The 67500-nt window shown below is 41.1% G+C and overlaps 3 protein-coding genes, 1 long non-coding RNA gene and 1 pseudogene across 4 annotated transcripts; 2 read left to right on the top strand and 3 right to left on the bottom strand.

The window, feature by feature from the left end:
* The first annotated feature begins 27357 nt into the window (after window positions 1-27357).
* LOC139784380 (uncharacterized) lies at window positions 27358-31650 on the top strand. Its single transcript, XM_071723550.1, has one exon. The coding sequence runs from the start codon at window positions 27358-27360 to the stop codon at window positions 31648-31650; it is 4293 nt and encodes a 1430-aa protein (XP_071579651.1).
* Window positions 31651-34536: 2886 nt separating this feature from the next.
* Window positions 34537-35860, bottom strand: LOC139784376 (uncharacterized). Its single transcript, XM_071723548.1, has one exon. The coding sequence runs from the start codon at window positions 35730-35732 to the stop codon at window positions 34563-34565; it is 1170 nt and encodes a 389-aa protein (XP_071579649.1). The 5' UTR covers window positions 35733-35860; the 3' UTR covers window positions 34537-34562.
* A 569-nt stretch (window positions 35861-36429) lies between these two features.
* Window positions 36430-37954, bottom strand: LOC139784379 (uncharacterized; annotated as a pseudogene).
* A 121-nt stretch (window positions 37955-38075) lies between these two features.
* LOC139784382 (uncharacterized) lies at window positions 38076-39206 on the bottom strand. The gene is made up of 3 exons (XR_011721548.1): window positions 38938-39206; window positions 38751-38865; window positions 38076-38629 (listed from the first exon to the last, which is right to left on the bottom strand). It is a non-coding gene; the product is annotated as an uncharacterized lncRNA (long non-coding RNA).
* Window positions 39207-58890: 19684 nt separating this feature from the next.
* LOC139784378 (uncharacterized) lies at window positions 58891-60267 on the top strand. Its single transcript, XM_071723549.1, has one exon. The coding sequence runs from the start codon at window positions 58897-58899 to the stop codon at window positions 60265-60267; it is 1371 nt and encodes a 456-aa protein (XP_071579650.1). The 5' UTR covers window positions 58891-58896.
* Window positions 60268-67500: the final 7233 nt, after the last annotated feature.

Here is a 67500-nt window from a genome sequence, read left to right as displayed (position 1 = left end):
ACGAGACGGACGTTCGGGCGCGTGTCGCGCTCGTTCTCTCGGGCGCGACCGAGCCACACGAAGCTCCCTGGTTGATCCTGCCAGTAGTCATATGCTTGTCTCAAAGATTAAGCCATGCATGTCTCAGTGCATGCCGAATTAAGGTGAAACCGCGAATGGCTCATTAAATCAGTTATGGTTCATTAGATTGTACCCACATTTACTTGGATAACTGTGGTAATTCTAGAGCTAATACATGCAAAACAGAGTCCCGACCAGTGATGGAAGGGACGCTTTTATTAGATCAAAACCAATCGGTGGCGCGCGGTCTCCGTGCGTCCACCGTTTATTTTGGTGACTCTGAATAACTTTGTGCTGATCGCACGGTCTTAGCACCGGCGACGCATCTTTCAAATGTCTGCCTTATCAACTGTCGATGGTAGGTTCTGCGCCTACCATGGTTGTAACGGGTAACGGGGAATCAGGGTTCGATTCCGGAGAGGGAGCCTGAGAAACGGCTACCACATCCAAGGAAGGCAGCAGGCGCGCAAATTACCCACTCCCGGCACGGGGAGGTAGTGACGAAAAATAACGATACGGGACTCATCCGAGGCCCCGTAATCGGAATGAGTACACTTTAAATCCTTTAACGAGGATCCATTGGAGGGCAAGTCTGGTGCCAGCAGCCGCGGTAATTCCAGCTCCAATAGCGTATATTAAAGTTGTTGCGGTTAAAAAGCTCGTAGTTGAATCTGTGTCGCACACCGTCGGTTCACCGCTCGCGGTGTTTAACTGGCGTGATGTGGGACGTCCTACCGGTGGGCTTAGCCTCGCGAGGGGCGGCCCAACTAATATCCCGTCGCGGTGCTCTTTACTGAGTGTCGAGTCGGGCCGGTACGTTTACTTTGAACAAATTAGAGTGCTTAAAGCAGGCTATCCTCGCCTGAATACTGCGTGCATGGAATAATGGAATAGGACCTCGGTTCTATTTTGTTGGTTTTCGGAACCCCGAGGTAATGATTAATAGGGACAGATGGGGGCATTCGTATTGCGACGTTAGAGGTGAAATTCTTGGATCGTCGCAAGACGGACAGAACAAAATCTCTGGAGGGGGAAGTTACCAAACCCCTCCTGAAATATTAAATAATTCCAAAATCTCTGGAGGGGGAAGTTACCAAACCTCTCCAGAAGATTCCCAAAATCCTGGAGGGGGAAGTTACCAAACCCCTCCTGAAATATTGAATAACGGGATCTCTGGAGGGGGAAGTTACCAAACCTCTCCAGAAGATTCCCAAAATCCTGGAGGGGGAAGTTACCAAACCCCTCCTGAAATATTGAATAACAAGATCTCGGGAGGAGGAAGTTACCAAACCTCTCCAGAAGATTTAAATAATCCTAGAATTGCAGAGGTAAATTTCCAGACTCTTCTAATATATTCTACTCCCGTCGATTGCGAGGAGGGAAGTAACCAAACCTCACTACGTAATACGACAGAATTTTGTTTAAGAGGGCCGAAAGTTGAGAGCTCTTTAAATCATGTAGAGAAAATAATATTTCCAAGGGTTGGAATACCCATAAAAAGTGCAGATATTAATAAGAATAATACTTCTCATGTTACTATTGGAGAACTCATGAGAAGAGTAAAATCATATAATCCTAATATGGAAAAGATTTATGAAATTAACAGAAAAAGTAAACCGTCTTCAAAAACTTTGGCTTGCGCACAAGCTCGATTCCAAAAAATAATGGAAAATTTCCGGTATAAACGTAAATCAAAGCAACATCAGCTAATGTCAGAAGCACCGACTAATGACATTATTTCAAGTGAATGTTTTGTATCATCCGGAGAACCTAAGAAAGATAGGCTTACGGAGATTACGAAATTGCTACGACTAGAGCATTTAAATACTGAAGAAAGGAAAAGCGTTATAAAACTCATAAGTAATAGTCAAGATCGATTTCATATTCCCGGAGACAAATTAACAGCAACTCATGTGTTGCGACATCAAATACCGACAACAGATGATCGACCTATAAATACTCGACAATATAGATTTCCGCAAATCCACAAGGAGGAAATAAATAAACAGGTAAGAGAACTGCTCGAAGCAGGGATCATAAAACCTTCTCAGTCACCTTACAATACACCCATTTGGATAGTGCCAAAAAAGGAAGACTCAAAAGGAAACAAACGTTGGAGAATGGTATTAGATTTCCGAGGTGTGAACGAAAAAACTATGGGCGATGCCTACCCATTACCGAATATTGTCGAAATTATTGATCAATTAGGCAATGCAAAATATTTCACAGTATGTGATCTCGCCTCTGGATTTCACCAAATAGAAATGGATCCTGCAGATAGCCACAAAACCGCATTTACCACTCCTAATGGCCATTATGAATTCGTGAGAATGCCTTTCGGGTTAAAGAATGCTCCCGCCACTTTCCAACGACTAATGGACCTAATACTAACAGGAATAGAAGGTGTATTTATCTACATGGACGATATTATTATTTCCGCTCCTACGTTAGAAGAACATGAAAGAAGATACAAATTAGTAATAGAACGACTCCGCCAAGCTAATTTGAAATTACAGCCAGATAAATGTGAATTCTTAAAAACCGAAGTGGCATACTTGAGACACATAATAAGTAGCGATGGAATTAAACCCGATCCAAAAAAATTGGAAGCCGTAAGACAATTCCCTAGGCCAAAAACACCGAAAAATATTAAACAATTTCTTGGATTAGCAGGATATTACAGAAGATTTATACCAAATTTTTCCAAATTAGCTAAACCTTTAACAAATTTATTAAAAAACGATACGCCTTTTAACTGGACATCTGTTCAAGAAGAATCTTTCGAAATGTTGAAACAGAAATTATGCGAAGAACCAGTCTTGCAATATCCCGACTTTTCGACACCTTTCATTTTAACTACCGACGCTTCCGGAACTGCCGTAGGGGGCATATTATCGCAAGGAGAAATAAACAAAGATCGGCCAATAGCATACGCGTCGCGAACTTTAACCGACAACGAACTAAAATACGACACTTATGAAAAGGAAGCTTTAGCGATAATATATTGCGTCAAACATTTCCGACTATATCTATACGGGCGAAAATTTACTCTAGTTACAGATCATAAACCCTTGCTTTGGTTCAAAAATGCACAAGATGCAAACATGAGAATTCTCCGTTGGAGATTGAAATTAGCGGAGTACGAATACGACGTAGTATATAAAGCAGGCAAGACCAATGTTAACGCTGATGCCTTGTCAAGAAACCCGGTAAATTTCGAAGAAGCAGACTGCAACGTAATTAATCATAAAAAACTTTTAAATCCGAATGATCCCAGAGATGCAGAAACAATTGCTAAAATGTTAGAAGAATCTGATGAGGAGGAGGAGGACGAGGATTTCGATCTATACCTTTCAGATGACGAAAAAATGGAAGATTTACCACCTAACGATAATCCACCTGATAGAAACAAAGATTCTATACCTTTTACGCAGGAAGAACTGCGTGAGCCGCCGAAATCGGAAATTGTAGAAAAAGCATTAGTCCACGATCCTCCTAATTATAATAGAATACAAACTCGAAGCCAGACAGCGAAAAATATGCATGATCAGCAAGAAAGATCACAGGATCAGGGAGATGAAATCGAGGAGATAGAAGAAAGAAACGATCCGCCAGACAAAGAAAGTGACATAGAAGATAATGAAATAGACGATAAGAAAGACGAATCTGACGACCCCGCTCACGAAAATAAAAATCCACGAATAAAACCCACCATTATTGATAATCAAATACTCAAAGGCAATATAATAGAAACTCGCGATTTGCTATTTTTACGTAAAGATAACGTGGCATACTTTGTCGACACTAGTGGAAAACCATTAGATTCCGGATCACAAAAGCTATTCGAACGAAACGAGATCCCACGCTTGAGCCCGCTTACCTTAGGTAAAGCAAAGGCCGTAAAGTATAAAAAATATTACCATATAGCACTACCCATCAGTGAAGGACAACGGGAGGGCCCAACAATGACCCTAACGCAGATTATTACAGTTATAAAAAACTTACAGGACGTCGCCGACAGACTAAAATTAGAAACACTCAGCATCGCAAAAACAGATTTTGTTAACAATGTACCATGGAATAATATAAAATCTGTTTTACAATTAAATTTTACTAATTCAACAACCAAACTAATCATATGTAACGGATTAATTAAATACCCTCCTAGAGATCTCCGTTCTATTATAATCGGCGAAATGCACTGTTCGCCTACCGGAGGACACCGAGGTGTTACAAAAACATATCATAGAATTAAACATAAATATTATTGGGAGAACTTAAAATCCGACGTTCAACAATATATACAACAATGCTTACAATGTCAATTGAAAAAATTAGTGCGAGTAAAAACTAAACAACCTATGATAATTACTGACACACCAGGATCTTCTTTCGACAAGGTAGCAATGGATATCGTAGGACCTCTGTCCAAAACCGAAAGAGGCAACGAATATATTTTAACCTTACAAGATCAATTAACTAAATTTTGCATGGGAGTACCCCTACCAGATCAAACTTCCGAAACAATAGCGGAAGCCTTCGTGGACAGATTTATCTGTGTATTAGGGGCACCTAAAGCAATATTGACCGACCAAGGAAGAAATTTTATTAGCGATTTAATGAAAAAGATTGCTAAGATATTCAGAATACGCAAATTTCGCACAACTGCCTTTCACCCTCAATCAAACGGATCATTAGAAAGATCACATCATGCATTAGGAGAATATCTTAAACAATATGCAAATGAGCAAAAGCAGTGGGATAGATGGATTAGTCTTGCAATGTTTAATTATAATACCAGCATACATGAAGCAACAAAACATACCCCGTACGAATTAGTTTTCGGTAAAATAGCCAGGATTCCATCAAGCGAGCCTCTGGCTCCAGAAGATAAATTAGGAAATTACAACGAATATTTGATAAATCTCGTCACGCAGCTTCACACTATACAGACGAACGCTCGTGAAAACGTCGTCGAAGCTAAATTCAAATCCAAGAAACAATACGACAAAAAAATTAACCCTCGAACCTTTAAACCTGGAGACCACGTGTTTTTGCTAAAAGGGCCTAAACCAGGTAAATTTGGAGATCAATATACTGGACCTCATGAAATCTTAGAAATACTGAATAAAAACAACGTGAAAATCAGGATCAAGAAAAATAGCCGAGTTGTACATTCCAACCGATTGCGAATTTCCCATATCAGAACCGGCTCTCAACAAGTAAGCGAATAATAATCACAACTACGAGGAACCTGATAAGATGATGCAGCCGACTGTTAATCACCTGCCCAACCATATCCAATCAATCGAAACCACTGCAATTCGGAAGAGAGAGGAACATCAAGCAGACGAACGGCGAGTCATTGCTTGCCCAACAATCAGAAACATGCAGCGGAGCTTTTTAAAAAAAAAAAAAAAAAAATTTAAGCGAGCTTTATAATTGTAAATTTTCATCCTTTTTTGTAATTATCCCTTTTCTTTTAATAAGATTTATTTACGTATTTTGCGCTCGCTCTACTAGATATAATTTTAGTTTTCTTGTTTATAATTATAATTTTTAATCTCACTTTCTTATTACATACTTTGCGCTCGCTATAGTACATAATTTTATATTCCATAAATCGTTAATAATTTTGTATATTTTTATATTTTTGTATTTTGTATTCATAGTTTGTATCTTAGGTGAAAAATGTAAGTTTCTCGACTATTTTTTGACATATATGTATTGATCTTTTATTTTTCTTATTTTTATAATCTAGATTAAGCTTCACTATGTTTCCTTCTTCTTAAGATTTTAAATAAATATAATTGCGTAGGTAGTTTTGAAAAATAGCGTGAGGATGCTTTCCTTTCTAAATTATATATATATATATATATATATATATATATATAATGATAATAATAATAATAACCGAAAGAAAAAGGGGCACACTAATAAAATATAAATACAAGTAGCATAAAAATAATAGCCACCTGACTGTCAAATAAGTACGAGGCTCCGGCACATTCCCCTCCTTGAATTAACTAATGCGAAAAAAGGAAACTCGCGAATCAAATTAAACAAAGTATGTGTCGACTACCAACGGTACCCCGATAAGTTATTCCGTTTGGGAATTTCATCTAACCTGCCACCATTGCTATGCAAAACGGCTGCTGGACGAAATTCAGCTAGCCCCTCGTCATCCTCGGCGATCTAATCCATAAGGATACCATGCCCAACCAGACGAGTGCATAGCAATCCAGCTATAATTAAATGGCAAGTGTTAAACCTGCGATATGTCACAAATGCATTAAAAATTGTTAGCAAGCCGGCAAGGCATACATAAAAACAAAGAGTTTTGGGGCTGCCGCATGGGTCAGTTGAAAAAACTGCCACAAAAAAAAGGGACGCCTCGGGACGGACGACAGTCACGTAGACAATTCATTACCCTAACTAGTTCCCATTTTCGGCGAAGACTATTGTTGCCCCACATAAAAGAAAGGAAGGGCAGCCTCACGCTAACAGAGAACACATGCACTACAAATAGCGTTAAGAAATTAGAAAATTGATTGCGTTAAAAATAAATGTACCCTTGTTATTTGATTACATGTGCATATGAAACAGAATTACTATTCTTAACTACTTGATAAAATAAAAAGGAAAAGACAAATTTATTTAATCTACCGATCTAATATGCACATGTAAGTAAACATTTCCTTCCAAAGCGCGCATATCTATACAATAGCGTAAAGAAAAAAAAAAAGGGGGGGGTTACGTAAAGCAAGACGAAAGAATAAAATAAGGTGTTTTGGAAGTTGCCTTTTTCTTTCCTCCTTCTCTAAACAGAAACCAAAAACAAAGAAGATAAAGAAGCTTGCAAAAAACGAAAATCGTTTCTCAATCAATTAGCCTGCAAATGTTGCGTTACACACCCCCAACATTTGTCTAAGGCGGGGGGTGTTACGTCCTGCGAACTCCACGATTTCCCTTTTTCGCTTAAATTCCTCTGCGCTCAGGATAGCCGTTAAGATTAGGATAAGGTAAACTAAGCACGGACGGTTGTCGATCGACGAGTGAGCCTTGATCCTTGCACATTCCTTTTCCTTTTTTTTTATAAGGGTAAAGTATCTGTTTACCTAGGCGCTTAAACGCAACCTTCCAAATGACGAATTAGTGACGGACGGGGCATACGTAACAGGATTTTCATCGGCTTTGTCAGGCCTAAAACTGAAAGAATGTAAACCTGGCGACTCGACGCGCCAAATGGGCCTTAATGGGTTGATGAAGATCTTTATTGCATCAAGCGAGCTTTCAAAATGCACGTACGATGTTTCCGGCAAGCGGAAACAAAGCCTGAGACGTGTCCGTAAATACACGTGGCGGAGTTTTTGCTTGCATTTAAGATTGAGAGGTGTGCATCGTCCGTCAACACTAAAAAAGAAACCCTAATAAAGGAGAAACCTAACCGAAAAACAAGTGAGTCACTGGAGGAAGCGATGGGTTGCACCCCCAATAAGGCAGTGGGGGCCTTACGAGAAGACTCGCCAATGAACAGTCGGAAAAATCGACAACCGTCTCTAAACTTCTAGGATAGGCAAAGACTTAAGAATCTAGCTCTTGGATGAGAAACATCTCGCCCAATAAGAAATCCTTCAGACAAAAATTAGAAACATCCCTCCAACCAGAAGTTCCCAAAATGAAAACCTGACACATCCCACACGCAATTCACCCTTCCCATCCTTAGAACTTTCCTATATACATCTCGACATCGCAGCACTTGCTCTCTCAGTTCAGCTTCTCTTCTGACGGTTCACCTCTTCGGCCCAGTTCAATTTACTTCGCCTCTCTTCCGTTTACGAACACTATCACATTCAAATCCGATCTCAAGTTTTAAGTTAAATTCTGTGCGTGAACTTAAACTCACCGAGTGTCGACGAGAGGCTATCCACAGGGCCCAAAGAGATCCAGCTAGTTACCCACGGGGCTCAAAGAGATTCAGCTGTTCTACTTTAGTTTGATCAGCACCAAGAAGTAAGTCCTCTACATACCTATTCACATACTGATATCGGGCCCCTTTTATCATTATCTTACCCCTTTTGTATTCACTCGAATACTCACGCGTTCGGGAAGTCCCTCGGTTAAACATTAAACATTAACCCTTCCAACCCTCCAATTCTTTTCACTATTCCGAATTAGCCGATTTATCGGTGGATTCGGAGGAATCTCTATTGTTCCGAATTAGCCGATTTTTCGGTGGACTCGGAATAATCTCCCTTCGTTGTTCCGAGTTAGCCGATTTTTCGGTGGGCTCGGAATAATCTCTCTCTATTATTTCGAGTTAGCTGACTCGTCAGTGGATTCGAGGTATTCTTTTGATTTCTTTAATCTCCGAAACCCGAGGTGACTTCCCCACAGTTAAAGGACTTTAATATTTAACAATCCGCTAACTTGTAGTGGATTCGGGCTGTCCCACACACAAGAGGTCGAAAAACGCCGCGAGACACGAAAGGAATCGTCGGAACAAGCGGGGGCGAAGGGAGCTTGACATCCCTCAGGAATCGATCAACGCAGGTCCTCCGCGACTCGCCACTCCACCCCCTCCCCCAGCTTTTACAGAAGAACCCTGTTCTTCACAGCAGAATCGCCCCCTTTCCCCCCATCTTCTCGCCCTGTTTGTCGCGTGGCCCCGTTTCGCGTGGTCCCCGTCAACCCCGATCCCGCCACCCTCCTCGAACCTCCCCACTCCCCCTCCTCTTCCCGAGGACCATCCCCGACTCCGTCGACCGCCTCCACCCTTGACACCCACGAGGAAATGGTCGGTCCCGAAATAGTGACCCTAGATTGACAATCATTTTTTTTTTATCCATAAATTCTTGTCCCTCTGCTTTCACTCCCCAAATTTTTCTTTATATTTAGTTCTTAATGTCGACTTAAATTAGTTTCAAGTACTCATATACACCGCACGCACACCTAACCAAATCATTATGCTATTCAATCCCGATCTCGATGTAATAATAGCGGGCAGGATGTCCACTTTCAAATAGATTTCCCCTCAAAAGGTCCTGCCCGATCGCCCCGCACTTTTGTTATACCCGCGAAGAATGCGCACACCAACTCTCCATTATATACATATACACATTTTACACTAACCCCTAGTTTATAATTATATTTTTTTTATACTAAATAACATTTTTTTTTTATGTCAAATAAATATAATTACTTATGTTAAAGACATCTCCATTCTTTCTTTAATTTAAGACCTCAATTACCACCCATCTCCCACTCGAAATCGCACGAGGTCCGATCCTAAGTTAAAGGAATTAAATTCCTTGATTTAAAAAAGGACCGACGATCGCACCGCTCACAGAAGGCGTCCTAGGGTCCCTGCGGACCCTGACCCTTCCTGAGTCATAAAAGTGCGTTCGGCTCGCGCCACGCGCCTCAGAGCGCGTACCTGCGAGCAGTATTCTTAAGCGTCTAGTTGCGTCCTTCCTTACCCCGACCCCTCTGGTTAGCCCTTCCTTCGCTTTCCCAGATTTTCTTATACTAATCCCGGGGTTGGACGTAACACAATATTCAATGCTCCTAAATTATCCTCATAAATTTTTATCCGTACATTAATTTTAATTTCGAAAAACTTCAACAATTCTCGAATATATTTTAATTCGCTTACTAACTCTGATAAGGCCACGTATTCTGCATATGTTGATGCCTTTGTTATACATTTTTGCTTTCTAGATCTCCAATCGATTGCATTTCCAAATAATTTAATTAAATATCCTGATGTGGATTTTCTATCGATATTATCTCCTGCCCAATCGGCATCAACATAGCATTCTACTAATTCGCAATTTTCATTCCTATCAAAGTATAAACTCAATTCTTTTGTCAAATATAAATACTTCAAAATTCGCAAAGCATACTTCCAATGTGCCTCATTATAACTGTTTTGATATCTACTCAAATAGTTTACGCTGTAGCTTATATCTGGCCTTGTATTCGCACTTATATACAATAATGCTCCTATTAAATTTCTATACTTTACATTCGGCTCATAATTTTCAGCTTTATCAATTTTTAAATTTGTTTCCATAGGAGTATTGTATAACTTACTATTTTCTATTTGATATTTATTTGCTAATGTTTCTATGTATTTAGTTTGGTTCAATTTTATTTTCCCTTCATTATAATCATAATTTATATTAATTCCCAGGTACTCATTTATTTCTCCCAAATCTTTCATATTAAATTCTTTTGACAACGATTCTTTAATTCTCTTTATATTTCTATTCTTTTTACTGCAAATCAATAGATCATCTACATAAATTAGCAAATAAATCTCATCTTTTCCTTTTCCTTTCTTATACAAACAAAGATCTACGTTACTTCTTACGAATCCGAGTTTTGTAACACAATTATCAAAACATTCATACCAGTCTCTAGGACTTTCTTTCAATCCGTACAGAGCTTTATACACTTTATAAACTTTGTTCGTTCCATCACCGTAACCTTGAGGTTGAGCAACATATACCTCAGAGTTGACCTTGCCATTTAAGAAGGCTGTTTCAACATCCATTTGCTCAATTTTCAAACCATTTTTACAACAATATGAAAATAACGTTTTTAATGTTTGACTTTTTGCCACTGGAGCGTATATGTCCTCAATTACATTTGTTTGTTGAAAACCTTTCACAACTAACCTAGCTTTATATCGGTTATCTGATTTTCTCGTATACACCCACTTAACATCTAATACCCTTTTATCTTTAGGCTTATCAACTAATTTCCACGTTTTATTTTTTTCTATACATGCTAATTCTTGATTCATTGCATTACGCCAATTTTCACTCTCTTCGCTATTTATCGCCTCCTCAAATGTACACGGACTCTCTACTCTGCAATAATTTACATAAACATTATTACTTTCAACGTCTGGATATCTTACTGGGCTTTTTCTTTCCCTGTTTGATCTACGAGGAACTTTTAATTCATCATTTTTAATTTTATTTTTAACATTTTCTTCATCTTTTTCATCCGCACTTTCAAAAACGCTATCATTCTCATCACTAACAGTACTTTCGTTTTCACATTCATTTTCATCAAAATTTATATATTTTACATTCTCATTTACTACTTCTACATGTCTTGCCGTAATAATCTTATTATTCATTAATATTCTATATCCTACTTCATCATATCCCAGTAAAATACCCATATCTCCCTTTTTATCCCATTTAGACGTTCGCTTTGTTTCTGGCTTTCTTACAAATACTTTACTACCATAAATACATAAATGCTCTACATTTGGCCTTTTCTTAAAGAATATTTTATACGGCGTCTTTTTCTCAATCGTATTTGCTAATGTTCGATTTTTCAGATACGTAGCAGCGCATATTATTTCTGGCCAATATTTCTTATCTACTTTTGCCTCTGCTAATAAACAACGCGCCATATCCATTATAGTTCTATTGAACCTTTCTGCCGTACCGTTTAGTTCGTGTACATAAGGTGGACATTTGTTTAAAATTATACCTTTCTCTTTTGCAAGCTTATAAAAACGATTATTCAAATATTTAGTGCCATTGTCACACCTTAAGTATTTAATTTTCTTGCCAGTTATATTCTCGCTTTCATTTATAAATCGCACAAAACAATCATAAACTTCATCCTTACCTTTAATGCAGTAAACTTTAGCTATCTTACTGTAATCATCAATAAAGGAAACAAAATATTTCTCTCCACTTAACCCCGAGGTTTTGAAGCTACCACACACATCAGTGTGTATAATTTCTAGAATTTCTTTTGCTCTCTTTCTATTGTTCTCAAACGGTAGACTTGTCATTTTATTTTCAATACACGTCTGGCATTTCATAAATTCAGATTCTAGATCTTTCGGAACACCTTCTAGCAACTGTTGTTTACACAGTATACTTAGATAGCCAAAATTTACGTGTCCTAACGTACAATGCCATTTCTCCTTTTGACTTATACTATTTACTCGCTCGGCATTGTTTACAAAATTTAAATTTTCTTTTAACGTACCTCTCAATTTAATTACACGATTTTCCTTATATTCAACCGCTATAACTTTATTATTTCCATCTATAATTCTCGTTAAATCACCTTTCGATATAATTGTATTTTTTTCCGTTAATTTTCCGTAACTTATTAAATTTACTTTCATTTCTTTTACGTAAAATACATTTTTAATATCTACTCTATTTTCACAACCAAACGCATTAAAATAAGTCGTAATATTTCCGATTTTCGTTGCTTTAACTACGCGATTATCACCTAAATAAATTTTTACCGGTTCCTTCAATACAATTGAACTTTCAAAATAACGTTCGTTATTCACGATGTGGTCTGTACATCCACTGTCAAGTAGCCATTCCACTGCGCACATATCGTTTTTATGTATTTTCTCACCTTGAGCTGAACACGTTCTTGCTACCCAAGCACTCGCTCCCGTGTTATTCTTCTCACCGTCATTTCTGGCTCCTTGTTGCTGATAATTTGAGTAACCACGTCCTTTCGTATTGTTGCCTCTACCACCTCGACCTCTGCCTCGGCCACGCGATGATCCTCTCCACGTTCCATTGTTTTTCATGGCTTGATCATTTTCTGGGCAGTCTCTTGCAAAATGCCCTTCCTTGTTGCACTTGTGACACCTTCCTCTTTGATTCCTTTTAGCGGCAAATACATTTGTCTTCGTCCCTTGATCTTCACTTCTATTCTTCATTTCAGCCAATTTAATCTTAGTTTTGATATAATCAGCAGTCTGATCTTCTTCCCTCAGTGTATCGATTAGATCTCCAATGTAACTATATGATTCTGGTAGCGTATTTAGCATATAGTTTAACTTCTCTTTTTCACCTATTTTTGCACCAGCACTTCTCAACTCATTCACTGATTTTTCAAATTCATTAAAAAACGTCGCAGTGTCACTGAAATTACTCAGTCTCAATTTTTCTAACTTGTTTCTGCAGACAATCTGTAGTGCTGTTGACTCCTTCAAATACATATTATCTAATTTCTTGATCACCTTATAAGCTGAATCTTCGTTACACACAAATTCCAACTGCTTATTGGAGATTGCACTGTATATAATATTCATAGCCTTCAAATCTTGCTCGATCCAATCTTCTTCTGTATCAGCTGTTGTTCTTTCTCTTGTTATTACTGTCTCACATTTCTTCAATTTCAAGAACATCCTTATTCTTATTTTCCACACGCTGTAATCTTCTCCATCAAATACTGGAATCTTGATCTCCTTGTCCATTTTGTATACAGTGTTTGAATTTTCCTTCGTATTCAAAACACAATCTTATTCCTTTTTGAACAGTGCTCAGACGTTCCCTCGTGACTGAACCCGTAGCCTGAAGAGCGAAATTCACCTTTTCACTTTAGAGCGGAACCACGCTCTGCTACCATGTTGAAATAAAAGGAAAACACACCAGTTTGATGGAGAAAAATTGGTTTAATATTATTTGATACAGTCCGGCCCACTTTGCCTATATTGACCGTTATCGAACGAGGCTGATATTCCTTCTGCTTACAACCGATGCCCGCCTGTTCTTGAGAGCTTAGCTCTCTCGCACGTGTAGAGAGGTGGGAGAGGCTTTCCTTTTGTCCTTCCCACTTCTCGTTCGTTTAGCTCGGTGTATACGGAATATGCCGAGCCCTAAGTATTTACAATAGATAGTACAGCTAAATGTATTATCTACAACAGATACCCTCTCACGAGTCGAGGAAATTCAGTCCGCAATCAACTTAGAAAATTTGTCACGAGCTCAAGAGGAGGATACCGAGGTGGAAGACATCTTAAAAGGGAACTCTTCTCTCAAATTGACAAAAGTATCAATCCCTGGAACGAGTGCAGCATTATATTGCGACACGTCAACCCCAATAGCACGTCCCTTCGTTACAAAAGAGTACAGGAGACAAGTGTTCCAATCACTGCACAGCCTATCGCATCCAGGAACCAAAGCGACGGCAAGAATAGTCGCAGAAAGGTACGTCTGGCCACGCATTAAGGCCGACTGCCAAGAATGGGCAAGAGCATGTCTCGCATGCCAAAAATCGAAGGTCCACAAGCACAACCGATCGCCTCTAGGACAATTCGTCGGCCCTACCAAACGGTTCGAGCACATTCACATGGACCTAGTTGGGCCTCTACCCATCTCAAAGGGTTATAGATACTGCCTTACAATCATCGTCCGATTTACCAAATGGCCTGAAGCCATACCGGTGGCAGACATATCCGCAGAGACAGTAGCCCAGAATCTCTTCACTCACTGGATCGCAAGATTCGGTACACCTACGCGGGTCACTACGGATCAGGGAAGGCAATTCGAGGCCGACCTGTTTCGTCAGCTTACTAGGCTAACAGGCACCACGCATATACACACAACAGCCTACCACCCCGCAGCCAACGGCATGGTCGAACGTTTGCACCGACAAATTAAGACGGCCATCAAATGCCACGAAACAGAAGCTTGGACTGAAGTATTACCCGTCGTCATGATGGGCATCCGGGCAGCATTCAAGGAAGATCTCCACGCAACTCCTGCAGAACTTGTTTACGGAGAAACCATGAGACTTCCGGGAGAGTTTCTACAAGAAACTACTCAAGCCAATGAAACGAGTGACTTCCTACTGAGACTCATGAAGACGATGAAAAGTCTACGGCCACAACCAATCAAAAGACACGGGTCACCGCCTATATTCCAGCACAAAGACCTGGCAAACACAACTCACGTGTTCCTCAGGCACGATGCACCAACGCGGGCTCTGCAACCCACTTTTGACGGCCCTTACGAAGTCCTCAGCAAAGGCGAGAAGGTTTTTAAGTTACGGATTAACGGAAGAACCGTCCACGTAACTATCGACCGCCTTAAGCCTGCCTACATCTTGGCAGAGCAAGAAACAAACGACAAGCCTCAGGAGACGCTCCAGCAATCACAAGATACTCCAGCGGATACTCCGCCTACGGAAACCACAACTCGGAGTGGCAGAGTGTCACGGAAAACGGTACGTTTCCAAATCCCGACTTCAAAACAACGAAGGAGGTGATGTGGCGGCATGCGCCACCAATGATACACGCCCGCGCGGCGCCTGCATTACCGGCAGTTCGCGACAACGCCGCTAGGCGTCGCATCGCCCGCGCATTCTCTCACGGTCAAAATTCCGCACCGACTAGTATAAAGGGAGATCCCCTACGGGACCGAGGCAGATATTTTTGGGCGCTAGTCGCCTAGGGTAAGAGTTCCCAAGCTCGAAGACCCACTCGGCGCGAGTCGCCTGGCACGAGGCGCAAGTCGCCAGCCACCTTCGGCGCGAGTCGCCTGGCAGAGGCGCAAGACGCCAGCCAAATCAGAGGCGCTTGGTCGCCCGGCACGAGGCGCGAGTCGCCAGCCAATCAACGGCGCTTGGTCGCCTGACATAGACGGAAGACACCTACGGCAGCAGCGCGTGAATGCTCACCGACTCAAGGCGCTAGACGCCCTCGGCAGTAGCACACGATCGCTTGCTGCCTTCCTCGACGTACAGACACCACCTGGCAAGAGGCGCAAGCCGCCAGCCAATCAGAGGCGCTTGGTCGCCTGGCAAGAGGCGCGAGTCGCCAGCCAATCAGAGGCGCTTGGTCGCCTGGCACAGAGGCGCCAGTCGCCCAGCCAATCACGGCGCTCGGTCGCCTGGCACAGAGGCGCCAGTCGCCCAGCCAATCACGGCGCTCGGTCGCCTGGCACAGAGGCGCGAGTCGCACAGCCAATCACGGCGCTCGGTCGCCTGGCACAAAGGCGCGAGTCGCCCAGCCAATCACGGCTCTCGGTCGCCTGGCACAAAAGGCGCGAGTCGCCAAGCTAACCACGACACACGGTTGTCAGTTTTCTTTCAGGAAACACCGATTAACCATCGCGTGGCCGCCGAAAGGATTTCGCGTTAAAGAGAAGCTTTTCCAACACTTACACAAGCCCACCTGTAAATAGTCTGTAAATATAATGTTGTAAAGCATATATTCGAAAGTGTCGTCTCCATTTCTATCCTCTCTGCGATTCACTAACCTTGGGCCAACTCCTACTCACGCACCAGTAGCAGATTAAGTTAGAATAAGCAGTAACAGATTAAGGTAGAATACCGAACATAAGTAGTAGCGCCCATATATACAAAATTATTATAAGCGCAAAATATATTTAGAGATTTATTGAATTAAGAATTATAAGATAAAAAATAAATTATAAAATTATGTACTATAGCGAGTATGTAATAAGAAAGTAACATTAAAAATTATAATTATAAATAAATAAACTAAAATTATCTAGTAGAGCGAGCGCAAAATACGTAAATAAATCTTACATAAAAAAAGGATAATTACAAATTGTAAGAAAAGGATGAAAATTTACAATTATAAAGCTCGCTTAAAATTTTCATTTTTTTTTATATTTCTCTAAGAATGCTCGGAAAGCGCCGCTGCATTTTTCTGATTGTTGGGTAAGCAATGACTCGCCGCTCGTCTTCTTGTAGTCGCGATTGTTATTTATTTAATTGTTGAGAGACAGTTCTGATATGGGAAATTCGTAAACGGTTAGGATGTACAATTCGGCTATTTTTCCTTATTTTAATCGTTGTTCTTGTTCAATATTTCCAAGACTTCATGAGGTCCAGTATACTGATCTCCAAATTTACCTGGCTTAGGCCCTTTTAGCAAAAACACGTGGTCTCCAGGTTTAAAGGTTTGAGGGTTAATTTTTTTATCGTAGTGTTTCTTGGATTTAAACTTAGCTTCGACGACGTTTTCACGAGCGTTCGTCTGTATAGTATGAAGTTGTGTGACGAGATTTATTAAGTACTCGTTGTAACTAGCTAATTTCTCTTCTAGAGCCAGAGGTTCGTTTGATGGAATTCTTGCTATTTTACCGAAAACTAATTCATATGGAGTATGTTTCGTTGCTTCGTGTATGCTGGTATTATAATTAAACATTGCTAGACTAATCCATCTATCCCACTGCTTTTGTTCATTTGCATATTGTTTAAGGTATTCTCCTAATGCATGATGTGATCTTTCTAACGATCCGTTTGATTGAGGGTGAAAGGCAGTTGTGCGAAATTTGCGGATTCTGAATATTTTAGCGATTTTTTTCATTAAATCGCTAATAAAATTTCTTCCTTGGTCGGTTAATATTGCTTTAGGTGCCCCTAACATGCAAATAAATCTGTCCACGAAAGCTTCTGCTATTGTTTCGGAAGTTTGATCTGGTAGGGGTACTCCCATGCAAAATTTAGTTAATTGATCTTGTAAAGTTAAAATATATTCGTTGCCTCTTTCGGTTTTGGACAGAGGTCCTACGATATCCATTGCTACCTTGTCGAAAGAAGATCCTGGTGTGTCAGTAATTATCATAGGCTGTTTAGTCTTTACTGGCACCAATTTTTTCAATTGACATTGTAAGCATTGTTGTATGTATTGTTGAACGTCGGATTTTAAATTTTCCCAATAATATTTATGCTTAATTTTATGATATGTCTTTGTAACGCCTCGGTGTCCTCCGGTAGGCGAACAGTGTATTTCACCGATTATAATAGAACGGAGATCCCTAGGAGGGTATTTAATTAATCCGTTACATATGATTAATTTGGTTGTTGAGTTAGTAAAATTTAATTGTAAAACAGATTTTATATTATTCCATGGTACATTATTGACAATATCTGTCTTTGCGATACTGAGTGTTTCTAAATTTAGTCTGTCGGGGACGTCCTGTAAGTTTTTTATAACTGTAGTAATCTGCATTAAGGTCATTGTTGGGCCTTCCCGCTGTCCTTCACTGATGGGTAGTGCTATATGGTAATGTTTTTTATACTTTACGGCTTTTGCTTTACCTTGCAACCGCACCCTTCACCGCAGCCCGATGAGGTGGCGAAGCAGCCGAGACGCGTCATAACCCTGCCGCGAGTCCTTCTGGAAAGGGTGAGGACGAGCAAGGCGTCCGAGGAATACGGGAGCGAGCCATTCCTCAGCCCCAGTGGTGAGAGCGAAAGGGAGGAGGACATGGAGTAAACAACCGTCCGGAGGTCACGACTGCGGAAGCGCGACATCTAATTTTGGTTTTGCTTTAAGTTTTGCCCATAAAGAGACACGTTGATTTTATTTGGCGATTAGGCACCGCGGCCGTATAAGTATTAGATTAAGGATTAGTCATTTAAGTTTTCCATTATTGGTGACGGGTAAACAAATGGGTTTAAATAATTAGAAATAGTAAATAGGTTAAGGTGAGCGCCGAACTCGCACAACACACGTTTGATTTTATTTCTCTGATTAGGCTCTTGCGAGATAAAATTACTTTTCTTACTACCCCGGTCGAAAGTACGTACTTTCTTCCCCGATTCCACGGCAGAAAGTTTACCTTTTATGCATTGGTTAAGCTATACGTGCGCCCTCTATAATAGCGGGAGTAAAAACTTAGTCGCATGCACTGACACTCAACACACGAAACTCTGAGTACAATACTACCGTGCGAGACAAACTCGGTTACTACAGTAAAGCTCCTGTAAATATCCCTTCCTCTGTAGCTCTCCATGTAAGAGTCACATTTCTCAGATTTGGTTGTATTGGTGTATTGGTGTACCCAAGACCTTTACTATACTTTCGCTCGTATAACCTCAAAGTTTGTTTACGATTAGTTAATTAACTAATGTTTATTATTGAATACTATGTATTTAAAAAGTGACAGTGACTGAAGTGAAATAAAAATAAAAAAAATGGCTGAATTATCATCTGGTGAGTCAACCGATGAGGAAGAGGTTATCAGAAACTTTGATGCTGAGGCACAATTAATTGTTGAAACTGACTCCTTACCCAAGAAATCTGCTGATAAATATATGCTAGCCTATAATAATTACCAAAAATGGAAAGAAGAAAATAAAAATGCTTTATCTGAGTCTGAGGAAAGTAATTTGATAGTATACTTTAAAAGTTTAAGTACAAGATTATGTCCATCAACGATGTGGAGTATTCATTCTATGTTAAAATCTACGTTAACCGCTAGAAACAACATTGATATTTGCAAGTTTTATAAATTAAAAGGTCTAGTCAAAAATGAAGCCAAAGGTTATAAGTCAAAGAAATCTGCTGTCTTAACGTGGGACGAGGCTATGAAATTCATAAATAATGCACCCGACTACCACCATTTAGCCCATAAGGTATGTATTTATAAATATTTGTATTAATTACTTAATTAATTAATTTATTTCTATCTTTATTTTTATATTTTAAGGTTATGCTAATCTTTGACATTTGTGGAGCTACAAGATGCGACGAATTGAAAGAACTCCAAGTTCCTGATGTTGAAGATCTTGGTGGAAAATATCTTGTGTCTATAAATGATTCAAAGAATGGTTTACCTCGAAAATTTTTAATCGGAGCTCTTTATTATGAAAGAGTAAAGAAATATATCTCATTAAGGCCTCCAGATTTTAAAACTGAACGATTTTTTATACAGTTCTTGAAAGGCAAATGTCAGCGCCAAGTAATTGGGAGAAATAAAATCGGTCAGATTCCTAAAATCATAGCTGAATATTTGGAATTGGCTAACTCACATCGTTACACTGGACACTGCTTTCGCAGAACGTCGGCTACATTAATATCAAATTCCGGAGCAAACATTACAATGCTGAAACAATTAGGAGGATGGAAATCAACTAATATAGCAGAAGGTAATTTTTTTATTTATTAAAAAATAATAATTATAAATTTTTTGTAAGTATTTTGAATTATGTATTTATATTTACAGGTTATATTGAAAACTCCTTGCTAAACAGACAAAAAATCTTTGAAAAGATCACTTATACAACGGAAGCTGAAAGTCAATTGAATCACCAACCATCTACAAGTGGTACTTTCATAACTAAACCAAGAATCTCTGATCAAAAAAAAGAATCTTCACCAGTAGAAGTCAATTATGATAATGATAATGATTTTGATGACTTTGACTTGAATGATGAAATTTTAGCGGAAATTGATAAGTCATTTGAATTAGAGAAATCAAAAAAACCAGAGACACCACTACCTTCGTTTACTACAGGGAATAATAAAAAAATAAATATTTCTTCTGACCCCGAAACAGCTCTACCTTGTCATTTTCTAAAAAAACCACCAATTTTGATTTTTTCGCATGAAAAAGAGAATCAACCTCCACCAAAAAAAATTAAGGTCCAGAAATTAAGTACTGCAAACAATAATGGACAATCAGTACAGTCTACATCTATTATAAATGAAACAAAACAATTGACTGCGGAAACTAAATCAACAAATTTCAAGAAAAATGCACTGGTATCAGAGTCTTCTCCTATGGAAACAATCACAAGTAAAATTCCAAACGTGAAATACGACAACTGTGTCTTTCACGGGAATATTATTAATAATTTTTATTCTTCGACTGATAAAACTCCTGAGCAAAATATGTAATACATAAAAAACATTTATTATAAAAAATTTAACACTATAATACATATAATTGTTTAATTATAATGGATGCAATGTACTTTAATTTTATAATTATTTAAAAAAGATAACTATTACTACATAAAGCTCGACATAAGCTATAAAAAATTAAGTAACTTTAACTATTATAAATAAATTTTGTAATTGTGATACAAATAAATAGTCATGTCTTAATATATATACTATTTCTTTTGTTAAGTGTATTTATACCTTTATTTATAGATGTCTTGATGCCTGCCCCCCCGACCAGCAGCACTCGCTTCGCTCGTGCCGCAAATGTCGGGGCAGGCATCAATGTCTTATTAATATATACATATCATTGTTCCGTACTTTCGACCGAGTAGCAAGAAAAATAGTATACACTACACGGGCCGAAAGTGTGAGAGCCCTGAACTGCGCGCCATCATGCCCTCGGCTTCGCCTCGGGCATTATGGCGCGCAGTGCAGGAATCTCACACTTTCGGCCCTTGTAGTGTAATATACTATTCTTTGTTCACGATGATGGTTTCTCGTCGATCGGCGTAGTTAAAATTTGCGAGAGATATATTTTGTTTTGGTTACGTAAAGTGAGAGCCGCAAGTCATCTCCAGGATTAAGGGAACACCCGACGCGTAATCGAGAATGCGATTCAGGCCGGCGTCCGCGAAAACGCGAGCCCGACGACTTCTTCGAGAAGGCGGAACGTAGATCGTTCGGAGAGACCGTAATAAGCGTCGTTCACAGGTCGGCGTCAAGGTCCGCACCAGGGCCCGCGAAAACGCGAGCCGATAACTTCCTCGAGACAAAACCTGACGGGATGATCAACGAGGTCCCGGAGAACGATCCCATAGGGTCGGCGTCAAGGTCCGACCTGGGGCCCGCGAAATCGCGAGCCAAACGACTTCTGCGAGGAAAAACCTCACGGGGCGAACGACTGAGGTCCAAATAGTGGGACCAGGGGGTCGGCGTCAAGCTCCGACCTGGGTCCCGCGAAAACGCGAGCCAGACAACTTCCTCAGGAAGTCGCGATGAAAACCGACTCAGGGGAGGCCGACGAACACGCCGGAGGCATTTCCGTCGACGGCCGATAACGGGCCCGGGAAATACCGAGCCGGGGCACAGTGGTCCAGAATGTGAATTTAGCGGCTCAAAACCCGTTTTTTCAAAGTGATAAACAAAAATATTAATCGTTATAACTTTGAAGTACACATCCCAGTTAAAGTTAAAAATGCATTTTTAAACAAAAAATTGTGTTAAATCATGAGTTTAGTGAAGAACAAGCACAAATACAACGTGAAAACTCAATGAAAATCGTCATCGCGCGCGATGCTATTCTTGTTTTACTTTTGACAATTTCAGTTGATAATAAACTAGTTTAATGTTTTATTTTACTACAACAAGTATCAAAGTTGCAGGTAAATGTATTAAATGTACTCATATATATATTTAATCTTATAAAAATACATATATGTCTGAAGTAAGTATGATATTTTAATCAATTTGTTGATATATTGTAGTATTACTAAAAATTACCCCGTTTTACTCTGTTGTAACTATGATGAAAATATAGTACAAATATATCGTTATCGAATAAAAAAAAAATTGTTTGCATTGATTCGCATTTGCGTCTTCTGTGACGTATTTTTTACCCAATCCATGCAGGCGAGCGCGAGACAAGCTCGACCCGCGCGGGCGGCATGGGCACGGCCGCGGCCCGGGCGATTTTAGACAATTGCATGATGCCCCCCTCCCTCTCTCTCACTTTTTTTTGTTTAATAACAACGGGAGACACACATAAGTGTAGGCAGTCTCCAAATAAAGAAGTCATACAAAGCATACGAGTTTCTTTCCCAAACTACATAAAATTGACATATCATATATGATGTTCTACACTGCTATAAAGGACACTATTTAATATCTCGATATACATCATTATTGTACGTATCACGTTTTTACTTTTTTATATTACGTATCTATTATTCGTTGTGGGTGGGTGTATATATGAGGTTCGAAAATATGTCTACATCTTTTATTATTCTGTGTATTTATTTTATTATAGATAAATGAATGAAAATACTGATACCATGAATGGTGTAACTAATAACGATTTGACATATAACGATTTGTTTCATACTTTGCGCAATGAAGGGCCATTGAAACCACAATGTATTAAATCGAGAAATCATTTATTAAAAATAATACGTCAAAAGTATGAGCAATATAATTGGGAACCTGAATATGAAAATAAAATAAAATCTTTAATATTGAACTTTTCATTAGCATTAAATAAAAGATGGGTTAAATGTAATAGAATGTACAAAGTATTTATGGAAAAAAATGCCGAGTGGCTAAAAACAGCATTTATTGTTCCTTTCAAAATTAAAAAATTATCTAATGTTGGACGACCAAAAAAGGCTTTTACCGAAAGTTCAAAAGCTTCGAAAAGAAGAAAGGTTGAGGAGTTAATTAAAACTTACACGGCTTCAGAATTGTTGCATGCGGCAAAGATTGTGATGCAAAAATCGGGCAACAGATGTACTGCCCAGCTCATTAATGATATATCCAAAAACCGTACAAGAGCTTCTAAAATTAGAAAAGGTCTTAAAAATACGGGCAATATGAAAAGGCCTGTTCCGTATACTGTCGATGAAGCGCTGTGTTTTTTTCTTGAAAACGATTTGACAAGACAACAATATCAAAATGTCCGGATAGGTGCGAAAAAAAGGAATTGTAATATTTATCCTCCGTACAACAATATAATAAATGCAAAAAAATTGTGTTATCCGGATGATTTATACATTTCGGAATCCACTTGCAAAGTTTTAATTCAAAATCTATTGAATCATACAGCATCACGTATCATCCAATCACTCAATTTTAGAAAAATTGAATTAAATACGACACATTTTGAGATGCTGTGCAAGTGGGGATGCGATGGCAGTATTGGCCACGCGCAGTACAAACAAAAATTTGATTCCTCCTATTCAACAACAATCACGGACAGTGATCTATTTTTGTTCTCATTAGTGCCACTACAGCTTCGTTGTTTGGTTGATGAACAAAATATTGTTGTTTGGCAAAATCCGAGACCCTCTTCGACGAGATTCTGCAGGCCCATAAAATTCTGTTTTAAGAAAGAGACGATTGACAGTACTTTGGAAGAAGTAAAAGATGTTGAATCTGAAATCAGCCGATTAATACCCACAACGATAATAAATGAGGGAAAAGAATTACGAATCAAACATACATTAATTTTTTCTATGATCGATGGAAAAGTAAGTACAATCGTTAACAATTCTGTACAGACAGAAGTGGAAAAAATAGAAATTTTCACCGAATAAAAAGCGATTTAGAGATCCAGATCAATGAAAAAGTTATTACCATATTTTCTTCAAGTGTTTCAATCTTCACATTCTGTACGTATGATTTCTACAATAAAATTGAAATATTTTAGGTATGTAATTCTATGACAGGATCATCGAGCCAAGCATGCTACATTTGCGGATCGACTCCTAAAACTAATAACAATTTAGAAAAAGTTTTGAATATGAAGCCGAATTCCGAGAATTATAAATTTGGCTTATCTACACTCCATGCGTGGATACGCTTTTTTGAATGTTTACTACATATTTTATACAGATTACATTTTAAATCTTGGCAGGTATAGTAATTTATACAGATTTATAAATAAATATTGAATGAATGAATATGTTATTATGAATATAACTTTTATATGCAGGTAAGATCAGAAGAAAATAAAAAATTGTTTGCTGCCAGAAAAAAAGAAATTCAAGAAAAATTTCGTTCGGAAATGGGATTATTAGTTGATGTTGTTCTTCAAGGTATTATTCATTGTATATTAAAATATATACAAATAACTACTTTTCAATTTATTAATTAGTTAACGAAAATAATCTAAATATTAAAAAGTGGAATTCAGATTGCTACTGTTAACATCCAGATAGATCTGTAATATATAAATATGTATATCCGTATATCTTAATCGCTAACCTCCATTTTTCTCCATAAAATAAATAAAAATTAATAATTTTAAATCTAAAGGTGTATGTACATAAAAAAACTTAATGTTATGTACAATGTAGGTCATGGTACAACTAATGACGGAAATACCGCACGATGTTTTTTCAAACACGCAGAAAAATCAGCACAAATAACCGGAATTGATGTTAATTTAATTAATCGGTTTAACAATATTTTATCGGTAATGGCAAGTGGGCGTAATATAAACATAAAAAAATTTCAAAACTATGGTATAGAGACTGCAAAACTTTTCTTAGCACTTTATCCATGGTTTTACATGCCCGCAAGCGTTCATAAAATTTTAATTCATGGCGCTGAAGTAATTCGTCATGCACTTCTACCGATTGGTAAGTATTTATTTTTCCAAAACGCATGCGCATATCTCTAAATTACTGCAATAGTTCAATTTTGTTTAAAAAATCCTTCATTTTCAGGACAATTATCAGAAGAAGCGCAAGAAGCCAGGAATAAAGATTACAAAATGTTCCGGCAATTTCACACTCGAAAAAATTCGAGAATAAATTGTAATAGAGATTTATTTCAGAGGCTTCTTGCATCATCGGATCCATTTATTTCCTCATTGACGAAACTTTCTACGAGAAAGAAGATTGTATTTTCTGACGAAGCAAAACAATTATTGGATGGAAATGAAGATTTAACGGATTCTGAGTCTGATAATGAGGAATTATAAATTGAATATATAGTATAAGGATATATATATTATTTATATTACAGATCTATATATCTAAATGTTAACAGTAACAATCCGAATTCCACTTTCGAATATTTAGATTATTTTTGTTTACTAATTAATATGTTAAAATGTAGTTATTTTTATATATAATATACAAATTTTATAGCGTAATATAAAATAAATAATACCTTGAAGAACAACATCAACCAATAATCCCATTTCACAACGAAATTTTTCTTGAATTTTTTTGCAAAATACTAGAATTACGTAAGCATTTTATATTGCGCGCACGTGCGGAAGCAGGGGGGGGGATACGTATTTATTATTTACTGCTTGTTATTAGCCTTAGCACCGATTTTTATGCATATTCGATACAAAACGGTAGTTTCAGTCGCCATATTAGATCCGCCATTTTGAATTTACAATTCTTGACATCATATTTGGAATTAGCGATCTCGCAAACTCTTTAGTGCCGACTTTCATGCATATTCGACCTAAAAAAGTAGTTTTGGTCGCCATATTGGATCCGCCATTTTAAATTTACAGTTTTTGACATCAGATTCGGAATCAGCGACCCCAAAAACCTATAAGGTACATGTTTGAAAAAAATTAGTTTAATTTATTAATTTTGAGCCGCTAAATTCACATTCTGGACCACTGTGCGGGGGACGGAAGCGTAATCCGAGCGTAGAATCGTCCCCGGGATGCCCCATAAAGTAGGTACGCGGACGCGCGTCGACCGGAAGTCGAATTTAGGTTCCGGAGGTAACGACCGTAATGCCCGAGATAGCGAGCGTAAGGCCCGAGATAGTAGGCGTCGTAAAATCGTAACCAGGGTATCCGGTAGTCAGTAAGGCGCGATATCATAATGTACGAAACATCGAGAACGTTCGAATGTTCGAGAATAATAATGTATAATATTCTGAGTCGAATCAAGTCAGTAGAGAGCGATAGAAAGCGATTCGAGAACATTCGAACGTAAACACTAGCGAATGGAAAGTTCCGTGTGTAAACACGAGCGAACAAAGGCCCCGAGACAAACAGATCGGAATGCGGGCAAAAACAGCCGTCGCGAACCACCGAAAGCGTAAACACGCAGGAATGCGGTCTCGAAGTCGAAAACAAGTTCGAGCATGAGCCGTGGTGAGGGAAACTGCGGCGAATCGGGGAGCCCGAACGAGGAGTGGGACTCGAGGCAGTCGCTCGAGAGAGGTACACGCGAACGGACGTATCCGAGATACACCTCTGAATATATAACCGGGGACTTAGCCGTGTTGTTTGAGATTGCGCTTGTTTCCTTGCTGGAAATCGCATTAATCGCATGTCAAGTAGCCTATTCAAGAATAAATTTGTCGACGTTAATGTTCAGTATAGCATGGATCTTTCATCGCATCGGAAAGTTCGCTAATTGCTAGCAATAACACAGCCACGGCCGACCGGGCGCACAAATAAAGTCAAACAACAACGCTTTCACTAAGGAAAGATCCATGCTATAAACATGGCAATTGAAAACATGTAACGAGCACGTCGGATCTTCAACCGAAACCGTGACGTAAGCGCGATGACGTGGGCCACCGATGGCCAATCACCTTCCCGAAATTATTCGTAACGAGCCTGGAGGGAGTTTCGCCTCGGAGGTGATAAAGGGATCGCCACTGCGCCGCGGAATCAATTTCGTTCGAGAATCACCGCCAGTACACCGCTTCTTACCATTCGCACTCGCTTGCTTGATTTCACCCGCTTAGAATCACCGCTCGTGCAAATCGCTTGAACGCTACTTGCAAACCGCTTAAACGCTACTCGCAATCCGCTCTCGACCCCGAATTAGCTCGTGCAGCTTAATTCTCTGCTTTTCCCTGTGATAGATTCAGTGCGCGCTATCACTCACGGCTCTGAACTCTGTAAATAATTGTACACATTAGACTTTGAATATACTTGTTTTATTTTCGTGTATTTCTGGACTTGCTGTTTTATTTGTGGTCGTCTTCTACCTCGCGCTATCTCGCGCTACCGCGTGCTCTCGAACATTTCTGGTCCTTCGAGCCGGATTCGACCGGCAACCGCTAACTCGGGAGTGCTTCCTCAACGGACGACTGCAGCCATGAGCATGGATCAGAGCGCCTTGTTGAACGGTCAGCACGACATCCACAGGCGCATCGCCCACGCGATGACCAATCTACGGAAGCAGGGTACAGAGAACATCACCCTCGACGCTGTGAGAACTCGCCTCCGCATTCTCGACGACTTGTGGGCCAAGTTTGAGTCAAACCACGATCTCATTCGGGCATGCTACAGAGATCTCTACACCGAGAGTGAGTACTTTAAAACCGATTTCTTTGACACCGTCGAGAATGCGTACGTGCATCAGCACAGCTTGCTCACCACCTACGCAAGCACGTTGAAAGCCGCGTTGCCCCAGGTGCCAGCTGGGCCAGAGCAGGGTGGCGAACGCGCCCCTAAGACCTCGCTACCGCGTATCACGTTACCTTACTTCTCGGGCGCGTACGAGGAATGGCCGTCGTTTCGGGATCTCTTCCTATCGGTCATCGGTGAGAACTCGTCGATCTCGAATACGGAGCGGTTCCATTACCTCCGATCTTGTCTGCGAGGGCCCGCTGAAAAATTAGTGCGTTCGTTAACAGTGACCGGAACCAATTACGACCGCGCGTGGGCCATTTTAAGTAGACATTTCGAGAATAAAAGGGAGTTGATACGCTCCAACTTCGCCACGTTTACCGCCGTGGCGAAGATGAAGGGAGAAACCGCTGACGAGCTGAGCCGCATCTTCAACGCCGTCACAACCGCCGTCAATGCTCAGGAGAGCATCGGGAGGCCCATCGAGTCCCATGGAATGGACCTCTTCAACCACCTGGTTGTCGAGCTCTTTGACCAGCGCACGCGACTCGAGTGGGAATCGTTCATCTCTGACTCCGTCGACCCGCCGGAGCACGAGAAGCTCACGGACTTTATTGCGAAGCGTGTCCTCACGCTAAACGCCGCGAAACCGAAACCCGCCGCGAAAGCCTCCGATTCCACTCGGTCCGCGAAGACCCACGTCGCGAAACAAGGGTCTAAAGACAGTGCCAATCCGCAGTGCGCCCTATGCAAGGGAAAACACTCGTTGATGACGTGCAGCGATTTCAGATCCAAGTCCGCCACCGACCGAAAGACGGTTGTCGAGACCAGCCGATTGTGTTACAATTGCCTCGGCAATCACTCCGTCGCGAAGTGTCAATCCGCGAAGAATTGCTTCACGTGCAAGGCTCGGCATCACACAATGCTTCATGAAGCCTACGTCCCCGCGTCGCCGTCCGCCGAGGTCAGCGCGCTGTCCGCCGTGCGTTCCGCTGACGACCGCAAGGCGATCCTCCTCGCAACCGCGCGAGTGACCGTCGCCAACCGCCATGGAGACCCTCATCCAGTGCGAGTCCTCATCGACCAAGGGTCTGAGGTCTCAATTGTCGCTGAATCTCTCGTGCAGCGCCTGCGCCTGCAACGATCTCGCTCCGCCGTGTCGATTTTCGGAATCGGGGGGTCGAAATCCGGGGCAACCCGCGGGAAGGTGACGGTGAGCCTTACGTCCGTGACAACCGGAGCCACGATTAACGCCGTCGCGTTCGTGCTGCCCCGCCTCTCTCTTTACCAAGGCTCGACGACGAAGAGCCCCGCTACGTGGCCCCATCTCAAAGGGCTGCCTCTGGCCGATGCGCGGTTTTCGGCTGGAGACCCGGTCGAGCTACTTCTCGGAGCAGAAGTGTGCTCCACCATCCTCGAAGAGGGCATTCGCAAGGACGGACCGCTAGCCCCGATCGCGCAGAAGACAGCCTTCGGGTGGATCCTGTCCGGTGGCTGCGGCGCTTCAGCCCTCCACACGCACGGCAGCTTTCAAGCGACGGCCGACAACGAGTTGGCCGATCTCGTGCGCCGCTTCTGGGAACAAGAGGCAGAGCCCTCCGCTCCCGCCGCCCTCACGCCGGAAGAACAGAAGTGCGAGGACTTCTACGTGCAAACGCACGCCCGCACGGAGACGGGACGGTACGTGGTCCGACTGCCATTCTCCAAGGAGCCAACGACGTTGGCTGAGACGCGCCGACCGGCCGAACGCCTGCTGACCGCAATGGAGCGGAAATGCCAGAGGGACCCCCGGTTCGGCGAGCTCTACCGCCAGTTCATGCGGGAGTACGAGGAGCTGAAACACATGGAGTTAGCTTCCGTTTCTCCAGACCACGAAGTTAAACCTGAGTGCTACCTACCTCATCACGGAGTGCTCCGAGAGTCGAGCACCTCCACCAAGCTCAGGGTAGTATTCAACGGGTCACAACAGACGCCGTCCGGCGAGTCGCTGAACCACCACCTCCTCGTGGGCGCCAATCTGCTGCCCGCTCTGGCGGACGTCTTGATGCGCTGGCGCTGGCACCGCTACGCCTTCGTTACGGACATCGAGAAGATGTACCGGCAGATCCTCATCCACCCGGACGACAGGAAGTACCAGTGCATCCTTTGGCGTTGCACCCTCCTCGCACTCGTGTGCGCGTACTGGCTCTTCACGGTAACGTACGGTCTCGCGTGCGCGCCCTTTTTGGCCATTCGGACGTTGCGCCAGTTGGCCCACGACGAACAATCGCGATATCCACAGGGAGCGAGCACGCTGCTCGAGGACACGTACGTGGACGACGTTGTCTCGGGCGCGAACACTTTGTCCGACGCGATCGCCAAACAGACACAACTTCGCGGGCTGTGCACGGCGGGCGGGTTCCCGCTTCGGAAATGGGCCGCGAACTGCGACGAAGTGCTGTCGGGAATTCCTCCCGAGCACCGACTCCACCACGAACCGCACTCATGGGAAGACAAAAGTTTTTCCACTCTCGGGCTATTGTGGCACCCGAGCGAGGACACGTTCGCGTTCGCGATTCACCCGCGCTCGGTCGCAGAGCCCACCAAACGACGCGTTCTCGCGGAAACCGCTCGACTCTTCGATCCGCTGGGATGGCTCGCTCCCGTGGTGATTCGCGCGAAGATCCTCATCCAGTCCGCGTGGCTCCAGAGACTCGATTGGGACGACCCGCTTCCCGCCGCCGACGCGCACTGTTGGAGGAGATTCCTCGAGGAGCTGCCTCTCCTCTCCCGCTTGCGCGTGAACCGCTGGCTGGGCAGCGGAAACGAGGACGCGAACGTGGAGCTGCACGGCTTTGCCGACGCGTCCGAGCGAGGGTACGCCGCGGCCGTGTACCTCCGCATCACCCGGAACGGCACCGTGGCCGTGTATCTGCTGGTCGCGAAGAGCAAGGTGGCCCCGGTCAAGCAGGTGACACTGCCACGGCTCGAGCTCACTGCCGCCGACTTGCTCACATCTCTCACAGATCACACTCGCTCCACCTTGCATTTGTTCACAGCACCCACTTTCCTTTGGACAGACTCGCAGGTTACACTGCACTGGATCCGCGGGCACGCCTCCCGCTGGAAAACCTACGTGGCGAACCGCGTGGCCCGCATCCAGCAGAAGCTTCCGGACGCTCAATGGCGACATGTCCCCGGGCGAGACAACCCGGCTGACTGCGCCTCCAGAGAAATCGCTCCAGGCGACCTGATGGACCATCCCCTGTGGTGGACTGGACCCGCCTGGCTCCGCGAGGACCGAACCCAGTGGCCGAGCGAGGGTCAGGAGATGTCCGACGGAGAGCTGCCGGAACGACGAGTCGTGGCGCACGTTGTCACAGAAAAAATCGAGGCCGAGCCCGAGATGCTCCTCCGATTTTCCTCGGTGCACCGGCTTCTACGAGTCACAGCTTGGTGCTCTCGCTGGCGACGCGCCGCTTCCCGCACCACCGCACTCACGTTGCAATCGGAGGAGATTGACGACGCACTATTCCGCTGGCTCCGCGTGGTGCAAGCACTGCACTTCGCCGCCGAGATCACTTCGATTTCCGCAAATCGCACCGTTTCACCTCGAAGTCCTCTGGCGAGCCTGAGTCCATTCCTGGACGACCACGGCGTTCTAAGAGTTGGAGGCCGGCTCAAGCATGCCCCGCTCTCCACCGATGAGCGACACCCGATGATCGCACCGCCTTCCTCGTGGCTCACTCGATTAATCATTGAGTCGTGCCACCGTCGGACGCTGCACGGAGGAGTGCAGCTTACCCTTGGCCTGCTTCGACTCCGGTTCTGGATACCTCGGGGCCGCTCCATTGTCAAGCAGCGATTGCATCGCTGTGTCAGATGCACCCGCTGGCGAGCCACGACTCCTCAGCCGCCGATGGGCAATCTTCCGAAGGGACGAGTCACTCCAGCACGCCCCTTCCTCCGGACCGGCCTGGACTACGCCGGCCCGATCCTCATCCGCACGAGCAAAGGCCGCGGACACCGAGCGCACAAGGCCTTTATGCAAACCGCTTAAACGCTACTCGCAATCCGCTCTCGACCCCGAATTAGCTCGTGCAGCTTAATTCTCTGCTTTTCGCTGTGATAGATTCAGTGCGCGCTATCACTCACGGCTCTGAACTCTGTAAATAATTGTACACATTAGACTTTGAATATACTTGTTTTATTTTCGTGTATTTCTGGACTTGCTGTTTTATTTGTGGTCGTCTTCTACCTCGCGCTATCTCGCGCTACCGCGTGCTCTCGAACACGCGTATTACGCCAACGCCAGCGATACGACAATAGTAACTTATAATCGCGCAACATCTTATAACGCGTAACGATTATTATTGTGAATTAAGATTCTGGTATGGGGACGGCGACATGACAAGCTCAGCGCAGAGGGCAGCACCGAAATCGGAGACGTGTCATAATGTTTACGTTGGTTTACGTTTAATGAGTGGAGAGTTTAATTTGGAGAATAGTGATTGTGTAGATTGATACAAAAATTAAGAATGGACTTTTCTAAAATGAAAATTGCAGAATTGAAGGAAGAATTGAGGAAGAGGGGAGCACCTTTGAGAGGAAGAAAGACTGAACTTGTAGAAAGGTAAGTATAACGTTTTGTTTGTCAAGTTATTATTATTTTAATGAAAGGTGGTCAAAAAGAAGCATTATCTCGATATAAAGATATATATTTACAGTCTTCAACTATGAACCTTAATAAACTGTTTGTAAGGCATAAAGGTTTGAGGTTAGAATAATGTTACTGTGCAAACTGTCATTAATCTCTATTTCTACCCTCCAGGTTGACAGCATATGTAAACAATAACAATTTTAATGTCCAAGTCAATTTAGATCCAGTCCTTCCCCAGTTTGATCTTCCTCCGGACGAACAATTTAAGGATATAAATGCTAATTCAACTTTACCAAAAATCACCAAGCTTCATATTAATCTTTATACAAGCAGGTAACTTGCATTCTGCAGTTGTATGAGGTAAAAGTATTTCTACACTTGTTTATTATCCATATTTTTTGTTCTCAGGTTTGAGAAAAAGGATGATATGGGTGAGGCTATGTACAAGGATAAGTTTTTAGAATACGTCAGATGCTGCAAGAGGGATGACATTTTCTTCTTTAAAGGACTGGTACATGCCCAGATGTACAAAAAAGTTACCTACAACGTATATCTCAAGATTTCAAATGAAGCTGTAATAGAAGCCAGTCATTGCGAATGTGCTGCAGGAGAAGGAGGCTCAGCTCACTGCAAACATGTAATTGTGCTGCTTCTTGGAATTGAACAAATGGTACATGAAGGTAATATAATATTGAGACAGGCATGTACTCAACAGTTACAAACTTTCCATAAACCAAAGAAGAAGTACCAAGGCACTACATTGAAAGCTGCTTCCCTGAAAAGTAAACATTCTTCCAATCCTATTCAGTTTGATCCCAGACCTCCGAAATACAGGGGGAGATATAGCAAAGAAAGACTTCATAATTTGTGTGCATCATTCAATTCGAGCATGCCTTTCAAGCACCTTCTTGTTCCCGCAAATCCCTATGGCGTGGAATTGGATCATACATATTCACGAGTGAATCCTAAAAATAAACTGCTTCAATCTATGCTCCTTCTTGATGTGGCAGATGAAGATGTGGTAAAAATAGAGATAGAAACTCGTGGTCAGTCTAATAATCCTCTGTGGTTTGCTCGTAGGAAGGTTCGTATGACAGCTAGTCACTTTAAAGATTGCTGTATGGCTAAAACGGAAGAGGCTGCGAGATCACTTGCTTTAAGACTGCTGAATCCAAAGAAAATACACAGTGCGGCAATGGATCATGGTATCATTAATGAAGAGGTTGCCATCTGTAAATATATTGAATATACTGGAATTAAATTTAAGGTAGAAGAGTCAGGGTTAATTGTGTCAAAGGAATGCCCATATTTAGCTGTTTTACCAGATAGATTGTTGGGACAAAATGATCTAATTGAAGTAAAATGCCCATACTCCTCACGTAACAGTGTGATAAATCCAGTTACTGTACCATATTTGTACTTTGATGAAAAAGGTTCTCTATGTTTGAAATCTGACCATCAATATATGTATCAAATTCAAGGTCAGTTGTCAGTTGCGAAAAAAAAAGTTTGTTACCTGGTAGTTTATACCTATTGTGATTTAAAGATAATATCAATTGAACAAGATCCTACTTTTATTAGTGAAATGTTATCTAAACTTGATCTGTTTTATGAGAAGTATTTTCTTCCAGCTCTTTTCGATACGTATTATTACAGGTATTACTCAGAGTATATACTCAGGTTTTGACTGAAACAACTAAATATTTCATATATTTTGTGGAGACAAAAATGTTTAAAAAACAGTATTTTATTTTTAATTTTTAATCTACCGGCATCAAGCCATGTTTTACAGATAATGCATTATGCTAGTTACTTTTAAAATTATAACTTTTTTACATAAAGTCAATATAAATGAATACGATACGACAGATATGTAAAGAAGAAAATTGCAAGTTTAGTTTTGTTTTTAATACTGTATCTACAGAGAGAGATGCTATATATAATTATTTATTATTAAATCTATGAAAGTATTATTTTATATTTTATTCTACGTTGTCTTTTTTTATGTCTCAAATGTTTTGTATTTTATATAGTTTCATAGAATGTTCTGTGATGTAGCTATATTGTTTTATTGTAAATTGTATAGCAACAAGTTATTTTAATACAGGCCTTTTCGGTATTAGATTGTATGTTTAAGTGTAACTATGCTACAAAAAAAACAGTTTGCATTGCATTCATTTTGTATTTTATTTAGTTTAGCATCTGATCAATCAATTTGTCAATCAAATAATTACTATTTTAAACAAGAGTACAGAAAATTCCTGTGCAACATACCCAAAATCCTTTTTCAAATAGATATCCTTTTTCAAACCTTATGCATCTGCACTTACAATATTTTCTCGAAAATTACAAAGAATACAGCACACATAGAAAATTTCACTTCCTAAAGTTACATAGCAGACAGGAAGTTCAGTTTTCAAAATTTTGTACGTCTTTGTTAAGCCTATGAGTCTCTCTATGTGGACTCTTTTGCTGGCAAGTTTGCGATCTTTAAGAAGAGTCATACCTGGTAACTGAGTCCTGCCCTTTAGAAAAGCTGGTATATTTATTGATACTTGTCTTGAAGCAAACAAATCTTGGACTGTAAATCCACGATCAGCCATTACAGAGTCACCAGGATCACACTTCTTAATAAGATCACTTCTTTCAACTATCGCTCTATCACTCACTGACCCCGCTGGCGAAATATGGGAAATAAGTCCACTAGGCGTTGCACCAACTAATACTTTCAATGTGGTTTTGTTCTTGTATGTGCTAAAGGTTGCTTGCTTAAATCTAGGATTTATAGGAGCAGCGATAGGAAATTCTGTTCCATCTACTATAACCCTAGTTAAAGGATACATCTGTTTAAATCCTGAGGGCATATAATACATTATGAGGTCCTTGCTAGACCATATGTCTATTTCAGACCACTGACAATACATAAAATATATCCATGTAATAACAATATTCTGAATTGTCTTTTTGCTGACATCAAACATGTGAGCTAAACCTAAATCAGGTATGGCTCTTCTCAACTTAATGAGAGTTATAAAAAATTGATCCTCAACACTAACATTTGATACCGTATTATAGCGGTACTTTAGCTCATAAGCTGCTGGCCCTAAACTATATAAAACTAATTTAAACTTCTCTAAGGATTCAAGACCAGTATAGTACATCATACTGTCTGGCTTGTCACCAAATGTGTCTATAGTAAAAGTATTCTTCAAGAAGGTTTGAGTGGCAGCGTTAGCAAAAGTTTTATTTTGAGAAAGTTTAACTTTTGCTTTAGGACAGGATGCTCTTTCTTCGATGCTTTGATTGACACTTGCGTTACATAAGTTTGAGGTACTTCTCACTTCAATTTCACAACCGATAGGGATGTCAATTATGTAATGATTAGTGTTTTCACTAGATAGAGGGAGAACTGGTTCCATAAACTTGTCACTTTCTTCAACATCAACAGCTAGACATGAATCGGAAATGGGGCTTCTAACCATCAGCCTGTTCTGGTTCAGTTTCAGCTCTCTTTGCTTCTGTCGTCTGGAACAAGCATCTTGAAACGAAATGTCCAATTTTTTTTTCCATGAAAATATGGATGGCACTGCATCTTTCTTTAAAATCTTTTTCACCAGTGTAATACCTGCGGAAAAAATATAATATTGTATATGACAGGTTATGTAACACTGTTGCTTCCACCAACTCTGTATAAAAAAGAAGCTAATCACACTAAAAAATAATAAATAAAAACATATGTTTTAATATATGTCTATTAATTTTATTGTAAACTCACCAGTTTCAAAGCCGGTAGTAATATAATCCTCAGGTCTAAAGTGGTTTGTGCACAGTCGCGAATATGTATTTGGACAAAAATTCTCGCGTTTTATAGCACTGATCCACCGTTTTTTCATTGTCTTGTCCCTCGGAAACCGATGCCCTCCCTTATTTTTACACCCATATGCCACACACATTCCCGGCATGTTCAAAAATTCCAAAATATTCACGTTTATTAACGATCCGATATGCTCGGTACTCGGTGACAGCTCGGTGCGTCTCCATAAAGTCACTAGATATACAAAGTACCGCAATCATCCGCCATTTTGACTCCTATTCACGCGGCTTTTTAAATTATATGTTTGTCAAAAGGAGCGTGTATAATATGAAAAAATAAAGTAAATTATATATAAATCATAATTTTTATTTATTTTTTTTTACATTTTTAACGTATGCTCTCATAGCTAAACTTTTACTGCTAAAAGTATTTGTTGTTACATTTTTATCTTCTTTTTTTAAAGAAAAATGAATTCGCGATATTACAAATGTCTTTATCAACTTAAAAATAATGTTGTGACATGATGGGATGAAATTTGTAGGATATTGTTGTAAAAACATTTGTACAAATTGTGCAACTTTTAACCTATTTGAAATTAAATTAGATTCATTTTTTCTAAATAATAATTCGCACTTATGTATAATGTTATAAATATCTACACTAGGGAATATTAAAACATTTTCTTTGTATTCTCTAAGTCGAGAAAAAAAACTTAAATTGTTATTTGAATCATAATTGGTTATAAGTGTATTAAAACAACGATCGCAATGTTTGAAATTGTTTTTAATTTTATATAATAACGCACCTGTTAAGTGGTATAAAGCTGTTTGAATAACATCGCTTAAATTTTGTTCATTTCCAAGCAAGGGTTTATATATTTCTGCATCCCATAAATTTTCTATATTTTGCTGACATTGTACTTGTAAAGAAGTATTTTTTAAGTCACGATTTTTTATTTCCTTACAGTATTGAACAACATGATCTGAATCAATAATCGAGTAATTGCTACGATTAATGTTAGCTTGAAACTGTAATAAACAAACAAGTCTTAATGTATGTTTGAATTCGCGTGCATCGGGATAAAATTTGTTACCCGCTGTTAACGAACACGCAACGTTTTTATATACATGAACTGGATCTGGCATGATAAATAATTTGTCTTTATTATTGCATGGATGTGCAATATAATTATTAATTTCACAATATTTACCAACTGTAATATTCATATTTCTCCACCAACTTCTATTTTGCGGTCCCATATCTGAAATAACTGCTTTTATTTTTAATCCAATATCATTTGCTCGTTGAATAATAGCTGTAATTATATGAACAATTTCTTGTGAACAAAAGGAGTTAGCTGTAAATTCATACGCGACAGTTTGCTTCCACTTTGAGAAAATTCTAATTCCATTCCGCATAGCATGAAAACAAGAGCATGCGTTGCTCATTGAGAAGAGCTGTCAAATCCACCTGACAGTTTCATTGTTGTAAGCTAGGTTTTATGGACATTTTGTCTAACAGAAGTACTGCATGTTTTTCTTGAGAGTTAAACGTTTGTACCTGAAATAAAATTAGAAAACATTATAAATACAACAAATAATTAAAATTGCAAATAGTTGCTATAGAAATAAGTAATCATAAAGTAAGTATATAAATAAGTATGTATATAATTATAAGTAACCATAAAGTAAAATTATAAAAACCAAAATATAACATAATTGTATGATATATACATGGGTGCTTTCCAGTTAGCTACACTAGTTGACACAGTTGTGTTTTGTTTCTTGTTGCTGGATGTTGGAAAGAGAAATTAGAATGATGAAATTAGAATGGTTGGAATTAGAATGACATTTGTGTTGACTTGTATTGCTAACTGAAAAGCACCCACATGCAATACAATACTAACTTTTATTTTTAATATGTGCAGAAAATCTTTTAAGATATCTGGCTTACATTTTAAGCCTTGTATGTGATATTGAATAATTCGTATACTTGGATAAGGCAAATTTTGTCGACGCATTTTCTCGTATCCTTTTTGTCCACAAGCCACGTATAATTTTAATGCTTTAGTCATAGTCTCATCAGACCACGATGCTCCTCTTTGTGTGTTATTTCGGATAAACTTTAGTTGATCTTTTGTAAATACTTTTTCAAAATTATCACCTTGTTTTTTTAATTTTTTTTTCAATTGACTGCACTGCCGCAACGTTTTCTTCAACGTTATCTGTAAGTGCTTAATCTGTTCTTTTTCACTAATTGTACTTGATGCTGTTAATATGTCATTTGTTGCTGGAGTAGGCGTTGCTTTAGTATTGATATCATGTTCCATTGCTTCAGTATTAGTTGCTTCAGTGTTGATATCATGTTCCATTGTTTCAGTATTAATTGCTTCGATATACGTTGCTTGAGTATTGGTATCGTATTCTATTGCTTGAGTACTGATTGCTTCGGTATGCGTTGTTTCAGTATTGATATATTTTAGTGTAGTATTGGTATCCAATATTGATATGTCAGTATGGATCATTGCAGTGATTGTTTCAGTATTGATTGTTTCAATATGATCATCTACACATATTAATTTTTATTTAAGTAAATTTAATTAGAGTAATACATTAGATTATAAAAAAATTTAAATAATGTGTATAGCTCTTTATATATGAGTATTATTGCATTGTGTAAAACTTACAAGATTTTCCTTTCTTTGCTTTACGTTTTCTCAACAAATTTGGTATTGCATTTGGGCGAAGCAGTTTTCTTTCATCTTGTCGAGCTTGTTCAAATTGGTTATCATCAAAGTGTACCTGTAATTTTTACTAATTATTATTATTGCAATACACAATGTTTCACACACGATTATAACTCATTAACTATACCTCACAAATAACAGACTTTGGTGACAATATTCTGCCTATTAATTTAATCCATTTTTCTCGTCTTTCTTTGTCATTTTTTCCGCTTGGGATACGAAATAAACGAAAACCTTTCTCGCTGCGATTTTTACAGTCTTTTACGCAACAACCTGGCATAATTTTTGCTGTTGTTGATAAGTCACATGTCACGTCACACGTTAGGTTAGGGAAACTGAATTTAAAGTGTACACACTTCAACAAAAATGTGCACTATCTGCACTTTTCGACGCCATTGTGACTCCAAAATCCTTATACATTGAGTCTTATGGATTGCGGTACTTTGTATATCTAGTGACTTTACGTCTCCAATTTTACTAGCGCCCCTAGCGGCTAAGAGTGGCACGCGCCGTCCCCATTGGTCATCAAGTCTGTAAGGCCATCCTGAAACCAAGGTGTAATTGTTAATCGATCTAAGAATAAAAGATCATTAATTTACTTAATCAAAAGTGTCTTAAGTTAGTGAATACTTACCTGATACTTACCTGATCCTTCGATATCGACGATTCGGTGTCCAACGGTGATCCATATCCGGCGTTGACGATCCATTCGTTGTCCAGCGGCGATCCGGTATGCGGTAGTGCGAGAATCCGGGGAGTCCAGCGTAGGCGACCCAATCGGAGATCCATCGTTGTCCAGCGGCGGTCCAAGGTCACGTAGGGGATGTCCATCGTTGTCCAGCGGCGATCCCTCGAAGGCAAGAACCTGAAACGGAAAAGGGGTCAATATTAGAATCTATTCGGAACGGGAGATGAATACTTACCTTCTCGGTAGATTTATTGGTTAAACCGAGTGGCGACCGGGCAGTAGATTGATATATTTCGCGAATCTGAGCCGCCACTTAGCCGCGTCCGGTTACAACCTAAGGTAAGCGGGCTTAAGCGTGGGATCTCGTTTCGTTCGAATAGCTTTTGTGATCCGGAATCTAATGGTTTTCCACTAGTGTCGACAAAGTATGCCACGTTATCTTTACGTAAAAATAGCAAATCACGAGTTTCTACTATATTACCTTTGAGTGTTTGAGAATCAATAATAGTAGGTTTTAGCCGTGGGTTTTCGTTTTTATTGGCTGGAATGTCAGATTTGCTAGATTCGTCTTCTCCATCGTCTATTTCATTATTTTCTATGTCACTTTCTTTGTCTGGCGGATCGTTTCTTTCTTCTGTGAAAGTAGCTTAAGGCTTAAGGCGGATAGACGGCCCCGTCAGGTTAGCAGTACTGGGCACGGCAGCGAGCGCGAAGAGACGTGTATTGTATTGTATCGAAGCGCGGAACCAAATAAAGAGTGTTTTCTAACTACTGCCGTGCTATTGCTCGAGATCCTGACCCCAGCCTATTACAATTCAGAAGTGGGATCGAAACACCTCCAGTATCGACGGTGGAGGATAGTGTGGGCTGGCTGTGTAAAGAGACAGGCTCGTTATCAGAATTGCCGGGACGCAGAGGAAGGTTCGCGAAGGTTCGCGAGAAACGTTGTGCAGAGACGGCTGCAACAGAGGGACCGTTCCCTGGTGAAGTGCAATCCCTGGTAAAGTGCGGAGCAAACGACAGACCTAATAAGTGAGGCTGTGTACGGCGCGGAACATATGTGTTTCGGGGAGTACGGGAGCATCGTCGGCGCTGAAGTAGCAACAGCGTGGGCGGGAATTAATGGCGGTCGTTGAGGACGGCCGATAGTTGAAGAACGCGAGCGGCACTATCATCGCAGAGAGATCGCGCGCGAGAGTCACGTGGGTAAAGAAGCTATACGATTACCGCACGAGAGTCACGTGGGTAAAGAAGCTATACGATTACCGCACGAGAGTCACGTGGGTAAAGAAGCTATACGATTACCGCGCGCGAGTCACGGGGGTAAAGAAGCTATACGATTACTTGACGAGATACGGAAAAGGGACGTCGATAAGCACGGTCGTCGATAAGCGTAGAGGTTGGGCATGCGAAGAGGTCACGCACGCCAACGAAGAAGCTTCGGCCGGTTATCAGAGGGTATAGTGACAAAGCCCCGTAAAAGTAAAACGCGATGAAGTAACCACGATGGAAGATTTCACGGTAACGGAGTTAAAAGATAAACTGCGAAGCATGAACTTAGCCACCAGCGGAAATAAAGCCGAGCTCATTTTAAGGTTAAATCGAGCAGATCCCTCATGGAGAGGGGACGACGATACGAATGTCGGCGACGCGGCAGCCGAAGGAGAGGAGGACGATGGTGCTACGGCCGCAGAAGATACTGTGGCCGCGGAAGAAGATGTGACCGAGGAGCAGAGACAGAGGTTGGTACGCGAGGAGTCGAATATGTACCAAAAAGAGCTTGATCTTTCTAGGCGCGAGAACGAATAACTGCAGAGGGAGCTGGAGCTGATGCGAAGAGAAAACGAATTCTTGCGTTCGGCGCGACCAGCACCGATACCAGCGCGACCAGCGCCGGTACCTGTTGCGGAGCCAATAACGTGGCAGACGGAAAGCATAGCTCCAAGAATAAGTTTGTCCGGTCTGAAAGAAATGTTGCCTGACTTTGACGGGAAGAAAGGATCTTATCGTCGCTGGGAAAAACAGCTGCTATTAATTAAACAAATGTACAACCTAGATGACAACCTGGCTAAGCTGTTGCTGGGAGCAAAGTTAAGTAAAGAGGCGGCTGACTGGTTTCGCTCAGTACCAGGGCACTTACTATTATCAATGGAGGAACTATTAGACAGGATGAGAGCGATGTTTGACAGAAGAAAAAATCGACTGACACTCAGAAGAGAGTTTGAGAATAGAAATTGGCAAGCGAGCGAAACTTTCAGCGAATATTTCCATAAGAAACTTATATTGGCAAACAAGGTGCCGATCGACGAGGAAGAGATCGTGGATTACTTAATTGAAGGAATTCCGGTAAAGGCGGTTAGACAACAGGCGATGATGCAGCAATTTGTCAATAAAGAAGCTATGCTAAAAGCGATGGAGAATATATCTCTTTATTATGACCAGAAGACTCCGAAGAAGCCATCGGTGGAAAATGGAGCAAAGTCAGTGAAGGCAGTGAAGAAGACAGAAGATCGGCCAAATTCGAAGCAGGAACCTAAGTGTTTTAACTGTAACACTTTAGGACATCTCGCAATTAACTGTCCAGCGCCGAGGCGCGAAAGAGGAGCATGTTTTAAGTGCAATCAGACAGGACACCAATACAAAAATTGCCAGATGAAGGAAGTTACGGCCAAGGGTGACACGTCGCAGAATACGGGAAGTAAGAAGACGGATGTCAACAGTGTGTTCGTAGAAGACGAAGAATTCCGTAGGAACCTACCGTACCAGATGTGTGACGAAGCAGGACAGTGCAAAGTAGACTGTAAGATAGAGACATTACTCGACATTGGTAGCCCCGTGAGTTTTGTAAAAGATGTTTACGTGCCGAGCGATTTAGTTACCCCGTGTTTGCCAGAGGATAACAAGTATAGGGGATTAAATGGGAGCGTGTTACAAGCTAAAGGTCGAGTAGCGGTTAGGTTATCATTAAATAATAAAGAGTCGAGACTTTGTTCATTTTTGATAGTACCCGAGATCTCAATGAAGTCCGCAGCCGTAATTGGGAGAGATATATTGCGTCAATTTTACGAGAAGGTTCCGACACCGACTGAGCTAGATGAAGATAAAGTCATTCGCGAAATACTAAATATTGATATAGGTAATTCGGAGGAAAGATTAGAAGATCAGTTAGAGATCAACCCGGACGAAACGGTAGAGACGCAGGAAAAAATGAAGAAGTTGTACGCCGAACATTATTTAAATCCAGTACGACCGGAAGCACCCGAGATAAAAGCCGAACTTAAACTAAAACTCAAACAAGATAAACCCTTTCAGTTTAAGCCTCGACGACTTTCACATACGGAAAAGATTAGTCTTCGTAAGTTATTAGACATTATGCTCGAGAAGAAAATAATACGTCCTAGTGAATCCGAATACGCCTCGCCCATTGTATTAACGCGAAAGAAAAACGGAGAAATAAGACTGTGCATAGATTTTCGCGATTTAAATAAGTTATTAGAAAAGGATAATTTTCCGATACCGAACGCGGAGGATTTAATTGATGCTTTACGAGGAAAAAAAATATTTTCACGACTAGATTTAAAGGATGGTTTTTTCCATATCAAAATGTCAGAAGACTCTATCAAATATACCGCTTTTACGACGCCATTTGGCCAATTCGAGTTCGTATGTATGCCATTCGGATTGAAGTTGGAGCCAAGAAAGTTTCAACGTTTCCTTTCTAAAGTTCTAAGTGTACTTGCCGGGAAAATTGTAGTATATATGGATGACATCCTTATTGCATCAGAAACACTAGAAGAACATTTCGAGGTATTGAAGGAAGTATTTAGAATATTCGTAGCAAATCGACTTCAGTTAAGGATAGATAAGTGTAAGTTTCTGCAAACAGAGATAGAGTTTATAGGATACACAATTTCGGAGAAGGGCATAAGTCCAACAAAAGAAGGAATAAGAACGGTTCAGAAAATTCCGGTACCGAAAAACACGAAAGAAGTACGTAGTTTCGTAGCGCTATGCTCTTATTTCCGTAAATTTATTCGGTCATTTGCAATATTGGCTAAGCCCTTATACGACTTGTTAAAAAAGGACGTCTCATTTCATTTTGGAAAAGATGAATTATGTACATTCGAAACTTTAAAAAAGAAGCTAATAGAAGCACCGGTATTAGCAATATACAGCCCCTATAAAGAAACGGAATTGCATTGTGACGCTAGTACCATAGGTTTCGGAGCAGTGTTGATGCAACGAGGAAATGATAAGCAGTTCCATCCAATATTCTTTTTCTAAAAGAGGACGATTGATGCCGAAACAAGATACCACAGTTTCGAACTCGAGATGTTAGTGATTGTGTATGCTTTGCGAAGGTTCAGGGTATATTTAAGTGGTATAAAATTCAAAATAGTGACCGATTGTAACGCTTTAACACTAGCATTAAAGAAGAAAGAAGTAAATCCGCGTATAGCAAGATGGACATTAGAACTACTAGAATATGATTATGTAACAGAACATCGTCCAAATGCGAAAATGTGTCATGTAGACGCTTTAAGTAGGTTACCTATAGATGTTTTAATAGTAGAGGAGAACTCGTTTGAACTAAATCTGGCTCTTAGTCAGGGTCGGGATTATAAGCTTCGCGAGTTACGGGAGGAGCTTCAAAAAGCTGAGGATTCACATTTTGAGATGAGAAACGTGATAGTTTACCCGTACACGGTACAGAGTTATTATTTTACGTTCCCCAGGCGATGGAGTCGCACGTTATTAATAAGTATCACGATCAAATGGGCCACCTAGGGGTTGAAAAAACATTAGAGACAATGCTAAGAAGCTATTGGTTTCCTTGCATGAAGCAAAAAATAAAAAACTATATCGCAGATTGTTTAAAATGCATAGCATTCTCGCCGCCAACGGGAAGAAAAGAAGGATACGTACATCCTATTCCTAAGAGCCAGGTGCCGTTCGAGACGTACCACGTAGACCATTACGGACCGGTAGATAAGGATAGATTAGCTAAACGATATATTTTAGTTGTCATCGATGCATTCTCTAAGTTCACGAAATTGTATCCAACAAAAACAACGGCGACGAAAGAAGTTATCGATAACCTAACATTACATTTTAACACGTTAAAACAACCTAGCTTCCGAAGCGCGGATCTAGCTCGCGGCTGGTCAGGGTTCGGAGTAGGCGCGGAGGAAGACACAAGACTCGGTTAAAATAGACAACGTAACAAAGTTTATTCTATAAAGCGTAAATACATGTACGGAGAGATCGCGGGTGCGTCGGAGCTATGTACAGAGATCGCGGAGTTTGAAGATATGTACAGAGATCGCGGGAATCGAAGATATATACAGAGATCGCGGGAGTCGCGGACGCGGATACGGTAACGGCGATACGCAGAGATCGCGGAGTTCGGAGCGGTGTACAGAGATCGCGGAAGTCGAAGATATATACAGAGATCGCGGTGTACGGTAACGACGATATAACGGGCGCTGTACGCGGATCGGCGGGCGCGCGGGCTCGCGGAACACAGGGCGCGACCACGGTGGAAGCGCAAGCTCAGCCAGCGGCGGCGGTAAGCGCACGCGGCGCTGGAGCGCGCGGAATCGAGCGGCTAAGATCCTTAGCAGATATATAGAGAACTCTTTATATCCTGGCGTCTCGGAATACGCGGGCGGGAAGCGGCACCGGGTGGCCAAGATCCTTGGCGAGTAAGAGAAGAGCTCTCTTACCCTGGTTCACTCCGGTGTCACAGGCTCTCGGATGGAAGATCGAGTCAACCGCCTAGATACGTCACTCGGCAGAGCCAGAAATGCCTCTCTAACTCCTGGTTGTTCGAATTTGGGATTGCGGGATCCGTGAGCAGCGGAGAACAGGTCGGGTCGGTTTGCTGGCTCACGGCGGAATCTATTTGTTGCTAACAATTCGTCGGTTTATATACACCCGCGGTGGTGTGTCGGTGTGGCGGGGGTATACGCGACGGCAATCGCGAGCGCCGGGATGGAGCGGCGGAGCGTTCGGGAAATACGGCGTCCCGACGCCGCGATTGCGTTCGGCGGCTTTCGGCCATTTTCGGCACCGCTCGGCGCTCCGAGTCAGTTGCCGCGGTAAGTCCGTTCGCGGACTTATACGCGAGATAATGTACTTAAAAAGGGCACACCGTGCCTTGTCTCGCCCGGCGGGTGTTCGGCCGGGCGGCATCCGGCTGATGCTCTCCGGGAATGATGCGTTTCGGGGCGCATCGTTATAACTTACAGTAGACCGCGCATGGTTATATCGGATAAGGGCACGGCTTTTACGTCCAACGATTTTCAGGTTTTTTGTAAAGAGAATGACATTCGCCACATTTGTATTGCGACAGCTTCCCCGAAAGCGAATGGGCAGGTAGAACGTACCAATAGATTCATAGGCCCTATGATAAGTAAATTAATAAATAACGACGAGAAGGTATACTGGTATAAAGTTGTGGCAGAAGTAGAATTCGCGATAAATAATTCGGTACATAAAACGACAGGCGAAACGCCTAGTAGGCTTTTATTTGGAGTAGACCAGAAAGGGAAAATAGTCTATAAAATTTAGGAACATCTAGAAAGTGTTGTAAATAATAACGATCGCGATCTAGTTAACTTAAGAAATAGAGCGGCTAAGAAAATAGAAAAGAGTCAGAAATACAACAAGGAATATTTTGATAGGAAAAGGAAAATAGCACACACTTACAGTGTAGGTGACTACGTTATGATAAAAAATATAGATACTACTAAAGGCGCGTCACACAAACTTATCCCTGAATTTAAAGGGCCCTATGAAGTAATTCGAGTCTTGCGAAACGATAGATACATAATAGGGGATATTGAAAATCACCAAATAACAAACAAACCATATCAGGGAACATGGGAGGCGGCCAACATAAAACCGTGGATGAAAGAAAAGCATCCAGAAAATAATATCAACGACGATACAAAGTACGGTAACGATGTAACAGTTAAAGATAATTAGAATTAAGTTAAAGTTAAGAGTTAGAATTAAGAAAATTGTTAAGCCAAAGAGAAAAATGTTCTGTTCTTATATTCGTAAGTTACTTAGAAATTTTTTTTTACAACACCGACTCCGGGGGCGGAGATCAAAGGTCAGAATTGGCCGAGTGTGATAGTAGCTTAAGGCTTAAGGCGGATAGACGGCCCCGTTAGGTTGGCAGTACTGGGCACGGCAGCGAGCGCGAAGAGACGTGTATTGTATTGTATCGAAGCGCGGAACCGAATAAAGAGTGTTTTCTAACTACTGCCGTGCTATTGCTCGAGATCCTGACCCCAGCCTATTACACTTCTATCTCTTCGATTTCATCTCCCTGATCCTGTGAATCGTTAAGTGATCTTTCTTGCTGAGCATGTTTATTTTTTGCTGCCTGGCTTCGAGTTTGTCTTCTATTGTAATTAGGAGGATCGTGGATTAATGCTCTTTCCACAATTTTTAGTTTCGGCGGCTCACACAGTTCTTCCTGCGTGAATGGTATAGAATCTGTATTTCTACCAGGTGAATCATTGTTAGATAAATCTTCTATTTTTTCGTCATCCGAGAGGTGTAGATTGAAATCCTCGTCTTCTTCATCTTCGTTAGATTCTTCTAATATTTTAGAAATTGTTTCTGCATCTCTGGGTTCATTAGGATTCAAAAATTTTTTGTAGCTAATTACGTTGCAATCTGTTTTTTCGAATTTTACTGGATTTACATTGGATGATGGTTCCTTTTCCTTTTTACGCTTCGATTTACGTTTGCGCATGAATTTTTCTATTATTTCCTGGGATTTGGCTTGTGTGGATGCCAAAATTTTTGAAGACGGTTTATTTTTCCTTTTAACATTATAAATATTTTTTATATTGGGATTATATAATTTTACTCTTCTTATGAGTTCTTCAATAGTAACATGAGAGGTATCATTTTTATTAAGATCACTTTTTATAGGTATTCCAACCCTTGGAAACTTTATTTTTTTCCAAGAATTTAAGGAGCTCTTACTTTTTGGCTCTCTTAAACAAAATTCTGTCGCATTACGTAGTGAGGTTTGGTTACTTCCCTCCTCGTAATCGACGGGGATAGAATATACTAGAGGAGTCTGGAAACTTTCCTCTGCAATTCTAGGATTATTTAAATCTTCTGGAGAGGTTTGGTAACTTCCCACTCCAGAGATTTTGGAATTATTTAACATTTCAGGAGGGGTTTGGTAACTTCCACCTCCAGGGTTTTTAGAATCATTTAATAATTCAGGAGGGGTTTGGTAACTTTCCCCTCCAAGAGTTTTGGAGTCTAGCATTTCGGGGGAGGTTTGGAAATCTTTCTCTCGAATATCTAGATTAAAATTTTTATCTAATTTTTTGTTCTCTCTTATAGTTTTATTTTCATTTATAATCCCGTCTTCATTATTTAAATTTGCATTATTGCAATTTTCACTATTTTTATTTTCATTATTATTATCCATTTTCATTTCTTTTTTATTTGTTCCGTCGATTATTTTGCAAAGATTTTGGTCATCCTCTAATTGTTGAGGGTTAATTTGCGTACCTACTCATAATTTCCTCTTGATTGTTATACGTCTATATTTAATTCGTGATTGTCAAATAATTCGTTTAATGGTTTAAGACGCAGGGTTGGTACTTGAACTTCCACTTCTTCGTCCAAAGTACTTACAACTTTTAAATATGCCTTTCCTGAGTTGTTTTCTGCTATGGTATCTCCCATATAAATCCCGTGAGCTATTTTCAATTTTGGTATGTATCCTAATTTTATTTCTGGATTTTCCACTCTTATATAAAATAAAGATTCTGACCGCGGAAAGGCTGTGATGGTTTCTGGTGAAAAGAAAGGTACGCTAACTCCTGATACGTTTAAGTGTCCCGTCGCGTAATCTATATTTGAAGAAGTTTGCTCAAAAAAGTCGTTGCCTAATAAACCGGCTTGTGGAATCGGTAAATTGTCTGACACTACGTTAAAAGTTATTTGCTTTCCGAAAAGGGGTAAAATAACTTCTCCGATAGTATAAACTGGGTATTCATTTATGCTGCTTAATTGTAAAAGTTTTCTGTGATTGACGGTTTTGTTACTTGACAAAAATTTTTCTTTAATTAAATTTGGCCCAGAACCGGTATCTAGCATAAGGGTAACGTGGGAAATTGGTTTACCGAAGTCTACCTGAATGGTTGGTACGCGACGGTGTTTATCGAGATTTACAGTTACGGGTCGTATCTCTATCGGTTTTTTGTTTATTGGGTCTTTTGAGGTACCGATGGGTGTGAGATTCGTTCGAACCCCTGTTGCACACCCGACTTCAAGGGGTCGATGAAGTTTCCCTGATTATTTACTTGCCTGCGATTATTGCTCGCAATACGCAATTCGCAGTTTTCAAAGAGATGCCCTTCTCCCTTACAATAGCGACAGAATAATGAGTTTTTGAATGTCGCGTTTTGCTCTACTCTAGATCGACAATTTTTTGCAATGTGCCCGAAATTATTACAAATTTGACAAATAATTATCGGTTTATTTTCCGTGTTGCGTTGTTCGTTTTGCTTCTTCCAGAAATTATTAGCCGAATGTCCTGGTTTATCACACCATTGACAAATTACAGCGGGTTTATTCTGATTGTTAATATTAATATGATTTATTCTGCATGATTTAGCGTGGTGGCCAGATTTAGAGCATAATTGACAGATAATATTACTTTCTTGAACTATACTAACGAATTGTTAGGCTTGAGGGTCACGGAAACGACATTTGTCGGCGCTATGCCCGCGTTTTTTGCATATCTGACATATGAGAATTTCGGTTCCAAAATCGATTTTATTATGGAGTTGCGGAGAAGGCTGAGTTAATTTTCTACAGTTAGAAGCTGAATGTCCCTCTTTGTAACAGATCTGACAGGTTTCCCGCAAGCGATTAGTATTTGGTGAATTACCTGCAAGATTACCCTGTCCCTGTGTCGTAAATCTGTCATTTCGCGCAGCTTTCTTTTTATCCTTAATGCATCAGCTACGGTGGTTTGTACATCCAAATTTCTCGCTATTCTTTGTTCGATTTCTGGTTTCAACCCTCTAATAAAGCATTTACACATATCTTTTTCTAAGGATGCTTTAATATTTTGACCAGGAAGGGCATTTTCCGAATTTTTATGTGCTTCTAATATCTGTTTGCCTAACAATTTTACCCGATTCGCGTATGTTACTACGTCTTCTTCATTCCTTTGATAAATGCAACCTAACTCTCCCTGTAATTGATAAATATTTTTAGCAGCGCCATAAACTTGCTCTAAATATTTTGTCAACTGAGCGACGCTGTCAAAATTTTGGTCTTGTATGGTACGACGCCCTTCACCTGCAATTTTAGTTCTAATAATTTTAGTAAATTGTGGCTCGGCCTCGTCGGACAACATAGCCTTGGCTTTTTCACACCCCTCAATAAAATATGTTAATGGAATATTTTGACCGTCAAAGAAGGGGATGGCCTCAACCGCGTATTTTAATGTGGCGAATGGATTAGCGTGCGCCATTGTTTCCGCGATGGTCCTACAACTTAAAAATGAATTATAATCGACTTGACGTGCAAGTTGAATCGTTTTATTCGAGGAATCGTCGGAAACAAGCTCGGACGTATCAATTATATTCTGTGATTTGTCCTCCGCAGTCTCGGTAACGTCTGGAGTGAAAAAAACTTGTCTAGGCGTAGGTTTAGAGGATACAATGGGAGTAGATGTGTATGGCGTTGAGCTACTGGGTTTAACCCTTAAATGCCACACCTCTCAAGAATCTCGTAAATGACACATGGGGTCTAAAAGACCCCAGCATGAAAAATGTCTCCTTACTTATTGATTTTTTGATATTTAGTTATGAAAATTATTTTCAATGTTGTTCAAGGCTTAGAAAAGAGAATAAAATGCTTATATTGTTAACATTTCAATTTCAACATAGTATAAAAAATTAAGATCGCCAACAGTTAAAATATTGGCTCCAAAATCAAAAAAATAAAAAATAATAAATAAATAAATATGAGCTCCATTTTTGGAGGGAACGTTTGAAAATATATCATTCTAAAGGGTCTGGGGTCCGCTGGACCCCGGGTGGCATTTAAGGGTTAATTTTGCCTTGATTCTCTATGGCTTGTTTATAACGTCAACTTCAGCTTTATCAGATTTAGACCTCGTACTCATTCCCACTCTCAAAGATCGCACTTAAAATCCCGGACGAGCCCCCAATTTTTAAGTTCTGTTACGTCCAACCCCGGGAATAGAGTAAGAAAACTGGGAAGCGAAGGAAAGGCTAGCCAGAGGGGTCGGGGTAAGGAAGGACGCAACTAGATACTTGCAAATGTTGCTCGCAGGTACACGCTCTGAGGCGCGTGGCGCGAGCCGAACGCACTTTCGATGGCTCAGGAAGGGTCAACGTCCGTAAGGACGGTAGGACGCCTTCTGTGAGCGGTGCGATCGTCGGTCCTCTTTCGAGTCAGGGAATTCAATCCCTTTAACTCAGGATCGGACCTCGTGCGATTTCGAGAGGGAGATGGTAGTGGGTGAGGTCTTAAGTTATAAATGAATGCTGATTAATATTTAACATAAGATAAAAACATTTATTCTGAATATAATTAAGTAAACTATCGATATTACAATAAGTAAGACGTAGGCAAATTAAACGGGGAATTGAAATATTTTAAAGTGAAAAATGTATGTGTAAGGTGTATTCATCGCGGGTGTTACAAGAGTGCGGAGGTGATCGGGCAGGATTTTTAAGGGGGAAACCTATTTGGAAATGGACATCCTGCCCGCTATTGTTACATCGAGATCGGAATTGAATTACATAATGCTTTAATTAAGTGTGCGTGTGGTGTATATGTGTATTTAAAACTAAATTAAGTCGCAATTAAAAATAAAATATAAAGAGATGTTCGCGGGGTGAAAACAGAGAGACAAGAATTTATGCATGGAAAATAAGGATACCGCCATTGAAATAAGGTTAAGGTTATTTAAGGTTTTAGGACGTTTGATTTTACTGATTCTATAACCAGCTTGTTCCGTCGATTCCGTCGATTTAATTGACGTTTAATAGGACATTATTGAAAATATAATTAATTTAATTTAAAATAACTATTATGTTGGATTTTACTTATGCAGTGGTCGATCTTCTTCGGACCCGCTCGGAAATATATATATATATTTAACAACAAAATAGTCATCTGCACTTAAGTTTGTCAGTATGCCATACACAGTACAACATGAAACGTAATTATAACATTTTTTACATGTCCCAGAAAGTCCACTCTAAATTTTAAGTTAAAATGACTCATTCATCGTGTGTTACTTGTTGACAAATTAGAAATGTTAATTAATTGACATTATACTTTACATTTATCAGACAAAGAGAAAACGCCGTAATCGGTCAAAACTGGATCTCGATTGCCCAAATAATATAATATTAATTTTTTGAGTGACTTTAAGTACAATTCTTTGCCCTGGTAAATTACGCGCCGTTACTTTCAGACATAACGCAGTCTTAACCAAAGCCAGAATGGTACAATTACATAATTAAATTAATATCAATTTAATCAAATTATAATATACACAAGAAAATTCGGAATAAACAAATATATATATATATATATATATATATATATATATCCCGTAATTTTCGCATATTTGTTCATTCCGAATTTTATTCTACATATCCTATCCTATATATGTATATATATAGGATAACGGTTTCTGCTGATTGGCTAGCATTCGAATAAACGATAGTTATTTCAATTTAAGAGAAATATTGTTTTGAATATTTTACTTGTTAATATTATAGTTTCTTGTGTAATATATTTAATGTAACTCTTACGAAGTGTATATTAATACATTTTATTTTGAATTGTATCAACATTTTAATAATTAAAATAAACTCTTATTTTTTAAGTTATATTAACACATAATATTAATTAATTTAACTTAAATTATGCGTAATTGTAACATTTGATTTTAGTAAATTTAATTATTTTGTATGTCAAAGTTTATGATTATTTGAAAATTTACTTTTACTTTTGTTTATGTTAAAATAACTTTAATATGTGTTGATTTTTTTTAAATAATTGTGTTAAAAGAACTCAAAATAATATTTAATTTTTAAATAACATACATAAAGTGTTAAGTTATTACGTTGACATAAATGTAACACATGAAAATGTTAAGAAAATAATAACAGCTGTTTTATGTTAATTAAAATATTTTTATACATTGTCATATTTATAAATTTCATATTGCTAACATTAATATTATAAAAATAAACGAACAATAATATTAAAAGAAATGTGTTATGTAAGATAATAGTCAAATTCGCCGGAGCAACAGAGGTGACAGGAGCGAAAGTGTTAGCGAGGAAAGTGCAGAGAAGTGAGGGGTAAAGGAAGTGGAGGAAAGAGAGAGTGGCGGAGCGAGAAGGTTGGAGGCAGGAGAGTGGGAGAAGAAAGGGGTGAGTAGAGGAGTAGCGGGTAAAGGAGAACGAAGGGTAGAAAAGTGACAAGTCACAGAGGCGGGTTAGGCACGAACGATAGTGAGAGTAGAGGGGTGACGCGGTGGGGGAACCGAGCCGTGTGCGGCAGAGCGCGGCAAGACACGAACGTTAGTGAGGGTAGAGGGGCGACTCGAAGGGAAAACCGAGACGCGGCAGGGCATAGAGTATAGGTAAGGGAGAAGTGAATAGCAACGAATAGGAGGGACAGGCAAAGGTAGGAGCGGCGTATGGAGCAAGGGAAAGAGGTGGGAATAGAGAGTGAACAGCAGGGAGATAAAGGAAAGAAGAGAGAAGGCGAGGGTGAGAGGAAGGCAAGAGGCAGACCAAAAAAGGCGGAAGAACTTGGAAAACAGAGAGGAAGAACGGATAGCTTAGGATCGGTCTTAGACTACATACAGAAAAGGAAAAGAGAAGAGTTAGCGGAGGAAGCGAAGGCAAGAACAGAGGGAGAAATCTTAGAAAGGTTTAACGAAACAAGGAGGGTTTACAGATCACCGCCAGCGAAGGTTAAAAAGGGAGAAGAGAATAAAGAAAACATGGCGGCAGAAGAGATGTTTAAGGAGATTCTAAGGAGAATGGAAGAACAAGAGAAGGAAAGGAAAAAAGATAAAGAGGAAATAAAAAACGAAATTAAGGGACTGAAGGAGAAACTGAAGAGAAGTGAGGAAATATGGAAGAAACAGAGAGAAGCGCTGGAAGAGAGAGTAAAGAAGCTAGAGGAGAGGGTGGAGGAAAGGGGAAAAAGATTGGAGGTGGAAATAGGAGAGAGAAAGAAGGAGAAAAAAGGTGAGGCAGGAAACGAAAATGAGGAAGTGGTAAAGAGGATGAGAGAGATAGAGAGGAAGCTGGAAAAAAAGGAGAGGGAAGAGAGAAGAAGAAATGTAGTGATAAGGGGTTTAGAAGTGAAAGAGGGAGGAAGGAGACAAGAGGCGGAAAAGTTACTGGAGGGAATGAAAGTCAAAGTGAAGGTAATAGAGGTGAAGAAAATAGGGGGGGATATAGAAAAGGGAAGGGAAATGGTGTTGCTGAAGCTGGAGAATGAAGAGCAAAAATGGGAGGTGATAGAAAAAAAGAAGAGCCTGGCGGGGAGAAAGGAGAGAATTATGGAGGATTTGTCATGGGAGGAAAGAAGGATGAATTGGAGACTGAGAGAGATAGCAAGAAGAGAGGAAAGGGAGGGAAGGAGGACGTGGATCAAAGCGGGCAGAACAAGGTTGGAAAATGTATGGTGGAGATGGTGAAGCCGTGCAAGGGGCAGAAGGGGCACGGACAGCTCCTTGGCCAGCCGCGGGTAGTCCTACGACGGCTGTCCGCGGACGAAGCGTGGCGAGCGGGCGCGGTATCCCGAGGGAGCCTGGGGCTCAGCGCGTGGGAAGCAAACCCACGGGCCTGCGGAACGGTGGCGCGCTACCGGGTGGCCCAGCCAACCGCGATCAGTCGAGATGTGGCCTTGTCCGCCAGGGCGGACGATTTCCGGGGAGCAGCGGGACCCAGTGGCTGCACCATCACGTTGCAGAGGACAACGGTCACCGTGAGCGAGACGGTGACGGTGACGGCGGGGCCGCAAGCGGCGGCGCCGAACGAAGGGGACGAATCGGAGGAATTCCACAGTCCGTCGTCCGAGGAGGAACCCCAGGAGGACGAGAGGAAGGCCCTCCACTAGAGTGTAAGAGGCGCGAAGCGTTCCGAGGACGGAAAACTAGAGTATAATAAAGTTTTGTTTATGTTTGCATACTCCGTCCGGCGCAATAGTACGTAAGATAGATATAAGTTGCGCGATGACAATCGCCGGGCTGCGGCCCACTTAGCACGTAAGCTTGATTTGACGATCCACAGATAGTTTAGTTCCGTTTGGCACGAAAGTGCTCGGCTCGGCCGGTAAACATTAATTGATTTGATGCGCGTGGATCGCAAGACAGCGCAGAATAGATAGCGCCGAGCCACACACAATCTTCGTTCCCGAAACACGCGGAGGTAACCCCGTGAGGCGACGCGAAGCCAAACGAGGTAAAATAACTACCGGTGCCACGTTAGGGCATCGCGGGAGACAGGCACAGCCGAACCACGCCACGATCCGATCACCGGGAAGCGGAGTACGGAACCGCGGTGAGGGGCGGTCCGATCGAGCGGACTTAGGAACAAGGTAACCATCGGTGCCACGTCAGGGCACTGCGAGAAATAGGCACAGCCGAACCGCGTTGCGATCCGACCACCAGGAGGCGAAGTAGCGAAACAGACGTCTTCTCCGAGGAAAAACCGGCGGTGCCGTGTCGGGAAGACCTGGTACACCCGATGGACCAGGCGCCGTCGCGATCCGAACTCCTAGACGAGAGTTACGGGGACGGTCCGCGAAAACGATACCCAGGCGCCGGCTACGGGAACCGAGGCCGGAATACAGACGGGAAGGGTCGCAGAAGCGGGCACCGGGGGTCGCCGCCAACGGCGGGCACCGCGAAGTGCACCTGGACATCTTCGTCGAGAAGTCGGTCCGGGTGCCCGTATAGAAACGTCAGAGGACTCGTGCGCACAGGTCGACGTCGACGAAACGCGAATATTGTAAGTAGTGGGAAACCACTACTCGGGAGGTAATAGAGCATGTTATCATTAAGGGGACGCATGTGGAATTTTCCACCGCGAACATCTGGCGCGGCCAGAACAGACAAACACCAGATGTTACTGCGTCGTAGCCCGCATTCCTGAAAGAGAAAGCGGCCGTGGCGCGATGGAAGGGGAAAAGACCGTAAGTGGGGAGCCTGCGAACGGAATATTCCTCGAGGCAGTCTCTCGTGGGCGCTCGTAAAGGTAACATCTCTCTCGCGCGTATATCTCGGTGTGTCGTGGAAAGTTCGCGATCGTCTACCGGATTACGATAATTAGTTTACCACAGCGTCCGAAACCAACGGGAACGCCCGCGAAACGCGTTAATTGTCGCCGATACAAAAGGCGAACGGTCCGAGTGAACCGAAAAGTGAAACTTCGCACTTTGCGAGACGTGCGACCGCCATCTTGCGCGGATATTGTAACAGCGAAAACCTGTTTGTGTAAAACGAAGATTATGAATAAATGGAAACTACATTTGTGAAAATAAAAGAGTTAACGATTACTTACCTGATACTTACCTGCACGGGTGTCAGCCATCTTCTATAATCGTTGACCCGGGTCGGAGTTTATCATCGGTGCTACATCAGTGGACATCGGGGATGAGGCACCAGCGGCGAAATCTCGAAAAATTATAGTAACAATTAAGTTAATTTACCACGGTACTTATACTTACCTCGGGGGAGTGGCGGTCAGCCATCTTGTGTACGCGGGGATCCTGGTCGGCAGTCAGCAGCGATGATCGATGGGCCGGCGACACAGACGAGGCACCCATTCCAAAAACCTGAAAATAATAACAATTAATTAAGATAATTTACCACGGTACTTATACTTACCTCGGGGGAGCAGTGGTCAGCCATCTTGTGTACGCGGGGGTCCTGACGGGCGTTCAACAGCGATGATCCATGGGCCGGCGACACGGATGAGGCACCCGTTCCAAAAACCTGAAAATAATAAAGATTAATTAACTTAATTTACCACGGTGTCGGGACTTAGCCTGGTGGCAAGCCATCTCGATACTACGTATACCTAGGCTGGTGATGAGCGTCGATGATCCGAGAGGAGACGATGGAGAATGGGCACCCCGGTCGAGAATCTGAAAAGAGGATTGTTTAAACAAATTAGTTGACCATACACTCATAAATACTTACCTTCTCGGTGGATTGAGGACAAACCGAGTGGCGACCGATGACTTAGAGGGCATAAAAGAACGTTCCGTGACCCAATGTTATACCGTTCGGTTACAATGGGACATGGAAGAGGGGGTGTTAAAGGATGAAAGGGGAAAGGTAAGAAAGGAGAGCGGAGGAAAGAAGGAAGAGGAGGGAGGCGAATTAGGAGGGAGAGGAGTAGGAAGGGAGACGAGGGAATAAGAGGAAGAGAGGATGGAGGGGAGGAAATAGAGAAGGGCAATGCGGATTCTAGAAGAGAAGAGAGGGGGGGAAGTAAGTCAGAGTGGAGAATAGTATTCTGGAATGTAGCTGGTTTGGAAAATAAAGATAAGGAGTTTTGGGAGGGGTTGAAAAAAGAAGATGTGATAGTCATGGTGGAGACTTGGATATGAGAAAAAGGATGGGAAAGAATAAGGGGAAGGCTGCCGAAAGGGTACGAATGGGGAGTGCAAATGGCGAGGAAGAAAAACAAAAAAGGGAGAGCAACAGGAGGGATGATAATGGGAATAAGGAAAGAGATAAAAGAAAAGGGTACGGAAATAGGAAGAGGAAGGGAGGGGTTGATAGAGGGAAAGGTTAGGATAGGTAAGGAGAAGTGGAATATTATAGGGGTATACGCAAAAAAAGAGGAGATGGAGGAAATACTACAGGAGCTGGGACTGATAATGGAAAAGAAAAAAGAAGGAAGATTTACGATTATTGGAGGAGACTTCAATGCGAGGACTGGTCAAGAAGGCGGAGGGATAGAGGATGAGGAGGGGGGAGATAGGTGCAAAGGGGGAAGAAGTTCAAAGGATAAAAAGATAGACAGAGAGGGGAGGATACTGGTAAATAGCATAGAAGAGAGAGGATGGGAGATTTTTAATGGAAAGGTGAGAGGAGACGAGGAGGGGGAGTTTACTTTCACGGGGGGAAGAGGTGACACGGTGATCGACTATGTTATAGGAGAAGGAGAAGTAAGAGAGAAGGTAGAGAAAATGATAGTGGGGGATAAGGTGGACTCGGATCATCACCCCTTGGAAATAGTTCTAAGGAGAGATAAGGAGGGAGATGAAAGAAGAAGGAGGGAGAAGAAGGAAAGCAGGGGGGTATGGAACGAGGAAGGAACAAAGAGGTTTATTGGAAAAATAGGAGAGATGGAAAAAAAAGTGGAAGAGTTGAACAAGGAATGGGAAGAAATGAAGGCAAGAATAAAGGAGGCAATAAAAGGGGTAGAGGAGGAGATGGGATGAAAGAAGGGGAAGGTAGGATGGTGGGATGAGGAATGTAGAGAAGCGAAGAAAGAGGTAAGAAGAAATCTAAGGATTTGGAGGAAAGAAAGAGGAGAGGGCAGCGAGTACAAGGAAAAGAGGAAGGGGTTTAGGGAGATGTGCAAGAGGAAGAAGGAAGAAGAGAACCGGAGATGGGAGAGAAAAGCGGAGGGAGCAAGGAGGGAGGCGGAGGTATGGGAGATAGTGAATAAGAAGAGGAAAAAAAGGAGGGGAATTGAGGAAGGAATAGAAGAGGAGGAATGGAAAGAGCACTTTATGAACCTGCTGGGAGGAGTGGAAGGGAGGGTGAGGTTAGGGAAAGAAGAAGGTAGGGAGGAGAAGGAGGGGGAAGAGGAAGAGGAAATAAGCCTAGAAGAAATGAGGAGAGTTGTAAAGAGGTTAAAGGATGGAAAAGCAATGGGAAGGGATGGGATTCTAGGCGAGGTTTGGAAGCGAGGGGGGAAGGAACTGGAGAATTGGGCATGGAAATATATAAATAGGATATGGAAAGGAGGAGGGTGGCCGGAAAATTGGAAGGAGGGAATAATTGCGCCAATAGTAAAAAAAGGGGAAGGGAAAAAAGCAGAGGAGTATAGAGGTGTCACAATAATGCCGTCATTATATAAGGTGTACACGGCCATTCTGGCAGAGAGGTTAAGAGAGGAGATAGAGGGGAAGAGAATAGTGCCGCAGAACCAGACAGGCTTTAGAAGAGGGATGGGAACAATAGATAACATATACGTGCTGAACTACGTAGTGAACAGAAGGCTAGAAAAGAAGGGGGGAAAACTTATAGCATGTTTTGTGGACCTTAAGGCGGCGTTTGATTCGGTAGATAGAGGAGTACTAATAAAATCAATGAGAGAAAGGGGAATAAGGGAAGGGTTGGTGAGGAGAACGGAGGAGATTCTAAGGGAGACGAGAAGCAGGGTAAGGGTAGGAGACGGAATAGGAGAAGAGTTCTGGACGGGAAGAGGGGTAAGGCAGGGGTGCCCATTGAGCCCGCTACTATTTAACGTGTTATTGGCGGATATGGAACAGGAAATGGGCAGAGTTAAATGGGAAGGAGTAATGCTTGGAGGTAAGAGGGTGTATACTCTGGCCTACGCGGATGATGTAGTGCTAATGGCGGAGGACGAGGACCAAATGAGGAGCATGTTGGAAAGACTGGAAGGGTATTTAAGCAGGAAGAGGTTGGAACTGAATGTGGGAAAGACAAAAATAATGAGATTTAGGAAAGGAGGGGGAAGAGACAGTAAGAGAAGATGGAGATGGGAAGGAAAAGAATTAGGAGAGGTGAAGGAATTTCGATATCTAGGATACATGTTTCAAAGGAATGGAGGACAGGAAGCGCAGGTAAGGGAAAGGATCAAGAAGGCAGCGGCAGTAATGGGGAAGATCTGGGGGATAGGGAAGAGGAGATTTGGGAGAAACTGGGGTAAAAGATTATGGCTGTTTGATAGACTGGTGTGGACGGTAATGGGATATGGAGCGGAAATATGGGGATGGAAAGAAAGGGAAGGAATGGAAAGGTTGGAAGAAAGATATATCAGATGGGTATTGGGAGTGGATGGGAGAACGCCGTGGTATCTCGTTAGGGAGGAGTTACAAAGGGATAAGTTGAGAGGGAGGGCAGGGATGAGGGCATGGAGATTTGAGAGAAAACTGGAGGAGGGTAGAGGAAGTGAATTGGCAAGACTATGTTGGGAGGAGCTGAAGGGAAAGGAGAAAGAAGGGAAAGTTAGTTCAAGTTGGGAGAGAGAAAGAGGAAAGTTCTTTGAAGACAGAGGAGTTGAATTGAAGGATCTAGGAAGGCTGAGAGAAGACGGGGACGGATGGTTTCACAAATTATTCGGAGGGGACAAGGAAAAACAAAGGAGAGAGAGATGGGAAAGGATCGAGGGAGCAGAGTATAACAAATGGTACAGGCTAGTAAAAGGAGAGGGTATACCGGGATATTTGAAAAAAGGATGGGGAGAGAGTAGATGGAACAGGGTGGTGAGACATAGATTAGGAAATGAGATGAGAGAGAGCAGATACTGGGAAACGGAGGAGGAAAAGAAATGTAGGTTATGTGGACATAGGGAGGAAACGTGGGAGCATGTGTGGGAGGAATGTAGGAGTTGGGAATTAGGAGATGGTAGTTGGCAAGAAGCGGTGGGATGGGTATTGGATGAAAAAGGAGGCGGAGAGGATTGGATGATAGAACTAGAGGGGGAAAGAATATGAGGAAAAGGGGAGTTGGAGGAGTTAGAGGAGGGAAGAAATGAAGAGGGAAGGGGAAAAGGAGGAGAGGGAGGAGAGGGAGAGGAAGGCTGAGTAAAGGAGAGGGGAGTAATTAAAGCTCATGTTACAGATCACCCAGGATGGAGAGTGAGGGGAGAAAAATTGCAGAGGCGATGAACAGGATCGCGGAGGAGAATGTAAGGAAGCTACTGAAGGAGAGGAAAGAGGACGATAGAAGGAAGGATGAGAGGATGGAGGAGATGGAGGAAAAAATAAGGAGATTGGAGAGAAAGGTGGAAAGCTTAGAACGAAGTGGAGGTAAAAGAAAGTGGGAGGAGAGTGAGGAGAGCGGGACAGAGAAGAAGAAATGGTGGGCAGGCGAGGGCGAAAAGAATGAGGACGAGCTGAGAAAGAGGAATGTGATTCTGAGGGTAGAGAAGGCGAAATGGGGAAGCAAGGAGTCTAGTTGGGAGAAGGTGAAGGAGCTCTTCACGGAAGGGCTGAGGGTGAAGGTGATGGTAAGGGAGGTGATGGTGGTGGGACAGAGGGGTGAATGGCTTACGATTTTGGTGAAGTTGAGGGATGAGGAGGAGAAATGGCGGATCCTGGAGGCGAGGAGATGGCAGGGAATGACATAGGAGTAGAGATTCAGGAGGACAAGTCAGTGGAAAGGAGGGATAGGGAGAGGGAGGAGAGAGAAGGGAGAATGGAAAGGAGACTGGAGGGGCATAGGAGTACAGGGAGAACGGAGGAGGACGAATTAACAAAAGGGATAAAGGAGAAACTACTCATGGAGTCGGACGAGGAATTGGGGGATAAGGGAAAGAGAGAATGGGCCAAATAGAGGAGAGCCGTAACGAGAAGGAAGGAGGACGAAAGACGAAGCCCAGGGAGAAGATAAAGAAGAGGGGGAGGGAGGGTAATAAATTGTAAGGTCATGGCCAGGCACGGGGGAGCTATATTTTTCTTTTTGTTTGAATTTAAGTTTTGATTCTGTGTGTTTTTGATATGAGTTTGTAAAAGATTTGGGAACGTTCCTCATGTAAAAAAACGCCTTGTAAACCCTGTGGGGAAACGCAATAAATACACATACATACACATACATAATAGTCAAATTCAATTATATTATAAACTATTTTATTATTATCATGGTTCTAGTAATGATAATGTCACTGCGAAGTTAAGAAACATATATAAAATGCATATATAAAATGCGCTCGAATGTATTAATGTATCATTATTAAGTTTATTTGTTTAATTTATGAATATAAGTCACTATGTACCTACACAGAGAGAAAAATCAAGTCGTAATACTATGTGAACCTGTATTATAAATACCTTATACTTTTCTCATGTTATATTTACAATAAATTCAACTTCTTATCCTACAAAATTCATGCTTTTAGAAGGTGGATACTGTTTTTATTAGAAAAGCTTTATAGATATATGTATTATCATACGATTACCAAGTTTTAGTTACTAGCGTCGCCACCTGATCAATGCGTGTCATTCAGCTGTCTTACAGTTACTATTGACCCACGACATTTTTCATTGGGCGTTTAGTAAAAATACGTATATACGTATATGTATATCTAGGGATCCATGGTGCTAGGCGGCTGAGACTTTACATGAGCGACACGGTAAAATCTGGTGGGTCGCATGTAAATTTAAAGAGGCAGAGCGTCTGCTGTTTTTATAGTAGCGTTGTTATTAAATAAAGATTTATTTCGAGTAATAATCCTAGGACAAGCGTACTTAGTATAAGATAGCTGTCAAACACGTTAAAAATACTTCCATTCACGGGATAATAACATGAGAAATAGATAGAAATTTAAGGTGAAAAAATTATCACGTAAAAATAATTTGATTTTTCTCTCCGTGTACACAATATAATTTCAAGATTTATTATAAGAAAGATTTATAGAAGTAGTATTCTCACACAACTTACTTTTAAATTTATCCTGTAAAAAGAGGAATTTGTCTGATAGGCAATCCATCTATACATTGCATGTTTCTTTAAATTTTTATTTAATAAAGCTTATAATGTTTAAATCATGTAATTCTCAAGTGTGAATTAAGTATAATTTAATTAAGAAACGATAATATTATGTCAAGTAATATTTTATGTTATTACATTGTATACGTAATACATTCAAATTCTCTTTTTATAATAATAAAATTTAAAGATACATTATAGAAAATTATGTGTTTGTATCCCTTGTTACACATGAAATACTTTATACCTATGGCATACTGACAAACTTAAGTGCAGATGACTATTTTGTTGTTAAAATTATAGGCAATACGCCGGGCACGCCAAGGATGCTGCTGGAGATTATGTCCATCTTCGATTGGTGTCTCTGCTTATTATCGATGTAACTAAACCCTTTTCAATTTCTGCACCTCTCGTTACGCTATCTATTGTATTCTATATTTTCATTTTATCATGCCGTTGTATTTCATACATTTTAAATGTCTTCTGCATCCTACATTAGGTCTACTGCAATTTTGAGAGATAGTTTATAAAATATTGTATTCCTTTAATTCACGCACAAAATATATATCTTGCAAAATATTACTTACTCTAATAAATGTACTTGGAATAATACTTTGATTTCACTTCTTTTTCATGCTGTTATATTTATTTTTTGTGTTTTTTAAATAATATTACTTGTTCTAATAAATATACTTGGAATAATACTTTGATTTCACTTCTTTTTCATGCCGTTATATTTATTTTTTTGTGTTTTTTAAGTAAATATTTTCTTTATTTTTCTAATATTATTCATAAAATTATTTCGCGTGAAACATACTTGGCGTTTTTTTTACATTTTTAATGTCTTTTTTTAGTGGATTTCACGAATTTTTATTAAGTATTTTTGTCACAGTAATAATATATACTTTGTAATTATATTTGAAAACATATATATATATATATATATATAATATTGTACTAATAATATTACAAAATAATTATATATATGTTTACTTTTTAATATTACTTTGTAATTATATGTGAAAGCACATAAAATAATATCGTATTGATAATATAGCAAAATAATTAAAGAAGCTACGATATTTTTCCAAATGTAATATTTAATTTAATATGCAGCGCGCTTATCATTGCTGGCGCTTTCGCTCTTTTTCATCTATAGAGTGTGAGGCTGATATTTTATGTGTCGTACGACAAATTTTTTAAGCATCGCTCTTTCACTTTCTCTTTATTGGTAATTTGTACAATAACGCGGGAAACTACCACGTCTTGTGGGTGGCAATGCTTTTCACGTGCAACTTCAAGAGAGACGCTACTGTGTCTCTTGATTTGTGACAACTTCATACTTGTGATTGGCGCAGGACCAAAATGTCGCGTAAGTATTACACAACTTTTAAACATATATTTTATACAAAAATCTTTAATTTTTCACTTATTTCATAATAGTATTATGATAAGTTTAATAAAATATGTTGTGACATATGGAGTAAACTCTGGAAACGTAAAACAAACGGAGATATATGTAAAGCGTACCTGGCGCGTGACGCTACTGTTTCTTTCTTGATAAAAGCGACTTTTATTATAACAATTTTAAAGATTAAATGTACTTATCGAGAGTTACGACTAGAATCCGGGTGAATACGGAAAAATGTAGCATTCAGTCGCGTTTGCACTAGGGTTCCTAAGTATTCGTATAAATGTCCCGGACTGTCCGGGTATTCGAGATCGATTGAGATACGATTCTCAAAACTGCAATATCCGCGGATATGCGAATAACTCGGATTTGAAGGGTTTTCGCTGTCCGAATAGCGTCAGATTCGAATATATATTAAAGTCCTAGTTCGCACTGAATAAAGGGGTAACAATAGAGAGATACAATTAATCGCACTCTGTTGTTATCTATCATTCAAATGATGCTCAACTCAAAAAATCAAACAATGCGCTAAGTTCTGATTAATACCATATATACGATATAATAATACGAAAATAATCCATATGAGTACAATCTTATTAAACTTTTATTTATAGAATTACACTATGTACAATAAATCTTAGATTACAAATTACGAATTATGAGTCTTATTAACTAGTAATAGTAATACAATTTTATAAAATTTATGTTCAGATAAAAAATATAATAATGATTAATCACATCAAATCGAAAATAAATAAAACGCATTGTTTAACATACATTTTCTTTATCATATCATTTAAAACGTTATATTATATATGCATTTACATGCAACGTTTTACATGTTTTATTGTCCACTCTAATTTTTAATAATTGTGTAAAATAAATGTGTATGAAAATTATAATTTATTTTTATAAAACATAGTCTAATTAATTTTATCTCTTTTAGAAGAAATAATAGCAGCAGCGGAGCGTATGCGGCTAGATGAGCAAGACCCATCGGTAAAAAAATTTTTATATAAAAACATATATAATTGTATATAATTATATATAAGATATGTCCATACATGTTTTCTTTCTCTTGTACAATCTCTGTTCGTATATATAGGAAGAATAATTTATAAAAAATAAAGAGTTTAAGGAAATGAGAAAAATTTAGACATATATAATCACATATAAATGTAACAGTTGTTATATATGATTATATATGGACAAATTTTTCTCATTTCCTCAAACTTCACTTTTTATAAAAAATGCAATGTGAAAATGATCTTTTTAATTATTTTTAGATTCTTCTTTTTATTTTTTTTACGAAAAGAGATTATACAGAAGAAAGAAAACATGTATAGACGTATTTTATAAATGATTATATGTATTTATATATGTTTATATGTATTTATATATGTATTTATATATTTTTATATAAAAATTTTTTACTGGGATGCAACAGGTGCAGGCGTTGTTGCAACAGTTGTTGCAGGAACAAAAAAAGCAACAGCAACAAATTACGCAGCTGCAATTGCAGCAACAACAACAGCAGCAGCAGCAGAAGAAGGAGCAGCAGCAGCAGCACCTGCAGCACCTGCAACAACAGCAATGGCCGCAGCAGCAGCAGCAGCAGCAGCAGCAGCAGCAGCAGCAGCAGCAGCAGCAGCAGCAGCAGCAGCAGCAGCAGCAGCAGCAGCAGCAGCAGCAGCAGCAGCAGCAGCAGCAGCAGCAGCAGCAGCAGCAGCAGCAGCAGCAGCAGCAGCAGCAGCAGCAGCAGCAGCAGCAGCAGCAGCAGCAGCAGCAGCAGCAGCAGCAGCAGCAGCAGCAGCAGCAGCAGCAGCAGCAGCAGCAGCAGCAGCAGCAGCAGCAGCAGCAGCAGCAGCAGCAGCAGCAGCAGCAGCAGCAGCAGCAGCAGCAGCAGCAGCAGCAGCAGCAGCAGCAGCAGCAGCAGCAGCAGCAGCAGCAGCAGCAGCAGCAGCAGCAGCAGCAGCAGCAGCAGCAGCAGCAGCAGCAGCAGCAGCAGCAGCAGCAGCAGCAGCAGCAGCAGCAGCAGCAGCAGCAGCAGCAGCAGCAGCAGCAGCAGCAGCAGCAGCAGCAGCAGCAGCAGCAGCAGCAGCAGCAGCAGCAGCAGCAGCAGCAGCAGCAGCAGCAGCAGCACAGCAGCAGCAGCAGCAGCAGCAGCAGCAGCAGCAGCAGCAGCAGCAGCAGCAGCAGCAGCAGCAGCAGCAGCAGCAGCAGCAGCAGCAGCAGCAGCAGCAGCAGCAGCAGCAGCAGCAGCAGCAGCAGCAGCAGCAGCAGCAGCAGCAGCAGCAGCAGCAGCAGCAGCAGCAGCAGCAGCAGCAGCAGCAGCAGCAGCAGCAGCAGCAGCAGCAGCAGCAGCAGCAGCAGCAGCAGCAGCAGCAGCACCTGCAGCAACAGCACCTGCAACAACAGCAATGGCCGCAGCAACAGCAGCAGCTGCAACAATTGCAGCAGTTTGAACAACAAACTAATTGTACGTAATTTATTTATTATTAATACAATTATGCACACAATTATATTTAATATTGTTGTGTCGCCGCCTTGAATTGGAGATCAGGGCCGGCACCGAGTTCTTTGGATCCGCCGATTAGAGGGAGAGAGAGGACACTGGCGATATTGAGTTAGCAGTCGCGTTTAATAAAAAGATAGTTTATTGATACACTTGTGGATTTTCACTACCCTGACTTGCGGGTTACAATTAACGTTTCGTTGACTCGCGGTACGCGCTCGGTTCTTAGACTGCCCGCCGTTCCTTGGAAGGGCGGGCTTTTATCGCCTCGGCATTGCTGACTTAGCAGTCAGCGATTTTGACTTCGCGATCAACGTCCTAGCGGGCTGGTGATATCCCGAATGACCATATATGGTCATTACCGCGACGCGTGCTGGCTTTCGCGTCATCGGTCCTCGTCGCTAGGGTCGGATTACCAAGTAATCCGGCCCTCGGTGTTGCCAGGTGCCATACTTTATCGTGAATACGTTGTGCGCTCACAACAATATTTGTTATTTGTATTTCTCTCTTTGTCTTACATTCTCGCCGAGGCACAGGACGTGGCCGCGGACGGGCCCGTTGGTATGTGAAACGGGGCCTAAGGTCAAGAGGCCAAAGTAACCGAGGTGGCCGAGGTGCAGGTCAAGGCGCATACATAAAAAATTATTATTTATCCTAAAAAATTATTCCTTGGATTACAAAAATAAAATATAATTAATATAATTAAAATAATTAGCACAAGAGTTTTGTTCGACCAAACTGGCAATTTTATTATTCAAAAGACGCTACGTTTCAACCGCAAAATTCGGTCCTTTTCAAGCGTGTATAACTCACAAATATTAATTAGTTAGACATAGTTGCCAAAATACGCCGAATCTAAAAACTAAACATCGGATTTTGTAGAACGCGACAAACAGAATAAGTCAAGAAGCATTATATAAATAAAAAAACTTACATATTGGCGTGTTATTTCAAGAAATAAAAAACAGTTTCACTACATTTCCGTTGTCCGTAATTATATCAGAGGGACGAGTCCCTGTCGTGCGATGGTGAAATTGCGACTAACAAGAAAGGACGAAACAATAAACAGTGACTTCAAAATATAGCTGAAGTAAAGAGAGGGAAGCAGATGAGAAGGGGATATTACGTTTCCTTTATGATATGTTCATAGAGAGCATTGAGACTCTCCGTGTCCTTTTGCATATTAATGGTGTTGTCCGATTTTTTAATGAAGAACATCTCAGCTAATTCCCTCTTTCTAATCAGCTTCTCTTTGTGCATTATCTCTGGATTCCCCCAATCAAAGTCATGTCCACGGGATATTCGATGTTCACT

The sequence above is a fragment of the Temnothorax nylanderi genome, unplaced genomic scaffold, assembly GCF_030848795.1.
Source record: "Temnothorax nylanderi isolate EJ_2023f unplaced genomic scaffold, tnyl_v1.0 TNYL_tig0618_pilon, whole genome shotgun sequence".
In the NCBI taxonomy this organism is placed as follows: Eukaryota; Metazoa; Arthropoda; class Insecta; order Hymenoptera; family Formicidae; genus Temnothorax; species Temnothorax nylanderi.
The sequence above is the reverse complement of the archived record's forward strand: the minus strand, read 5'-3'. Positions and strand labels throughout refer to the sequence as shown.

Excerpts from the sequence above, each read along its gene's own strand:
- LOC139784380 (XM_071723550.1), top strand. The coding sequence starts at position 27,358 with ATGAGCATGGATCAGAGCGCCTTGTTGAACGGTCAGCACGACATCCAC.
- LOC139784376 (XM_071723548.1), bottom strand. The coding sequence starts at position 35,732 with ATGGTTAGAAGCCCCATTTCCGATTCATGTCTAGCTGTTGATGTTGAA.
- LOC139784378 (XM_071723549.1), top strand. The coding sequence starts at position 58,897 with ATGAGAGAAAGGGGAATAAGGGAAGGGTTGGTGAGGAGAACGGAGGAG.